We start from the raw sequence: 72,089 nt of genomic DNA, 5'->3' as shown, positions 1-72,089 counted from the left end.
TCTAAGAATGTTCTGTAATGAAGAGAACATTTAAAACACAACTGAGGATTATATATGAGTTGCATTTCAATAGGAAACGACTTCTCAAAATATAATGACAATATTAGCCCAAACTTCGAACTGCGTATTCCTTTCTTGTTTGGTTTGTTTTATTAAGACAAAATTATACTACCTGGTCCAGGGAAGGTATCACTGTGTAATTCCACTATCTAATCTCCTGTCTTAGTCTGAGTGCTAGAATTCTAGCCTTGTATCACATTTCCCCTCCATAGTTTCTTGGTTTATTTAATCGAGATACAGACTAGCAATTCTGAACTTCTCCAGTAATATTATCCACTATACTGCTCAGAGTGTTCATATACTCTTTTCAAAGATGTTATAACATTTGACACAGAATATGAACATTTTCAGATGTACCTGCAGGAGTCTCTGATTCATTCCTCCATGGACCTGATCCCATTAATAATGATTACTTGACTCTGGTCCCTATCTATGTAATATTCTTAAACTTTTTTGAAGAAGGTTCACTTGAGGACTTTCTAACATTAAAAATTATCACTTGATTCCAATCTTACTCAGGACATATTTTCTATTGTTTTCTACCTTTTCCACATATTCTGAGAGTTGCTTCATATGTGTATTTGTGAGTGCATATATGTGTATGATTGTATGTATGTATGCAAAAGCGTCAAGATCTTATTCAGCAACCTTGCTCATGGCTGGTATTCCAATACTTGAGCCATGCTTCCAATCCAGCTTTTGGCTGGTTAATTATAGTTTCTCAAAGACTGTTCTGCCCAGGCTGGATGCATACGGAACTTCCCAGACTCCTTTACATTCTTAGGTTTTATTTCTCCAGTAGTATCAACTTTTAAATTACAAACATTTTTGTGAGTGTAAAGGCTAAGCTCTAGCCTAGATTTTCAACTTAAGAGTTCATATAAAGATAGATGAACATGCACATTATATATGCTGTGTGTATACTGTTAGAAATGTGATCCTTAGCTGGGTGGTGGTGAGATCTTAGGACAGGGCTCAAAGCTAGGCTGGGCAAGAAAATCCTGGAGACTCTTTTTCCAATTAACTACAAGAAAACTGAAAGTGGCACTGTGGCTCAAGTATAGAGCATTAGCCTTGAGCTGAATAGCAGAGGGACAGCTCCCAGGCCCAGTGTTCAAGTGTCAAGACCATCACTAACAAAAAATACATAAGTAAAGGAAAGAAAATAAATGTGATCTTATCCACCAGTTCATGGCTAGTATAATCCCTGCTCTCTCAGGATGATCTTTTTTTTCCAATTAAGTCCATGCTCTTATATCTGATTTGCATTGAAAACAGAATTATGCTTCCATTCTACTGTCTACAAAGTTGCGTGATTAGCAAGCATGATTTAGAAAGGGAGTGGCCTCATACTTCCTGTTCCACGTACGAGTAATGCTTTCTCTATATCACTCTCATAAATCTACATACTGGACTTGGCTTTATTGTTTCAATGTTGTCTTATTTGTAGAGTCTTCTATGAACCCTTATACTTAAACACAAAACTTCTCTTTCTCTTATTATTGCTATTGTTTCCTTACTGTTAACTCATGAACAGTTGGCAAATAATGCGCAGCACATACACTCACAAAAAAATGATCTGAGAATCTTCTTCCCATTTAAAATTCGCCTTAATTCATAGAGAACTTACAAAGTTTGAACTCAATATACTTATGGAAAATGTATTTAAAAGCAATATAAATTTCATATTTTCTCTTTACTAAGTTGTCTCTGAAACACGTGTAACCTCAGAGCAGGATGTCCTTGTGTTTTTTTGGTGAAGCAAGAAAACATTCATTATATCTCAGGCAGCACCGTAGATTGTTCCTGGAAGTAACTGCTACTGGATGTGGAAACTGGTCCCAGGAAAGGAATGGAACATAGAGGATTGACAAAGTTCAAGTTAAATTGTGCTTTCCTTTTTACTGTTCAAAAAATCCCAAGGCTTGAAGGAAACTCTGTCCCTGACTTTTTCGTGTGTGTATTTACTCATATATAACTTTTCTGTAAACTCCTAGTTGAGAGTATTACAAAAAGAAATAATGTGCCATTTGAAAGCCAGCATAGAACAAAAGGAAATAACGTTGTTTAAAACATGTTCTATTGCAGGGACTGGGAAGTTGCCTCAGTGGTAGAGCACTTGCCTTGCATGGATGAGGCCCAGGTTCGATTCGTTAGCACCACATAAGCAAAAATAAGCCAGAAGTGGTGCTGTGGCTCAAGTTGTAGAGCGCTAGCCTTGAGTTGAAGAGCCGATGGACAGCGCTCAGGCCCAGAGTTCAGGCCCACGACTGGACCCCCCCAAAACCATTCTACTGGTAAGAAACAAAGACATGGAGGCTTTAAAGTGTCTTATCGATGGTATTTTCACCCCTGAGATGATTCCCTTGTTTCAGGAGTCAGTTATCAATTCCTTTAGTTTGGTCCTGAATTTTCCAGAGAATAAGGATTCCAAAAAAGTATCCAGTGATTATGATCAGCAAAAGAAGCCTCTTCTCAGACCAGTACTCCTTTAAGGAGGGTCCCAATGAAATATCTGGGGTTTTTGTTTGCTTGTTTTTTTAGTTTGTGTTGGTTATGGGGCTTGAACTCCTAGGCTGGATCCTGTCTCTGAACAGTTTTGTTTCCTGCTAACCTGCCCCCAAAGCTCTGCTGCTTGAACTAAAATTACACTTGTGGTTTTTTTGCTGTGTAATTACAGATAAGAGTTTGACAGACTGTACTGCCATGGTTGGATTCGAACTAAGATAGTAAGAAAGCCAAGTGACATCAACTGTATAGACATCTCTCTTCAAAGAAGAAATATTAGATGTTTTTTGTAAAGCTAATATTTGACATTTTTTTCTCTTTTGTATTGTGAGAATACCATACAGAGGAGTTACAATTACACGGGGAAGATAATGTGTACATTTCTTATCAAGCATTGTTGCCTCTTCTTTTTTTCCCCTTCCCATCCCTTCCCATACTCTCCCTCTTCCCCCATCCCATCCTCCCCCCACCAAAGTTGTAAAGTTCATTTTTTGACATAATGACTTGTACATCTTATTGTTGCAATGGGTCCACCTGTATCCCTAAACGATTTGTTTTTAGAGAATATGTCCAGCACAGATTCCATAACATAACTCACCAAAAGTAGGTGCATTGAATCATTTTGGAATTAATTTTTTTTGCTTGTGAAGATTATTGATCTTGTCGTTCCGTTTGGGGAAACTTAAAGTCATATTTCACCTTTTTTGTTGGTTCTGAGGCTTCAATTCTGATCCTGGGCACTGACCCTCCGCTCTTCAGTTCAAGTTGACCTCACTACCACTTTAGCTACAGCACCACTTCCTGGTTTCTGGTGGTTAATTGAAGATTAGGTTCACATGGACTTTCCTGACAAGGCTGGCTTTGAACCACAATCCTCTGGTCTCAACCTCCTGAGTAGCTAGGATTACAGGTGTAAACCACCAGCACCCATTTCATATTTGCATTTAGGTGCACTGACACACTGTGTAGACAAAGAATTGAAATTTTAACCAAATGATGACATTGCAGCTTTTCAAAAAAAATTGAGGTAGCAGTAAATATGTCCTCCTTTTCCAGTTTGTTACATTAATGAATCATGAGCTATGGGACCCTTACATTAGCATCCTGTGACATCTGTATAGGTGTATTTAGTATCAGGAAATGTTCATAGAGAAATATAGAAAGAATGAGATTTTTAGAAAACAAAGGAGATAAGATATGAAAGAACAGCATAGAAGGAGATACATTTACCACGCAGAGATTAAGAACTAGCCTAAGAGATTTAGAATGCTAAAGGCAATGAGGAAAAGCCTAGTTGACAAATAGTTCTTCAATAACCAAAAATGGTTCTCTAGACCAGTTTCTGGTATACCTTATTTACTATCATTTTTTCCTTCCATCCGGAGTTACTCCTTATTTTCTGTCATAACTATTAATTAGCCTCTGCCTTTTTGATGGCAAAACTGACCAAAAAGATTTCAAAATCACGCAGACTACTTTTCACTTTGTGATTAGCAGTGATGACACAAAATCCTGGAATCCTTGACTTTCCAGAATTAATCTTCAGCGGACATCCAAGCACATTCCTGGCATTAATTGCTGTGACTTAATGAACAAAACTTTTTTCAACACAGTATCCTAACATAAGTAAAGTACATGAATTAGGGGCTATTGTCAGGTGTCAGTATGTAAGGAGCAATTATATATTTCAAGTATGTGTTCTTTCTTTTCCATTTACTAATTTTTTTGCCAGTCCAGGGGCTTAAACTCAGGGGTAGGGAATTATTCCTGAGCATTTTTTTCCTCAAGGCTAGCACTCTACCACTTGTGGCCCAGTATTCTTTCTAGTGTTTTTCTTTTTTCTCTGTTACTGAGGAATTGAACCCAGGGTTTCATGAATACTAGGCAATCACCATACCATGAAGCCACATTCCCAGAGCCCTAAATGACTTTCTTAAGAAGGCATTACATTTTCATTCCATAACTAAGTATCATAAGTTTGGCCAGGTGCTAGAAAATGATGTAGAAAGCAATACAATACAATAAGTCCAGTAAGGCTGGATGGACAATGAATTTCATGATCTAGCCAGGGCACAGTGTGGCTTACCTCAGTGTGCTGTTTCAACAGGCTGAGCTAGACAGCTCCTGACCCACAGCCCACCTCCAGAATGAGACGGTCACCTTGGATTCCAGCCACATGGGGATTCTGGGCCCCCTTCACCAGCACCCATTCAAATAGTTTTTATGAAAGAGAGAGGGAAAAGTCAGAATTAAAATTAGGTTGGGTGCCGGTGGCTCACAACTCTAATCCTAACTACACTGGAGGCTGACATATGAGGATCATGGTTCATAGCCAGCCCCCACAGGAACGTCTCTGAGACTCTTATTTCCAAAGAACCACCAGAAAACTAGAAATGGTGCTGTGGGCTCAAGTAGTAGAGCACTAGCCTTTTGCTGAGGAGCTCAGCAACAGCGCCCATGCCTAGTGTTCAAGCCCCACAACTGACAAGAACTGGACTCCCTACCACAAGAAGCAGATTGAATATCACCCATTGTCCTAGGGAGCATGGTAGTGAAGTCAGGCCGAGCTTCCTGTGAAGTTGAAGTCATAAGGAGGTTACCTGACTTCTCTGTGCCTCGGTTTTCCCAGATGCAAAATTAAACACAGTGAAGGATCCCCATCCTCATGGGTATAGGGTAACGATGAAAGAGACCCATGTTTTGTTTCAAAATCCCCAGCTGTTGCATGATTAATAACTGGCCCCACCTGAGCCCTTTGTGGGTATCTTCCTGTCATTTGCTCACAGAATTGCAGAGAACATTCTCTGAATGCCACTCCCTCCATGCCAAGCCATGCTCCAGAGATTCCCTCTGTATAAATCCCTTGTTTCCTCAAACTGTCCTGTGAGGAGAATGAGTTCTGATGGTTGTGGCCCTACCCAGAGCTTCACCTGTGGTCAAGAATTGGCTGCTGTGGACCAAAAGCTTGGGATAATCCATCTAAATCGATGACTGAGCATGGTGCTACATGGTTACCATCCCAACTACAGAGGGCCAGGCCTGGTGGAGCATACCTTTCCCAGATAGGAAGACTTCGATCCAGTCCAATCAGAGCATATATTGAGTCTCTGTTTCAGAAATGCCCAAGACAGAAAGATGGATCCTCAGAGCCAGGGTGAGGAAACAAGCATGGGTCATGGTGCCCAAGGAGGGGTGTCTGATCACAGTTAGTTGTGATTTGGGGGAAGCCACTCACCTGTGTTGCTGGGAAAAGCTGCTGGAGGCTGCTCCAGGTGGGGCAAGAAGCAATGGCAGCGAAACACATGGACCAAGAGCAGAGAACCAGGGCTAGGGACCAGGTCAGGGCTTTAGGCCTGGTTGGCAGTGCACCATTGCCTGAGGTTTAAAATCCTGCAACTTGGGAAGGGGAGGAGGGAGCTGGGGTGCGGGCAGGCATCTCAATTTCCTACTATACTCCAAAGTTGCTTGAGTCTCTTCCTCACCACTTAGCCACCTCTACCTTCCTCAATTGCTGGTAGTGTTGTAAACTAACAGAGGGAATCCAGGGTGCTACTAGGCAGCATGGAATGTGGGCGTGGTCACCATTCTTGTATCCCATTGGTCAGAAATAACCATGAAAGAATGGGGGTGTGGCCAGAGTTCTGTGATGCAAGCAGCATGGGCTGAGTCAAGAAGACAGCGGCTCCCCCAGCCCTTATCCCAGGGACCAATGTCCAATTCAGTTGGAGACAAGAGGGTGACCTGCTTTAGGCAGATGGCTGCACAGATTGTTGTATATGTCTGTTTGTTGCCAGACCCGGACCTTGAACTAAGGATCTGGGCACAGTCTGTGCACTGCTTTTGCTCAAGGCTCGCCCTCCACACTGGAGCCTTGGGCTTCTGGCTTTGTTGGCACTGAAGTTGGAAAAAGGTCTCAGGAACTTTCCTGATTAGGCTGACTTTGACCATGATCCTCCCATCACAGCCTTGTAAGTATCAAGGAGGACTGCTGAGAGCCACTGGTACCTATCTAATCATTGGTCTTGCTGATATTCTTGGACAGAACGGTGAGTACCCTATCCCCAGGTTGAAGTGGAGGGAGCTGGAGCCCACAGTTCGAATCCTGGTCCTGCCACCTCCAAATGGCTGGAGAGCCTATGGAATTCATTCCTATCCATATGAGTACCAATGGAATGTGATGTATGTCATGATTGAATGGGCAGTTCTTGAATGATTCCAGGGTAAAGTTATACACAATTATATTATAGGACACTGATCAATTTTAGTTAATTCTTTATTAAGCAGTTAAACAATCACATTCATAAAATTGAGGCATAATGAAATGCCTAAGAATTGGGCCTCACATACTGCAAAGGTACCATTTTTCTGCCAGGACTGGGATTGAAACTCAATGTCTTGGTAACTCTATTGCACTGTGTGGGAATGGGAAGCTGGCCGCCTTAAAGTCAAGAAATTCAGTTCTGTTCCTTATGCCTCAAATAGATCTACACCACTAGAAAACATCCTATTCATGTACAATTTACATACATGATTTATATTTATATACATATGTTGACTCCATATTGCATTCAGTGTAATTACTTTATTTTTTTTATTTTTTCATGTATTGACCATTTATTTTATTGACTATTATGGAATATAAAACATTGACTACATTGATTACACAGGATATAGGTCTGCATATGTATTCCACTTCATACCTGACATACAGGACTTTCATAAAAAGGAAAACATGTGTCACTATCATCTTCTTACTCCACAATTCATTTTTGGTAGTGCTGGCATCTGAACTCAAGACCTGCAAGCCTACAAGGCCCAATTCATGAATGCGTGAGTGTTAGCATGCCATCCTAGGACAAATTTTGCTGACAGGCTGTTCCCAGGACCTCAGATCAAGCCCGAGGGGTGACCAAATAAGAAAAGATTGACATGCAGATGGCAGTATGCTAATAAATATATATCTTTATAGAGTGTCAGAGATGTCTATACAATATTCAGTTATATAGACTACATTCCTTCAAATCCCTGGGTATTAATTATGCCTCCATGTAATTAATGTAATTAATGTAATGTAATTAATTGTTTTCATCCTTAAACTATTAATGAAATCAGTGTGCTGAAATTATTGCTTTCCTTTAAGTAATAATATTCTTTCAATGCTTCATAAATATTAAATAAAATGAATCAGCCTCCTGAAATGATGCTGTCTAATTTTATAGGAGCATCATTCATGATCAGTTCATTCAACCGTGACATTGACAATATTCCATCGTTAATCCTATGGATGGGAACCATTTTCTTTATCTCTGGCCATTCGTTGGTGTCAGGACAGGGATTCGAAATCAGGGCCTATGTTGCCACGTGGGCCTATGGCTTCCCTGATATTCTGGCAGCCTTCAGCAATGCAAGGTGAAGTACCCTTTGCAACAGTGTCATTCAGACCCATGAGGGTCACCATGCAAAGGAAGTAACCATAAAATGGCCATATTTTTTCTGTGCATTGCTTTCCATGCAAGACCTGGGGGTCTAGGATCCCAGGAGGAGCTGTAGGTCTAGTGGCTGAAACCCAGACTAGGGTGATCAAAGCTGAGGCAGAGTTGCCACAACCTGAATTCAAGCGCCATATTGAGAAAAGTAAAATAAATTACTCTCCCTGGCTTGCAATTCACACTGTTTATTCTTCCAGGCTTTGGATTTGAACTCAGGATCTGGGTAAATCTGCAGCAAAGTGGATGAAGGGGAAGATCACCGTGTTTGAACATAGGAAAGTTGGTCCTGTTCACAGCCGGGCGCCGGTGGCTCACGCCTGTAATCCTAGCTACTCAGGAGGCTGAGATCTGAGAATTGCGGTTCAAAGCCAGCCAGGGCAGGAAAGACCGTGAGACTCCTATCTCCAATAAACCACTAGAAAACCAGAAGTGGCGATGTAGCTCAAGTGGTAGAGCGCTTGCCTTGAGCTGAAGAGCTGAGGGACAGCGCCCAAGCCCAGAGTTCAAGGCCCATGACCAACAAAAAAAAAAAAAAAAGAAAGAAAGAAAGTTAGGCCTGTTCACTAGTCTTGAATTCAAGCCCCAGCCCTGGAAACATACTATTTATATACATTGTAAAGATAGGATTTATACTTACCTATAGATGTTCAGTCCATACATGTTTGGTGTGGTTGTTCTGGTATTTTTTGTTTCATTCATTTATTTACCATTGATTGTACTAAGATGAAACCCCTTTAATTTATTACACTGATGACATCCTATCACAGAGCATCTAGATTTGTAGAAATGTTCTCCATCATGCCAGGATTCTCAAAATCACCCAGGATATTCAGAGAAAAGGAAAACAAGTTTCACACTTGGCTTCTTACTCCACCATCCGTTTGTTGGTAGTGCTGGGATCTTAACTCAGGTCCTAGTACGACCAATTGGCCTATAAGCCAAGGTGAACACACTAACCTGTGAGCAACTAATGAGCTAAGCTATTCCCAGGATCTGACATTGATTGCCAAGGTGGTCCACTATAGTCTTGAATTCATAATTTAAACGTACGATCTATATTGATACACATGTGTGTAGAGAATCTTGTGTTCGGTGAATTTCTTCTCCTTATTTTGTCTCTATTTCATGGAGGTATTGTGTATTTTACTAAATATGGTGACAGGTATAACTTTGCTGACATGGATGACAACCTATTCCTATGGTTATAGGGTTGCCTTTGAATTCCTCTTCTTGGTTGAGACTCAGGACTTTCACAGGAGAGGAAAACGTGTGAAACAACTGGCTTCTGACATCAGGATGATGTCAATTCTAAATTCTGACATCAGGATGATATCAATTCTATTCCATTGGTCCTGAGGTCTGTTCTTGTGCCATTACCAAGTTGTTTTGATTACTATGGTGTTGTAGGAGAGTTTGAAATTTGGTATTGATATTCCTCCAGCACTTTTCTTTCTGTTAATCATCTTTTATGCTATCCAGGGTCTTTTATTGTTCCATATGAATTTTTGGATTGTCTCTTCTATTCCTTGAAGAATGAATTTGGGATATTGATAGGTAATACATTCAATTTGTAGATAGCCTTGGGAAATATTGCCATTTTCATGATGTTGATCCTTCCAATCCAGGAGCCTGGGAGTTTTTGCCACTTTTTGTGTTCTGTTTTGATTTCCTTTTTCAGGTTTTTAAAGTTTTCATCATAGAGGTCCTTCACTTCTTTGGTTAAGTTAATTCCTAAGTGTTTCATTTTTGTGGAGCTATTATGAATAAAGTTGCTTTCCTGATTCCAGCCAAACTTTTTTCATTCTTGACATACAGAAAAGCCATTGATTTTTGAGGGTTAAATTTATACCTGTTACTTTGCCCAAGTTTTGAATGAGCTTGAATAATTTGGGAGTGGAGTCAGTGGCATTCTTTAAATACAAAATCATTCCATCTGCAAAGAGGGAGAATTTTACATCATCTTTCCATTTTATGTTTGAATCTTGTTTTTGCTGTATCTAGGCATTCTCATACTAGATTAAAGAGGAGTGGCGAGAATGGACATCCTTGTCTTGTTCCTGATTTACGAGGAAATGGCTTTAGTTTTTCACCATTAAGTATAATGCTGGCTGTAGGTTTGTCCTATACAGTCTTTATTGTATTGAAGAATGTTCCCTGGATTACTAGTTTTTCCAGAGTCTTCATTATCAATGGGTGTTGAATCTTGCCAAATGCCTTTTCTGCATCTATTGAGATAACCATGTGGTTCTTATCCTTGGTCTCATTTATTTGATGAATTTTATTAATTGATTTGCGTATATTGACCCAGGTTTGCATCCCTGAAATGAGTCCTGTTTGATCGTGGTGTTTGATTTTTTGCATGAATTGTTGAAGTTGAGTGGCCAAAATTTTGTCAGAAATTTTGCATCAATGTTCATCAAAGAAATGGGCCTATAATTCTCTTTTTTTCATGAGTCCCTGACTGGTTTTTGGATAAGGGTTATGATGTCTTCATAGAATGAGTTCGGTAGTGCACTTTCTCTTTCAATTTCATTGAAGGGCTATTGGTGTGAGCTCTGCTTTAAAGGCATTGTGGAATTCTGCTGCAAATCTTTCTGGTCCTGGGCTTTTTAAAATGTGACTTCTCTTATTGCTGTTTCTATCTCAATGTTTGATATGGGCATGTTAAAATGTTTTAACTCATCTTGTTTTAGTTTCGGCATGTCAATATTTGCCATGAAAAGGTCCATTTCTGCCAAGTTCTCAAACTTATTAGCATAGTTTTCATAAGTATTCCCTTTTAATGTTCTGAATCTTGGTTGTTTCTCTGGTGATATTTCCATTCTGATCTCCGAGTTTATTTGGGTGAGTTTTCTTCTTTTCCTGATAAGATTTGCTAAGGGTCTGTCAATTTTGTTAATTTTGTCGAAGAAACACCTCTTTGTTTTGTTGATTCTTTCTATGGATTTCTTCGATCCTAATTAGTTTAATTCTGATTTAATTTTAATTATTTCTTTCCATCTACTGGATTGGTGTTTATCTTGCTGGTCTTTTTCAAGGAGGTTCAGATGTCTCATTAAATTGTTGGTTTTAGATCTCTCCAATTAGTTGATGAAAGAACTCAAAGCTATAAAGTCTCCTCTGAGTACTGCCTTCGCTCTGTTCCAGAAGAGCTGGTAATTTGTGTGCTCATTTTTGTTGAATATCATGAACATTTGAATTTCCTTTCTAATCTCTTCCCTGACCCACTGGTGATTCAACAGTGTGTTGTTCAGCCTCCATGTGTTACAGGACTTTCTTTGGTGGTTTTTGGTGTTTAGTTCTAATTTTATTCCCTGTGGTGTGAGCGAATGCAAGGTATAACTTCAATGTTTCTGAATTTGGACAAGATTCCTTTGTGACCTAAAATGTGGTCTATTTCGGAAAATGTTCTATGTTCTGCAGAGAAAAACGTGTATTCTGATGCTGCTGGGTGAAATATTCAATAGATGTCTGTTAAATCTACTTGATATATGCAGCTCTTTAGATCAGCGGTTTTAGACTTGAGCTGAAGAGCTGAGGGACAATGCCCAGTCCCAGATTTCAGGCCCTAAATCTGACCCAAAAAATGCCTCTGCCACATCTGCCTTGCTTGCTTTGACTCACCACATGTTGGCATACTAGGAGGCCAGCATAAGATGAAGCTCCAGAAACCTTTTTGGATAGAAAAAGTAACCACTGCATGGAAAGTGAGGGGTGTTTTAGAAGAGATTTGGAGCTGAACACAGGCAGGAGGGCTCATGGCTTCAGCCTCATCTGTCTTCTGAATCATTGCTTAGTTACCAGCTGATATTTTTTGCTCCAAAATCAATGTGGCAAAGTCTGCAATTCTTATTGACTCATCCACATACACAGACCTGGTGAGGCATCCAGAATGACTTAAAATGTAGATTTCCTAAATCAGAGAAATCTGTACCAGAGTAAATGGGCAGAAAGAACTTCATTTAATCAGGTTCAATTCATTTTTACTTGCTAATAATTTAAATGAGAGAACAATATCAAACTAACCAAGCTTTCACAAAATCAAAATATCCAATCAACTACATTTTACAGGAAGTAAATATTCACAGCACAAATCAGAATTTCTGAATAGGTGGTGCTCTCAGAAAATAAGAAATTAGGGTTCAGGACACATGTCAGATACATTTCACAACAGCATCAAAATTAAATTCATTACCACAGGTGGCAAAAGTTGCTTAATCTCAGCATGTAAGGACATTATCATTGTTTTCTGGTCCTTAGTAAAAAAGATGGAAGAGTTTGATTTCCCTTCTCAATTTCAATCTTCAAATTCACATTTTCTTCTAAGGAAGTCATTTATCTCACACACCTGACAATACAGAATATGTCTTCAAACCAGGGTCTCCAGGGCATCTGGGAGCAAAATAGGAAGAGAGAAACAGGCTACAAGAAGCTTGATTGTTCAGGAATAAATCATGTTTGTATTTCTGCTTGAAAGACCCCAGACTCCTGGGACACTTTCGTCTATGGGAGGGTGCCCCAGAGACCAAGACTCCAAACCAGTAGATGCAACAAGCAAGAGGAGTTTATTTGACGTTTGCGCAAACGGACTCTCTGTCCCGAGCAGACAGGGAGCCCCAAGCAGTGGTTACAGGCTTTTTTTAAAGGCAGAAACCCTAAGATTTACACATAACACAAGGCGTCTGGTAATTATGGGTCACTATACACTCTACCAGTCATTTTTTTACTACATGGGGAAGTTTATAACACTCTTTGTAATAAAACAATTGGCGCGGATGCTCAAAGGAGATAGTCACTCTGGGAGATAAGGGTCAGGGAGTTTACAGAATTACAGGGTTGAGATTGATTAACATTTGGCCTAGTTTGCTGGACTTGCCAGGTGGTCCTTATCTTGGGTCCCTATCTTGGGTCCCTATCTTGGGTCCCATTTGGCCACTTAGGGAATTTTCAAACAGGAACCAGGAAAACATACCTGTGTGTTCTTTATCTATGACCACAAGCCTTGTCCCAGGGGCCGGCATCTGGGCTCCGGCATCTGGGCTCCGAGACTTTTTACTCAATTCCTTATTTCCCGTGCAGAAGGGAGGGGGTTAGTGATAGGGCGAGCAAGTTTACAAAAGCAAAATCAGCAGTTAGCTATTGTGAAATGTAATTCTAATTTTTAATCTTTCATTCCCTCCTTTTTCTTTGGGCTAATTTTAATCTTAAAATTCAGGGTGTCTCTATATTATCTTGTGGGATGTCAGTCGTTCTCAATGCTTGGTATTTGGATCTCAGAACTAATAGTCAGACTGCACTGATCTTTTTCTTATACAAAAGACACCAGTCTGTTGAGTATTCAATGTCTGATTGTAACAAAATTAACTGTACCAGGGCCCTGTACATTTTTTTCCCACCAGTCCTGACTCCGTGTATCACAGTTAATTTTATACCAGCTGTATTTGTAAGCTCCAATTTTAAGACATACTCATACCATCTGCTACATACTTAAGCTTTCTGAGGTTTGTCTTGAAGACAATCCTTACTTTTCAAATTTCCCCAATTTCCTTTCCAAGGCTTTCTTTACTACCTTCTTTCTTTACAATTTCTTGAGCATCTTTGTGGCTGCAGTTTAAAACTGCCCAATTTTCCTTTGGCTTGTGGAACCTTTATCTTAGAACAGCTTTAAGGCACCACTGTGATGCAGAAGCTTGCTATAGTTTAAGGCTAAGAGTATTACCTCCATTGATAACACACTCAGGTTATCACCATACCAGAGGCAAACTAGGCTGCAACCATAGAGTGGATTTCCAGTCACTATGCACTGAAGTGCCTAAGGCAAGCAAGCCAGTGATATACTTGTCCCCAATATCCACTGTGGGAAGAGAGGGTTTCTGGATATTACCCAAAAGAATGTCCCACAAGATCTTAGATTTAGCAGCAGTCAACCAGGAAGCAGACTCAGGTAATGGAATCAGGCAGGAGTTTTTCCAGGTGGCTGTCAGGCCGTCGTTGAACTTTACCCATTAGGGTATGCAGCAGCAGTAGCAGCAGCAGCAGCAGCAGGGTCTCTCAGTGGCTCCAAGGGACTGTCACACCTCATGCTGGGCTGTAAATTCCTACACAGACTGGTTAAAGATACATTGCATAGGCTTGGCAGGCTTTGATCCTGCTGGTTTTTAAGATCTTTAAACAATAACCCATCACAACTTTTTTTACTAACCAGATATTTTTGTAATTAGACACAAAAGGCTCAGAAGGCTTAGTCTTGTAACCATCTCTGACAAAAGCAGTCTCCACACCTTGCACACCGACAACTGTTAACACTATTTTTTATGCCTTTTTTTAAAAATTATTTTATCTATTTTGCTTTATTTTTCCAAAACTGACTCTGGACCCTTGATCTTAAAATGGGGGTAGAAGGGTGAAGGTCCATCTTCTAACTTCTTCAAGCTGACTTCAGGGGCATTGATCTTACCTAGCCAGGAACCTATAACCTTAGCCTATTTTACAAAGAGGCCATCAGGGTTAGATGTCATTAAGAACAATATTTAACTTTTGACAACTGCACAGACCTTTTCTCCAGCTACAGCAGTGTAGCTTGTTTAGCACTCTGGTTTGCAAAAGCATTTTTCTAGATGGCTTTGGAATGTGATCTCTAATGATCCCAAACAATGCCTAATTTACCTTTGCAGGCCTTTAGACAGATATCAATAGAAACACACTCTCTCAGGATTACAAACTTTCCTCAGCAGATGAATTTCATGTAGCTGGTGTCAGCTCAATATTACTGCCAATTAGAGCTTTTGGTACATAAAGGGGTTGAGATTTAAACTATCCCCCACATTTTATAACATTAGCTTTTTACTATCACAGAGGACTGGCAAGTTCTTGTCCCTTACAAGGTAGTCATGAACATTAGGCATGCTTCCAAACTATCTTCCTATGACCTCCTGGCTCTGACCTGTTTTGAAGGGCCACGCAGAAATGACTCTAGGATCTGACATTTCTGCCATACAAGCAGTGGTTTACTGCCTCTGGATGCTCCTCCAATGCTTTTGTCCCAGGAGTGTCTTCTTTACTTTGGGATAAATGCTTCATTGGTATTTCCCTTTAGCTGGTCACTGGACTTGAACTTGGGGCCTGAGCACTATCCCTCAGCTCTACAGCTTAAGGGTAGCACTCTGACACTTTGAGTCCCAGACTCGGGGCTTGAATACTGTCCCCTAACTCTTCAGTCCTAGGCTAGTACTCTGCCACTGTGAGTCTCAAGCTTGGGGCTTGAGTACTGTCCCCTGACTCTTTAGTCCGGGGCTAGTACTCTGCTGGCTGAATAGAGGTGACAGTCTCACAGGAACCTTTTTGTGCCCGGGTTGGCTTTGAACCAGTTTGCAGATCAATGAGTCTTTAAAAAGGCCATTTTACTCCAATTAAAAGCAACAAGGTGGTCAACATAGAAGTAGCTTTTAAGCATGCTCTTACCTGAAACTTATTAAGAGTCAAAGTTACATCTGACAACTTGTAAGAATCCTCTGTGCTTTGCTCTGGGCTTGCTGGAAACTTAAAAAAAAAAAAAAAAACAACCTATAAGACCAAACTGGAATAGCAATTATTTTGGTAATCCTAATTTTTTCCTCCATGCACATTGAAGCCAATGTTAAAAACAACTTTACTTTTAAACTTTATATCCAAAAATCCATTCCCTATTTTTTAGTCTCCTATTAATCTTCTTTTTAATATTGTATACTTTAGTTTTTATTTGCATTTTGAAAAGGTCCCTTGAAATCTTGAGGTCAAGTGCCACTCATTGCCTCTTGGCTTCTTGTTTTAAAACAGACACACAAATAACAATCATCATAACTGACCCAAAAAGCTAGACTTAGCATCTTTATGACTTTTAAAAATATCTTAATTGTAAAACATTAAAAACAAGTCACATTATACAAATAATTTTTAACCCTCTTTTTAAGGCCTTTTTAATTTTAATGTTAACACATCCAAGGGGAGGTTTTAGCAATACTAATCATATCATCACATCACTCATTTTAACCATCATGTTTTCAGTGTCTATCTGCTGGGAAAAGAGAGAACAAAGATGGGCCACTCAGCCCCTTCTATGGAATGGGCACACACCCAATCCGACTCTTTAGGGTTAGATGAACTGCCAGCTTGCCCTCTTTCACCATGCATGGACTCCTCCCAGGACCTGTCCCACCATGCATGACCAGCTGAACTGCACTTGTGCTTGTTCACCTCTCACCCCTAAAGATAGGTCTTCTGTTGGCTTCTAGTTTTTCCCCCTGTCTCTTCTCTTGGTTCTTGAATGAAATCATCAGTTTTAGACAGACAGAACAGGTACCATCTTTGACAGTGTTAAACTAACCTTTACATTTAAATTTTTAATATTTATCCCAAATTTTAGCCAAGGGAACTAGATCCCAAACAGCCAATGCATTTATGTTAAGCCAGATAACTTGATTACAGTATAAACAGTCTTATGCATTTTAAAACATTAGTTTTTTAAATACCAGATTTTCTAATTTGCAAGTTAAAGAATCTTTAAAAAGCCATTTAAAACAATGCAAAGATTTTTTTTAAAAATTTTTGGTAATGTCCAAACCTCATAACCTTCTGAATTTTTAAATTAAAATTCACCCAATTGTTACAGCATGCTGACAATTTTATCTTTGAACACGTTCACAGACACACACAAAACATTCACACAGATCTTAAAGTGCGCAAAAATCAAAATCAGTTGTATGTACACCTTCTAAAGTTTTTAAACAAAAATTTATGATAGTATTTTTTTAACTGGGTACCTTTGTTGGGCTTTATTTTCCCAGAGCTTGCTTATCTAGCAAGGCAATTCACTAATTAGTCTTTTGAATCCCTTCTGTTGGAGGAGGGCTGGAGAGGGGGTCACCTAAAACCAAACTGGCCAGAATTTTTTAATCCAATTTTAGACAAGAGCACTTCACAATTTGTTACATTGTCAGGACTAGCTGAAAAAGTCCAAACCAGGCACACAGCCTTTTACACCCTCACTGCTGGCAGCCTGCACAAGGAGAAAACGCAGCCTGAGGCTTGAAGGGAACCAAACTAGCCCAGTAACCTTCCATGACTCACAGGGAGGGTGGGCATAGCAGGTCTGTGACCGAGCCCAGCTGGAACTTTTATTCCCCCACAGATGTTTAAATAAATAAATAACAAAAACACAGATAAACACAAAAACCAAGGATCCACATTTAAAACTGGTACCAATTTTAAAACAGAACTAGACAAGAACCAAAGGCTGAGTTGGGGACTAATGGGCCCCAGGTTATCCCTACCGGAATTCTGTGCTGCTCCCACTCAGCAAGCTGAATCCAGAGTCTGCTGAGTGAGCCTGCCACACTCACCCAGAACTTCCCTACCCCAGAAAACATAAAACAAACACACACTAAAGTTAACAAGACAAACGACAGGCCACAAAGACAAAATCAGGTCTCAGTGAATGGGGCGACATCTCACCACCATTCACTTACTAGGGGACTCAACCCCCCTACTCACCTCTGGAGGATTTTTCTCTTAGATTCCTGCAGACGTTGACCCAGGGGCCTTCCAAGGCAGAGGAGAATTCCCAGTCATCTTGGGGCAAGGGAAAAGAAAAATCCCTAGCGCCCGTCCCCCAAGCTCAGACCCCCTGAGCCAAGGCCCAAGGCTGAGATCTAACTGGGGCAACTCGCAGGTGGTCAGTGGCAATTTCATAATTGACAAACAAGCAAGTTCCTAAAACCTGACAATCTGGGCTCGAGCTGTAACTTTTTTCCAGTGATCTAAAGTCAGATTTAAGGGGGTTGTTAGTTGCTGCCCCTTCCCTTTAAGGACAGCAAGACAGACAACAGAGACAATTAACACTAAACAGAAACAGAGGAAACCAGACAGGCGCTGCGCAGCAGTCGAAGGACTGCAAACAGAAAAAGCAACTTCAGATGGGAGTGGCCGACCATGGCTAAACTCCCCGGGAAGGAGAGAGATTCCACGTTCCCTCCTTCCTCCAGGTCACCCAGGAGTAGGACTCCCTGGCAGGGCCAGGAAGAGAGAGTTTCCACATTCCCTCTTCCCCCCCAAGTCTCAGGGCACGTCTGCCTGAGCCGGGCCTGGGGTCTCAGGGCACGTCTGCGTCTGCCTCCCCCACTGGCCCAAATACAGGCAAAATACAGGACCTGTACAGGCACTTTTCTTTGGATCACAGAGTACAGAATGCAGAACAGAGATAACAAACCCAGAAGACGCGAAACGCAAGAGCTCTATCTTACCTCCTACCGGTCCTGGAATTCGGGGTCTGGGGGCACCAGCTTCCCGGCCAACGCACCAAATGAAAGACCCCAGACTCCTGGGACACTTTCGTCTATGGGAGGGCGCCCCAGAGACCAAGACTCTAAACCAGTAGATGCAACAAGCAAGAGGAGTTTATTTGACGTTTGCGCAAACGGACTCTCTGTCCCGAGCAGACAGGGAGCCCCAAGCAGTGGTTACAGGCTTTTTTTAAAGGCAGAAACCCCAAGATTTACACATAACACAAGGCGTCTGGTAATTATGGGTCACTATACACTCTACCAGTCATTTTTTTACTACATGGGGAAGTTTATAACACTCTTTGTAATAAAACAATTGGCGCGGATGCTCAAAGGAGATAGTCACTCTGGGAGATAAGGGTCAGGGAGTTTACAGAATTACAGGGTTGAGATTGATTAACATTTGGCCTAGTTTGCTGGACTTGCCAGGTGGTCCTTATCTTGGGTCCCTATCTTGGGTCCCTATCTTGGGTCCCATTTGGCCACTTAGGGAATTTTCAAACAGGAACCAGGAAAACATACCTGTGTGTTCTTTATCTATGACCACAAGCCTTGTCCCAGGGGCCGGCATCTGGGCTCCGGCATCTGGGCTCCGAGACTTTTTACTCAATTCCTTATTTCCCATGCAGAAGGGAGGAGGGTTAGTGCTAGGACGAGCAAGTTTACAAAAGCAAAATCAGCAGTTAGCAATTGTAAAATGTAATTCTAATTTTTAATCTTTCATGCTTTTTCTTTTTAATTGTGAAAATACCATACAGAGAGGTTACAATTACCTGAGAAAGGTAATGAGTACATTTCTTATCAAGCATTGCTGCTATGGAAAGACTTGATGGCACAGCTAAGCTAGTTTGGGAGTGCTTGTCCTTTCCAGCACCCAGGTGGGAAGCTGGTTAGTTGGGAGGGGAGAAATGTCTTAAAGTTTCAGAAAAAGGCAAAAGATTTGTGCATGGTTGTTCTTCTCAGAAAATAACCTTTAAATAAGATACGTTTTTCTCTTTACAAAACAATTATACCGTAGTCCACTTCACTGTAATTTCCCCTTCTGTAGTTAGTTACTGCAGAGCACATGGGCAGCAAAGGTGGTGCTGAGAGGGAGTGGAGTGGGCAGAGCCCAATTTACCTTATGTTCAGTGCTTAACCAGCCCGTGAATGCTTAGGTGCATCATAAGGTGTGACGTTGACAGTGATTGGTTGCTCTTCCTCCCATGCCATGCCACCTGCTTCTTTTGGCTTTAAAAAGGGCTGCTCTCTGTTAATAAATGAGTTTTCTTCCTGCTTGACTTGGCTCCCCACTGTGTCTGATTGTCTCCTGGGATGAGGGAGGCTGGAGAATGGGCGAGCACCGCACTTACCTTTCCTCAGACCCCTCTGTCTTTCTTGTTTGCTGGATGGACAAAGACCCAACCAGTTACCTGTGCTCAACTGTGCTCTGAAAAGCTTAATGGAAAAACATCTCATAATTTGAAAGAGACCACATTCTCATAATATCTTTATTTTTTTTGGGGGGGGTTCTTTTTGCAGCTACAGTTTCACTGTATATATCTTTGATTATTTTCCTGCCTAGGCTTCTGTTTCCTGGAATTACAGGTATGCACTTCCACATCCATTTCACATTACTTTTTATTTTTACAGTATATTGTTACAATTTTTCTATTTTTATTAGTTACTGTTATATTTGTCTTACTGTACCTAATTTATACTTGAAGCTTTATTGTAACTATATTTCTTTGGGTAAAAGCATAAAATGGTCATCTCGGTATTTACAGTGTTGCTTCCAGAACTGATTGAGTATACTAAAATCAGCAGAGGGTCCAGTCCCATGTAGAAAATAGCATAGTATATTATACAAAATAAGTTACACTATAAATCACATCAAGGTTATATGTATTACCAACATACATGTAACAGTATGTAAATAGTTGCTATATTGAATGTTTGGGGAACATTTTTTTCCCTGAATATTTTAAATTTCTGGTTGATTGAATACCTAGATGTGGAAATTCTGGATACTGAGGGTTAATTCTATAAAGTACTTCATGGATTTCAGGTATTCACTTGAAATGTATATCCAGAGGCTAAACAGGAACTACTGTAACGATCAAAATGAAACTTGAACCTCTTATTTTGCCATAATTATTCATTAAATAAAATGTGGATAAATTTGATTCTGTACGTCTTGCTCCTCCTCCTCCTCCTACTCCTCTTCTTCTTCTTCTTCTACTCCTCCTCCTCCTCCTCCTCTTCCTCCTCCTCCTTCTTCTTCTTCTCCTCCTTCTTCTTCTTCTCCTCCTCCTCTACTCCTCTTCCTCCTCTTTCTCCTCCTCCTCCTCCTCCTCCTCCTCCTCCTCCTCCTCCTCCTCCTCCTCCTCCTCCTCCTCCTCCTCCTCCTCCTCCTCCTTCTTCTTCTTCTTCTTCTTCTTCTTCTTCTTCTTCTTCTTCTTCTTCTTCTTCTTCTTCTTCTTCTTCTTCTTCTTCTTCTTCTTCTTCTTCTTCTTCTTCTTCTTCTTGTTCGTCTTCCTCCTCCTCCTCCTCGTTTCTCAGTTCTGAAGATCCAGCGCAGGGCGTTGCATATAAATGGCTTGGTCTCTAACACAGTTCTACATCCCAACCCTCTAGAGCTTCTAAAAAGCTAGTTTGAGAATATCACAATGTTTAATTATCAAAACAAACTTTTAATTTCCTTTCTAGGTTCCAGAACAGGGAAAAGTGGGGTGGGGGAATAAATGGGACAGTCACCTAGGGAAAATTTTGCTGATTATCATATTTTTATTCATATGGCATTTAAAAATATATTACCATATAATTTAAATCCTATTTTTAAAATTTCTTCGTAGGAACAATGACCAACTAAAAGTTTTTTTGTTTTTATGTATAAGGTTCACAATGCTGTCTCTACAAGAATCTTTTAAAACATTCTTTTGACAATCTCCAAAGAGGCACAACCGAAGTCTATATATTAAATATTCTAATCATCATATGAAACAATTAGGAAGGGCAAATCAATAGAAACAATGAAAACTATGTCAAACACAATGAACAGGACAATTACCCATCAAACAGAGGCTTATCATGTTTGAGAACAGCAGTCTGAAAATTTGCAGAAGTACTGACAGGACAATGTTTGAATTCAAAGGAAAGAGGAAAACCCTTAAAATATTGAAAGACAAACATGCACCAATATGTCATGTCTGTAATCCTACATACTGAGGACGCTCATTAGTGGCTAAAGAAAAGCAAGAATAAACTGGATAACATCAAATGATAACCTTTCATAATTCAAAGGACACTATAACAGAAGTGAAAATATATCCAACAGATACAGGGCACATATGTGTTAATGCTACAATGTTAATGATACAATGATCCTAAGACTTAAGTTTTTTATATCTTATAATTCTCTCTCTGTATATATATTTTTTGGGGTCCGGTCATGGGGCTTGAACTCTGGGCCTGGGCACAGTCCCTCAGCTCTTCAGCTGAAGACTAGTGCTCTACCACTTGAGCCACAGCGCCATTTGCTGATTTTTTCTTTTTGCTTATGTGGTGCCGAGGAATTGAGCCCAGAGCCTCAAGCATGCAAGGCAAGTGGTCTACAACTGAATCACCTTCCCAGCCCCTAATTCCGTATATTTTTTTCTGAATAGTATATTTCTTTTTTTAATTGTGAAAATACTGTACAGAGGGGTTACAATTACATGAGCAAAGTAATGAGTACATTTCTTATCAAGCATTCTTGCCTCTTCCTCTGTTTCCCTTTCACATCCATTCTCATGCCCCCACCATGTCTCCCCCTAACTCTCCACCAGGCCAAAGTTGTAAAGTTCATTTTTCAACATAACGACTTGTATAGCTCATTGTTGCAATGGGTCCATCTGTATCCCTATTTAAACTATTTGTTTTTTCCCTTCCCCTCCACAATTTATACCAACATCAAATACAGTGAAAACAGGGGTTATACTGTGGGGGAGAGACATACAAAGCAACCAAGAAATCATCTTATAAATGTTAGAAAAAATCACAAGAAAGAAAAAAAAAACATTTGAATACTTATATTGGGGTTCATTTCACCTAACATCAACTTATCTGACCTTTTCTGCTTGCCTCACAAATATACATTACTGCAAATAAGGGAAGCCATAGGACCTATGTTTCATTGGGCCTGGCCTACTTCACTTAATTAATTTTTTCCAAGTCTTTCTATTTCATAAGAAATGGGGCAATGTCATTCTTTCTGATAGAGGCATAGAATTCCATTATGTATATATACCAGTTTCTTAATCCATTCATCTACTGAGGGGCATCTGGGTTGGTTCCATATGTTACCTATCGTAAATAATGCTGCAAGAAACACAGTAGTGCTGGTAGCTTTAAAATAATCGTGTTTGTATCATTTGGGTAAATGCTCAAAAGTGGGATTGCTGGGAAATAGGGCAGCTCTATGTGGAGTCTTTTGAGGAATCTCCATACTACTTTCCAAAGTGGTTGAACAAGTTTACACACCCACCAACAATGAAGTAGGGTTCCCTTCTGTCGACATACCATCCAGAATCTGTTGTTAGAGTTCTTGATTATACCCATAATAACAGGTGTGAGGTGGAATCTGAATGTTGTTTTGATTTTCATATATTTTATAGGTAGTGAGGTTGAGCATTCCTTTATGTGTCTACTGGCCATCCTTCTTTCCTCTTCAGAGAAGTTTCTCTTTAAGGTTTTAGCCTACTTATTTATTGAGCAGTTGTGTGTGTGAAGATTTGTTGTTAAGGGATTTAATTTTTTTATTTCTGGGTATATTTTAGATATGAGACCCTTGTCCGTTGTATGGCTAGTGAAGATCTTCTCCCAATCCTTGGGCATTCTATTGACCTTGCTAGCTTCATCCTTTGCCATGCAGAAACTCTGCAATTTCATGCAATCCCATTTGTCCAACCTTTCTTTGATTTATTGTGTTTTTGGGTCTCTTTTAAGAAAATTTCGGCCTGTGCCAAAGAGACTTAGAGTTTCTCCAATTCCATCCTGTAATATTTTCAGAGTGTCTGCTTTGACTCCAGGTCTTTGATGCATTTGGAGTTGGTTGTTGTGCAGGGTGATATATAAGGATGTAGCTTTAGTTTTCTACAAGTGATTAACCAATTTTGCCAGCACCATTTACTGAAGAAGCTGTCTTTCTTCCATTCTAATTTTTAGCTCCATTATCGAAGAATAGATGGCTATAGGTCTGTAGGTTAATTTTTGATTTTTAATTATATTCCATTGGTCCTGAAGTCTGTTCTTGTCTTCAGTATCAAGCTGTTTTGATTACAATGGTGTTGTAGTAGAGTTTGAAATTTGGTATGGATATACCTCCAGCACTTTTCATTCTGTTTTTGATCATTTTTGCTATTCAGGGTCTTTTATTGTTCTGTATGAATTTTTGGATTGCCTCTTCTACTTCCTTGAAAGATGAGGTTGGAATATTTATAGGTATCACATTGAATTTGTAAGTAGCCTTGGCAAGTATTGCCATTTTCATTATGTGGATCCTTCCAATCCAGGAGCATGGGAGCTTTTTCCACTTTCTAAGTACTGTTTTGTTTTCTTTTTCAGGTTTTTAAAGTTTTCATCAGCTGGGCACTGGTGGCTCACGCCTGTAATCCTAGCTACTCAGGAGTGTGAGATCTCACAATCATGGTTCAAAGCTAGCCAGTGAAGTTAAGTCCATGTGACTCTAATCTCCAATAAACCAGTAGAAAACCGGAAGTGTTGCTGTGCCTCAAGTGATAGAGAGCTATCCTTGAGCTGAAGACCTGTGGGACAGCACAAAGGCAGAGAGTTCAAGACCCATGACTGACAAAAAAAAAAGTTTCCATCATAAAGGTCCTTTTTGGTTAATTCCTAGGTGTTTTATTTGGGGGAGGGGGCTATTATAGATGGAATTGTTATCCTGGTTATAGCCACACTTTTCTCATTGTTGGATTAGAGAAAAGCCATTGTCTTTGAGGGTTAATTTTATACCTGGCAACTTTGTCAAAGTTTTGAATCATTATGAGTAATTTGGGAGTGGATTCCATGGGATTCTTTAAATACAAGATCATGTCATCAAAAAGAGGGCAAGTTTTAATTAATCTTTCCCTATTTGGATACATTTTATGTTTGCACCTTGTCTTATTGTTGTAGTTTGGCATTCTAATACTAAATTGAAAAAAAACTGGAGAGAGTGGACATCCTTGTCCCCTTCTTTTTTTTTTATTGTGAAAATACTTTACAGAGGGGTTACAATTACATGGGTAAGATAAGGAATACATTTCTTATCAAGCATTGTAATCTCCTCATTTGTTTCCACTTCTCATCCCTACGCATCCTGGCCCTGCCCCCACCCAATTCCCCCCTCCCCGGCACCAAAGTTGTAAAGTTCATTTTCAACATTAAGACTTGTACGTCTCATTGTTGCAATGAGTACACCTGTATCCCTATTTAAACGAATTGTTTTTCCCCTTCCCCTCTACAAATTATACCGACATCAAATACAGTGAAAGCAGGGGTTATACTGTTGGGGAGGGACATACAAAGCAACAAAGAAATAATTTTACAAATGTGTTAGAAACAATCGCATGAAGGAAAAAATAATATTTGAATACATATCTTAGGGTTCATTTCCCTAACATTAAATTATCTGACCTTTTCTGTTTGACTCAGACATATAATAGATACTGCTAATAAGGGAAACTATGGGACCTATGTTTCTTTGGGCCTGGCTTACTTCACTTAATATAATTTTTTCCAAGGCTTTCCATTTCCTTACAAATGGGGCAATGTCATTCTTTATGATGGAGGCATAGAATTCCATTGTGTGTATATACCACATTTTCTTGATCCATTCATCTACTGAGGGGCATCTGGGTTAGTTCCAGATCTTAGCTATAGTAAATAATGCTACAATAAACATAGTCGTGCTGGTAGTTTTAGTGTGGTCTTGTTTGTGAACATTTGGGTAAATGCCGCATAGGCTGAAATATTCTTAATAGAGACCCAGAAACACGACAAATCAAAGAAAGGTTGGACAAAGGGGATTGCATGAAATTGCAGAGCTTCTGCATGCCAAAGGTCATAGTTAGCAAGATCAGTAGAAAGCCCACGGATTGGGAGAAGATCTTCACTAGCCATACAATGGGCAAGGGTCTCATATCTAAAATATACCTGGAAATCAAAAAATTAAATCCCCCAACAACAAATCTTCAAATAAACAACTGCCCAATAAATAAGTGGGCTAAAACCTTAAAGAGAAACTTCTCTGAAGAGGAAAGAAGGATGGCCAATAGATATATTAAGTAATGCTCAACCTCCCTAGCCATAAAAAATGCAAATTAAAACAACATTGAGATACCACCTCACTCCAGTTAGAATGGCTAAAATCAAGAACTCTAATAACAACAGATTCTGGAGGGGATATGGACAGACGGGAACCTGACTGCATTGTTGGTGGGAGTGTAAATTTGTTCAACCACTTTGGAAAGTAGTATGGAGGTTCTTCAAAAGACTCCACATAGAGCTTCCCTATGACCCAGCAATCCTTTGTCCCCTTCTTGATTTAAGAGGAAATGGCTTTAGTTTTTCACCATTAAGTATAATGCTGGTTGTAGGTTTGTCATATACAGCCTTTATTCTATTATGAATGTTTCCTGGATTCCTAATTTTTCCAGAGCCTTCATCATAAAGGGATTGTTGGATGTTGTCAAATGCTTTTTCTCAAACAATTGTGATAACCATGTGGTTCTTATCCTTGCTCTTGTTGTTGCGATGTATTATATTAATTGATTTGCATATATTGACCCAACTTTGCATCCCTGAAAGGAATCCTGTTTGATTGTGGTGTATTATTTTTTGGATGAATTGTTGAAGTCAACTGACCAAAATTTTGTGGAGAAGTTTTGCATCAATGTTCTTCAAAGAAATGTGTTTAAACTTCTCTTTTTTGATGAGTCCCTGCCTGGTTTTGGGATGAGGGTTTTAATATCCTCATTGAATAAGTTCTGTAGTGAACTTTCTCTTTCAATTTCATTGAAGAGTTGGAGTAGTATTGGTGTGAGCTCTGCGTTGAAGGCCTTGTAGAATTCTGATGTAAATCTGTCTGGTCTTGGGATTTTTTTTAGATAGGGATTCTCTTATTGCTGTTTCTATCTTAATGCTTGATATTGGCCTGTTAAAATGGTTTAAATCATCTCGGTTTAGTTTCAACAGCATGTCGATATTTGCTATGAAAAGGTCCATTTTTGCCAAGTTCTCAAACTTATTAGCATAGTTTTGAGAAGTATAACCTTATAATGTTCTGAATCTTGGTTGTTTCTCTAGTGATGTTTCCATTCTCATCTCTGAGTTTATTTATTTGGGTGATTTTTCTTCTTTTTCTGATAAGATTTGTTAAGGGTCTTACAATTTTGTTAATGTTTTAGAAGAACCAACTCTTTGTTTTGTTGATTCTTTCTATTTTTTTGGAATCTAATTCATTTAATTCTGATTTAATTTTAATTATTTCTTTCCATCTACTGGATTGGTGTTTATCTTGCTGCTCTTTTTCAAGGAGGTTCAGATGGCTCATTAAATTGTTGGTTTCATATATCTCCAACTTGCCCCTGAGTACTGACTTTTCTGTGTACCAGAGGAGCTGGTAATTTGTGTGCTGGTTTTTGTTGAATATCATGAACATTTGAATTTCCTTTCTAATCTCTTACATGACTTACTCGTGATTCAACACTATGTTGTTCAGCATCCATGTGTTACAGGACTTTCTTTGGTGGCTTTTGGCGTTGAATTGTAATTTTATTTCCTGTGGTCTGAAAGAATGCAAGGTATAACTTCAATGTTTCTGAATTTATGCTTTTGTTTTGTGACCCAAAATGTGGTCAGTTTTTGAAAATGTGGCATATGCTGCTGAGACAAAGTTGTATTCTGATATTGCTGTGTGAAATATTCGTTAGATGTCTGTTAAATCTAGTTGATCCTTGGAGCTGTTTAGGCCTGAAGTTTATTGTTTTTGCCGAGTAGATCTATCTAGTGTGGATAGTGGTGTGTTAAAGTCACCAACAATTAATGTCTGTGGATCTACTTGAGCTTTGAAGGAAAGTAGTGTTTCTTGGATAAATTTGCGTGCTCCATTGATTGGCAAATAGATATTTAGAATTGTAATATTTTCCTGAAGGAGCAATCCATTAATTAGTATGTAGTGACCTTCTTTTTCTCTTCTCACTAATTTTAATTTGAAGCCTATTTTATCTGATATTAGGATTGCAACTCCCACCTGTTTATGGGGGTCATTTGCTTGGTAGATTTTGTTCCAGTCTTGCACTTTCAAAATGTGTTTGTTTTTATTGGCAAGGTGTGACTCCTGAAGGCAGCAGATGGAAGGATTTTGTTTTTTAATCCAACTAGACAATCTACGTCTCTTAATTGGAGAGTTAAATCCGGTAATGTTGAGAGATAGTACTGAGAGGTATTTTTTTATTGTGGAAATGCAGTACAGGTGGTTTACAATTACATGGACAAGATAATGAGTACATTTCTTATCAAGCATTGTTGCCTCCTCCTTTGTTTCTGCATCCCATCACTTCCCAGACTCACCTTACCCAATCCACTCCCCCCCACCAAAATTGTAAAGTTCAATTTTCAACATAACGACTTGTATATTTCATTGTCGCAATAGTTCCACCTGTATTCCTATTTAAACAATTTGTTTTTTCTCTAACCCTATTCAAATTATACCAACTATAATACAGTGAAAACTGGAGTTGTTTTTTGTTATGTAGAAAAACGAACATTACAACTTTGGCCAGGGAATGGGGGAGGGAGGGAGTGGGGATGAGTGTGGGGGGGAGGTGAAAGGGATGTGAAGAGGAAACAAAGGAGGAGGCAACAATGCTTGAAAAGAAATATATTCACTACCTTACTCATGTAATCATAACCCCTTTGTAGAGTATTTTCACAATAAAAATCTTCACTTATTATAATTCAAATACCAAGCAAGAGTAATTTTATATAATCATTACAAGTATCATTTTATCACTATCATAAAACAGAATAAAAGAGCAGTCCCAATTATTACCTACCTATCATTATGCTTAATTTCTAATCATTACCTAAATATCTTAAACAATCTAAATAGTCATGTCTTTAACATAGACATAAATATTCTATAATTTTACCTAAACATTTCCAGGGTCATACATTCATGATTCTAAGAAATGTGCACAGCAGTTAAAAAATGCTTTTGTGAAATTAATGTGAGACATGTTGTTGTTGTTGTTGTTTGCAAGTCCTGGGCATTGTCCCTAAGCATTTTTGTGCTCAAGGCCAGCACTGCACAACCTGAATCACAGGGCTAATTTCTGTTTTTGAATGGTTAATTGGAGAATAAGAAACTCAACTGTAGTTTTCTGTTTGGGCTGGATGTGAAAACAATTGTTAGATTTCAGCCCCCAGAGGAGCTAGATTTACAGGCGTGAGTTACTGGCACTTGGTTTGATGATTTTTTAATTTTAATTATGTTTTAAGATGTTTGTTTCACTATAATGCACATAATTCTATAGATAAATTTATATATATATGACGACAAATTCCCTCTAAAAATGTATGACTTTCTACATATAACATTTATACACACACACATATAGATGTTTCTGAATATATATACTTCCTCTAAAATTTTTATGCTACTATTTTTTTACCCTTTTCATTTCAAAGATATAGTCTATTTTTCCAAAAGTTTCCTAGAGTAAAATGACTAAAGTTTCAATAGAAAGTCGAACATATTATTTTTAAGGTAATTTTAGATATACACATGATATAGTAGTAATATTTATAGTATATTAATTGAAAAATTCTGTTCAAACCCTTAAATATTTGTTTGTAATGGCAGGAAGAGGGGAAGTTAATTCACACTGGTTAGAAATGTGCAATGCTTCTAAAATCTGTTCAATAATTTGTTATAATCACATAATCAAGCTACCTGTTATGATTTAGTTTTTTTGTTTCTTATTTATTCAAAAATTTAACACGGATGCATGCACAGTGGTAATAATAAAATTATTAATAAAATACAAATAATACAAAATCATAGGCACATACCAGATTTTCAATAATTAGCACTTAAGATCCTAATAATAATTTTGTTGAAGATGATGATAAGAATGACTTTGATAATGGCAATGTTATAATTGAAAAGGAATAAATTTTAGACATCTTTGAATTTAGATTTCCCACATTTAATACATAATAATAAACAGTGTTGGATTACATACAATAAGGAAGCAGTAGGGAGGTTGTCAAAAGACTTCACATAGAACTCCCCTATGACCCAGCAATCCCACATTTGGGCATTTACCCAAATGTTTACAAACAAGACCACACTAAAGCTACCAGCACAACTATGTTTTTTGCAGCATTATTTACCATAGCTAAGATATGGAACCAACCCAGATGCCCCTCAGTAGATGAATGGATCAAGAAAATGTGGTATATATACACAATGGAATTCTATGCCTCCATCAGAAAGAATGACATTTCCCCATTTGTTAGGAAATGGAAAGGTTTGGAAAAAATTATATTAAGTGAAGTAAGCCAGGCCCAAAGAAGCATAGGTCCCATGGTTTCCCTTATTTGCAATATCTAGTATAGGTATGAGTCAAGCGGAAAAGGTCAGATAATGTTATGTCAGGAAAATGAACCCTTAGATGTGTATTTTAATGTTTTTTTTTCTTTCATGCATGAGTTTCTAATGCATTTATAAGATTATCTCTTTGTTGCTTTGTATATCCCTCCCCCACATTATAACCACTGCTTTCACTATATTTGATGTCAGTATAACTTGTGGAGGAGATGGGGAAAAACCAGTTGTTTAAGGATACAGGTGGACCTGTTGCAACAATGAGAAGTACAAGTTTTCATGTACAAAACTACCTTTACAATGTCGGTGCAGGGGGGGGAAGAGAAGGATTGGGATTGGGGGGAGGGGGGAGGCTGGGAAGGGATGTGAACAGTAAACAAAGGAGGAGGCTGCAATGCTTGGTAAGAAATGTATGCATTATCCTGCCCACGTAATTGTAACTCCTCTGTACAGTATGTTCACAAATAAAACAAAATAAAATTTAAAAAAAAGAATAACAACAGGAGAGTTTCAATATCAAGAAATAACAATCACATAATCATGTGAGACAGTAAATCCCTAATGTTATTCTTGTAGTCTCTCTAATGTATATTCACTTTTCTTGGTGGTATTGTTTTCTTATAAATAAAATTGTTTATTTTCACGTTTATTATCCCACATAGATAAAATATAATAAGCTGACTGCTTTGTTATCAAATGATCTTGTTTGTTCTAGCCTTGGGAACTTAGGAGAAAGCCTTTCACCACCCACATAGCCAGTGGCTTAGTTATATATCCCTAGAAGGTAACAACACATGCCACAAGCATGCTTCACTCATTAGGCAGAAATCCTTGGTCAGTTTTAGTTTCTATCCAGTTCACTGAAGAAAATCTATGTATAAATTTATGAAGCACACTTGGCAGCACATAAAGCAATAAGAAAATTCTGATGGACTAAGATTAGTTTTCAACCTAGTGTGATTAGTTCAAGTAACTTCTCATATACATACTATTCAATAACCAATGTTTTTCAGAGATATGTTGAGTATGTTCTTCAATACAAATGTAGACACATGACCTACTTTACATAATATCAATTACATATCTGTGGTTGCCTTAAAAGGACACAGCCCTTAGAGCGAGGAGGTAAAATTTATTTTTATTTCTGCATGAAGCAATTTGTGACTTCATACCAACAAACTGAATTTGACTCTTTCCTTATTTGTAAGCTAAGGTGGAAAATGTAAGGACTCTTCACTTTTCTTTTTTCTTCCTCTAGGAGTAAGCAAAGTATTCTTCAATATTTCTGGTAGATTACATCCATTTATAGATGAGAAATGTAAGGCCAACAGTCAATTTAGTGAGTAAATAATGATACTAGAATTTGTGTTTGAGCTCTTCCCTCTGCACACTTAACAAGGAACAGTAATTTGTTGATGGAGAGGACCAATATGAAAACACTATGTGGAAAAAATATACTTTGTAAAAAGTTGTTTAAGACTAGGTGACCAGTGATGAGTACATGAAACAGACTTCTGTCAGGGGCATAAAAAGGAGTACATAGAAATCATATTAGTGCTGGGCACCAGTGGCTCATGCCTGTAATCCTATCTACTCCGGAGGCTGAGATCTGAGGATCATGGTTCAAAGCCAGCCTGGGCAGGGCTCAATCTCAGGTCCCGGGATGGACCTAACCCTCTATTGGCTCACAGAATGTTGTACTCACCATGACCCATTCATCACTTTGGTTTGCTAGGCCTTGAGTTAAAATCCCAGAACTGTCAAAAGATGAATACTGATGTGAGAAGCCAAGTGATCTTCCTCTTTTCCTGTGCTGTGAGAGTCCTGCTTCTCAACTAGGAATGGAACATTCTATATAGGCAAATCTATAGCCATGAGAACAGGTTGACATCCATGTCAGCACAGTTATACCTGGCACCATACTCAGTAAAGTACACAATACCTCCATGAATTAGACACAAATTAAGGAGAAGTGCACTGAACACAAGATGCTGTCTACACATGTATATCAATAGAGGTCCTATGTTTAAATTATGAATTTATGATCATCCTGGCCCTCCCTGGTGCTCAATGTCAGGTCCTGGAAATGGTCTAGCTCCTCAGTTGATCACATTCCAGTGTCCTCACCTTGACCCTTTCACCAATTCGGCCTGCTAGGTCCTGAGTTCAAATCGTAACACTGTCAAAACATGAATCCTGATGTGAGCAGTACATCAGTTCACCTCCTTTCCAGTCCTGTGAATGTCCTGGGTCTCATCTAGGATGGACAAGGCATATGCTACTCTATAGACATACGAATATGTTGTCATGCATGTCAGCACATTTATATCTATCATCACACTCAATAAAATACCAAATTCATCTCTGACTTAGACACACAACAAAATAAATAACTAAACTGAAAGCATGATGCATTCCACACATGTATGTAAATAGAGATCCTATGTGTAAAATAGGTAGGCATATGATTTTTGTCAGTGTTGGGCTTTAATTCAGGCACTGGGATCAGGCCTGAACATGTAGTCTTCAAGGAAGGTGATGTTCCCCTTCTTCCACAGTGCAACAGAGTTACCCAGACCTGAGTTTTAATCCCAGCTCTGGCAGTAAAATGGGGAGTATTCGGACTAGGGTGCTTCCTTCATAATTTTTTTTAACAGAGTCAGAGGTTGAACTCAAGTTGTGGCAACTCTGATCAGTTCCGAACATCTTAGGCTGCAACCTCTGGACCTACAACCCATCATCGGATCCTAGGAGCCCAGGGCTTGCAGGAACAAAAAAAAATAGCCGCGAAGGGAAAAGAAAAGTTGCAGGAAGTTCCACCTGGCACTTTTATGTTCATTTTCCTTTGCATGGTGATCATGCTGGGTCCGAACTCAGCGGCCTGCAGAGTGAAGGTGACCTGGAGTGGCTGAAGGTCTGCTGGCTCTCGCGGAAGCCCAAGGGCATCGGGGTATCGGAGACCTCAAGGTCGAATCCAAGTCAGTCCCCCTCCATTGAGGGAATGGCAGGAGATCCTGAGATACTCTTTTCCAGCACTTGGAAGGGTCGTGGAATTTGATCAATCTCATCTGTGAATGAGTACTTTTTGCAGGATGCACCTAGGAAATGATAAGCAAGACTCATTGTGTATAGATTATTTTCAATGAAGAGTTGATGAAGCTTGACCATAATCATCACAGTCATGAAATGGAGGCATCGGGGAAGATCCAAGAATCGGTAGTCATGGGGTATATTGGATTCCATCACAGGTCGCCATCTCTCCTAATGTATGCAAATATGCAGACTACCTTCAGCTTATGAAGGGATGAGTATTGTGCTCTCCCTCTGCCACTCCTGGGGCTCAATCTCAGGTCCTGGGAACAGCTTAGTTACTTTTTAGCTCTCAGCATGGTATCCTCACCTTGACCCTTTCTCCTGTTGGGTTTGCTAAGCTCTAAGTTCCAACCACAACAGTGCCAAAAGCGGAATGCAGATGTGAGAATCCAATACATCCACTTGTTTTCCTGCCCTGTGAAAATTCTGGGTCTCAGCTAGGATGCAGAAGGCTTAAGCAATGTTACAGACATGGGAATTAGTTCTCATCCCTGCCAGCACAGTTATATCTCTCATCATAATCAATAAAATACAAAATGCATCCCTGACTAAGATACACAATAAAAAGAATAACTACAGTGAACACATGATGCATTCCAGACATGTATTTAAATAAAGATCATATGTTTGAAATAGGTGGGTATATGAATTTTGCCAGTGCGGGGGCTTCAATTCAGGCCCTGGGAGCAGACCTGACCTTGTAGTCTTCAAGGATGGTGATCTTCCCCTTCACCCACAGTGCTATAGTGTTACCCAGATCTGAGTTGGAATCCTAGCTGTGGCAGAAAAAATGGCAGTGCATCGGAGAGCTGAAGATGTCGGCTTCTGTGGTCAATGATCACAGAATGAGACTGAAATATTCTCTGAACAGCTGCATGATGTGAACCTTCTGCTCAAGGAAAAGGCCAGAATCTTTGATTACCTGGAGCAAGTAAACTCAAAATTATAGGAGGAGCTGGAAGTGCTCTGGACAACAGGAAGAAAGGAATCTGCAAGTTCCAACAAGCACTGGTGGGCATGAGGTACTGAAGAAACTTCTGGACAACTTGAGCTGACTGGTGAGCACAGTGAATCTAGAGAGAGACATCTTCACAGAAGACCTGAGCATTGAGAGGTCCACGTGGAAGGAGGAGGCCCGGCTGCTGACCCAGTGGATGAACGAACTGACAGAGGAGAAGGAGCAAAAGGGAGAGGGGCGAGGCAGGTGTTTGGCCTAGAGAACAGGCTGGAGGAACCATGGCCCATCTCAGTTCGAGTGACAGTTGCAGGCCCATGCCTACTGCACGCACATGGAGTTGAAAAACCGGGAGGAATAACTTCACATCCAGGTCCAGGAAAACCAGAGGCTCCATCTCCAGAACCCGGATCAGCAGTAGCAATGGTGGAGACTGGAGGAGAAGGCCAAGGATTGGCAGGAGATCCCTGAAACCCTATGATGCGCACATATGTGTGACGGACAGCTGGAGGAGCAGCTGGCCCTGCTGAGGGATGCTCTCCACAGGGTGAGCGGTGAGAAGGAGGAGCTTGGGAGCATCCTGGACACAGAGCAGCAGGTGAAGAAACACCTGCGGGAACAGCTGGTCCACACAGAGGAGAAGATAAAGGAATGGAAAGAAGTGGCTGAGATAGAAAGAAAGCCAAGCATCTCAGGACCAGCAGGAACAGTCTCTGGCCCAGCTGCAGGAGCTCAGAGCCACCTGTGAACAGCACAGCATCTCCAATTAGCGGCTGAGCTCCAAGAAGGAGGCCCTGCAGCAGCACCTAGAGAGGCAGAACCAACACCTGTAGCAGCTGAAGCAAGTGCACGGCCCGACCAACTGGGGAGACTAGGTGGTGCCACCAAAGTGGCAGGACACTCTCAAGTGCTTGAAAGCAATCAGACCACAGGAAGAGGGGCGGCAGGCCCAGCTGAGCTTCCTGGCTTTCCCTGGGGAAAGGGAAGTCAAAAACCCTGGAGAAGCAAAAGTTGAGGAGTCGACTCCCCCCATACACATGAACATTGCAGAGGATGGAGACATTCCCCAAATTGATAGGGATGTGGATTTGTGAGCACTCTTAGTGGCTGAAATCCACAGGGGGAAACTCCTGCAGTGGGAGTGGCAGGCCTGCTGTGGGCAACCGGTTCACCTGGCAGCTCAAGTGCCAGAGAAAGCTTGAGCCACAGGCCCTCCATCCCATGAGCTGGCACCACAGCCTGTGTGGGGATGGGAAGAGGAACACCTGGGTGTCCGAGAAGAAAATATACTTTGTCCACGACCTGCCTGATGAGATGGACTTCCATAGTCCAGCGGGTGATCCTCAACATAGATGCAGCCAGCTCGGCACACATTGCACTGTTGAGGAGTCCCTCGTGGCATGTAAAGAGCAGATGTTCATTCTGGCTGAGCTGTGTCAGAAGAAACCTGAGCGTGTGTACCAACTGTCCTAGGAGAAGATGGAGAAGAGGAGAGAGCTGCAGGACCCGCTGTCACTCCTCACAGGGGAAGACATGGACAACGGGCTCCAGATGCCAGCACAGGCTGAGCCTCCTGTCGCTGCCGCCGCTTTGGATGCCTCCATGCTCCAGGGCGGGCGAAATGAGGGGGGAGCAGAAAAGTTTTGAAGAATTACCACTTCAACACAGTGTGGAAACTGCGAGAGGAGAGATCGAGGTTCCCAACCCCATAGAGGACTCCCCCACAAAGCACATCCTGCCGCGGCTGCCCCACATCTAGAGACACCCACAGCTCATGGGCTCAGGTGAGGAGCACTCCCTCCCTTTCTTCTGTAGAGTGATGCAGATGATGACTATGTGACATGACTCTTCAAGGCCTCAGCAGCCAACATATGTAGGTGGCCAAGTGGCCTTCTCTCAGGCCTACATCTGCTGGGTCATGGTAATGGTAAACTGCGGTTTGGGTAGGGCAAAGGCTGCTGGGATGTGGCCCAAATTCAAGGGGCATCTAGTGGCCTATTGGTGGCCAGGGAAGAGGGCTATGTTACGCTTATCACAAAGAATAAATTGTTTTCAAAGGAAAAACAAGCCTCCAATAAAGAAGGCTGTGTGCTGAGTTATCCCAATGGGTGCAATATGCTGCATCCTTGAGAAGAGAAGAATGAGGAGAGTGCTGTCTGCCGAGTCCTGTAGACTGTTTGCTCTGTACTGATTTTCAAATGGTGCTGTGTGCTGAGTTCTTCCACAAGGTGTTATGTGCAGAGTCCTTCAAAACTATGCTATGTGCTGAATTTTTAAAAGGGTGCTGTGCACTGAGTGTTTTACACAGGGTGCTACATACTCAGACCTTCAAAGTGTGGTGTGTATGGAGTCTTAACACAGGGTGCTATTTGCTGAGTCCTGGGAAAGAGTGCTACGTGCTGAGTTTTTCAAAGCGTGCCATGCACTGAGTCCTATATACTGCGTGCTATGGACTCCCTCATTCAAAGGGTGCTGTGTGCTGAGTCATCCCAAAGGCTACTATATGCTAAGTCCTTCAAAGGGCACATTGTGCTGAGTCTATTACTCAGGGTACTTTGTGCTGTTTTTTGAAGTATGCTGTGTGCTGAGTCTTCTCAAAGGGTGCTATGTTCTGAGTCCTTGAGTCTGAGTATCTCTCAGTATCTCAGTCTCTCAGGCTCTCTCTCTTTCTTTCTCTCTCTCTCTCTCTCTCACTCAGTCACTGTGCACGTTCTTGATATGTAGAGTGGAGAGGCTTGGAGGAGAGTCTCCTCTAGTAGTGGAGCTGAGGGGAGATTCGATCCCCTGAGCAAGTGCTAGGGTTGGTGGGGAGTGATGAGCTGAGGTGAGGCGAATGAAATGGAAGGTAGAGTGTCAGATACAGAAGACAGAATACACCAACTAGACCAAAAAGTGACAGATATGGAAAAATCACTCAAATTAAACCAAAGGAAAATTCAAGACCAAGCAGATAATGCCAAGAAATTTAACCTTCGTATAATTGGAGTGGAAGAAGGTGAGGAATTCCAGAGCAAGGGAATGCAACACCTATTGAACAAGATAAAAAAATTATACACTATGAACAGGTAGGCTTCATCCCAGAGACTCATGGATGGTTTAACATACATAAGTCAATAAATGTAATCCAACACATCGACAGAGCCAAGGTGAAGAATCACATGATTATCGCCACAGATGCAGAAAAGGCCTTTGATAAAATTCAACATTCATTCATGCTAAAAGCTCTGGAGAAAATAGGAATAGAAGGAACATTTCTAAAAACAATAAAAGCCATTTATGACAGACCAATAGCCAATATTATACTTAATGGGGAAAAGCTAGAACCAATTCTCCTAAAATCAGGAACAGGGCAAGGATGCCCACTCTCTCCACTCCTCTTCAATATAGTCCTGGAACCCTTAGCCAGGTTAATAAGGCAAGAAATAGACATTAAAGGGATCCGCATAGGGAAAGAAGAAGTTAAACTACCACTTTTTGTAGACGACATACTATACCGTCACGATCCAAAAAACTCCCTCCACAAACTCTTAGAAATCATTAATCACTTCGGCAAAATAGCAGGATACAAAATAAACCCACAAAAATCTGTGGCCTTCCTGTATACTGACAATGTACAAGAAGAGAGGGAAATAAAGGGAGCATCCCCATTCACAATAACCTCCCAAAAAATAAAATATTTAGGAATTAACCTAACCAAAGGTGTAAAAGAACTATTTAATGAAAACTATAAAAAGTTAAAGAAAGAAATTTCAGAAGACACTAGGAAATTTAAAGACCTCCCATGCTCTTGGATAGGCCGACTTAATATAGTAAAGATGGTAATACTTCCAAAACTAATATACAAATTCAATGCAATTCCTATTAAAATCCCAATGACATACATCACTGAAATACAGAAAACAGTCCAAAAATTCATATGGAACAACAAAAGACCTAGACTAGCCAAAACAATTCTAGGGGATAAAGACAATATGGGAGGGCTATCCATGCTGAACTTCAAACTCTACTACAGAGCTATAATAACAAAGACAGCATGGTACTGGCACAAAAACAGACCCGAAGACCAATGGAACAGAATAGAAGATCCAGAAATAAATCCACAGGCCTACAGCCAGCTGATATTCGACAAAGGAGCCAAAGACATACAATGGAAGAAACACAGCCTCTTCAACCACTGGTGCTGGGAAAACTGGGTGGCCACATGCAGAAAACTAAAAGTGGACCCCAGCCTATCACCATGCACCAACATCAACTCAAAATGGATTAAAGACCTTAACATTAAACCTGAATCTCTGAAACTACTGCAGGACAGAGTAGGAGAAACGCATGAACTAATAGGGACAGGAAGGAACTTCTTGAACAGAGTCCCAGGGTCACAACAAGTTGGAGAGAGACTCGACAAATGGGACTACCTTAAAATAAAAAGCTTCTGCACAGCTAAATCTATCGCAACTAAGCTAGAAAGACAACCAACTAATTGGCAAAAAATATTTACCAGCAATATATCAGACAAGGGGTTAATATCCTGTATATACAGGGAACTCAAGAAACTAATCCCTCCCAAACCTAATAAACCAATTGCTAAATGGGCAAGGGAACTAAAGAGGGACTTCTCAAATGAAGAAATAAAAATGGCAAAGAAACACATGAGGAAATGTTCATCATCCCTGGTGGTGAAGGAAATGCAAATAAAGACAACCCTGAGATACCACCTTACCCCAGTCAGAATGTCCCACATCCACAAATCAGCCAACGACAAATGCTGGAGGGGATGTGGAGAAAGAGGAACCCTATTACATTGCTGGTGGGAATGTACACTTATACAACCACTTTGGAAAGCAGTCTGGAGGGTCCTTAGAAAGCTAAAGATTGACCTCCCTTACGACCCAGTCATACCACTTCTAGGCATCTACCCTGAACAACGGACACATGCACCTCCATGTTTATTACAGCACTATTCACAATAGCTAGGATATGTAAACAATCCAGATGCCCCACCACGGATGAATGGATCCAAAAATTGTGGTATCTATACACAATGGAGTATTATGCAGCCATTAGAAATGACAAAATAATGGCATTTGCAGGGAAATGGATGGAGCTAGAAGGAATCATGTTGAGCAAGGTAAGCCAAGAACGATGAGACAAATGGTACATGGTCTCCCTGATAAGTGTATGCTAAATCCAAAATGTTAGGTTATACGACAAAACCAACAGGACTTAAGAAACAAAGAACTCCCACTCATCTGGTCGAACCACTACTAAATAACCCATGCTGCTGATCACATGTATGGTGTATAACATGTGAACACCGTTATATGTTACAGACTGTGATAGACAATTTGCTCCAGGAAAGTTAGAATGAACCTATGACTTTAAATGAGCATCATTATTCCATAATACTGTGAAATATGGGAAATTATGTAATCACTTAATCCCAATAAAAAAAAAAGAACCTCGGGGAAGGTAGGGAGGGAAGGGATGGTAGGAGGAAAACAATGGAGGAAGTAACAATGCTCAATAGGAAGTGTACTCATTACCTCACTCATGTAACTGTAACCCTCTGTATAGCATCTTTACAATTCAAAAAAAAAAAGTTCTATAGTTTATAGGCAAACACCCGGGGAGATTTTCTCCTGATAGCGTTATGCAAATTGGAGTGGTATCTGTCATTCCTTCATAATTAATAGTTTGAGAAATCATATGAGAATTAGAATAGTCCTCCAAACCCCCTAGCAGGTCACTATTATTTGTCATTACCTGTATTATATCCTTATCCCTCCCATCCCACGGGATGTAGAAGAGGAGGATTAGGAACATAAGTCCAGTATTGTTCTCCTGAAACAGTCACTGCCTGCACAGCAATAATGGCAAGCATAGCAAGAAACATATTTTCAACAGTGATAGTCTTTCCTGTAGAAACAACAATCTCCTCCGCAGAATGGCTGAGCTTCTTAATTAGTTCCCAGGTTGGTGGTTGGGCTTCTTTTGTTGTCTTCGCCTGTTGAGGAGAAAGGTGAAGAATTTTGAGCTTTTGCATCGTTTTCTTCATTTGCATCTTCTGTTGTTTTTTTTTTCCCCCTGGGTTTGTGATTAATTACAAATAAAGCATGATGGTTTCTCTAGTTAATAGGTCAGCCATCATATTTCCAAATGAAAGAAGACCTGGTAAATTTGTATGTCTCTTATGTGTTCAATAAATAATTTTTCTTTTCTAAGTTGAATTAATTTTTGTAACTGATGTAACAAGTCTATAATTTTTTATTGTCATGATAAAAGAGCTGTCTCTATGGCGGGAAATAAGTTAACCACATGCTTACAGTCTGTGTAAATGTTAGGCTGCTGGGGAAATATGGTTAAAGCTAAAATTACAGCAATAATTTCCGCCTGTTGCTCTGAAATGTTGGATGCCCTTTTAGTAATGGGGAAGTGGTCTGGAATGTATACCACCGAAGTTCCATTTGAGAACCCATCAGTAAAAACTGTTAGAGCTCCTTCTAAAGGTGTTCTTACCACTAACGGAAAATGGTTTTTATCTCTTCCACAAATTTTAATAAAGGATGTTGAGGAACATGAAATTTTTTTGTCCTGTATAATTTAATAATGCTAATCCCCAATTCTCATCATTCTGTAATAATATTTTAATTGTTTTTTATAATAAGGTATAATTATATTATTCATTTCTTTCTCAAATAACTCTAGGCACCTACTCCTTGCCTTGGCAATGAGTTGGCTGCACAAATATACAAAAGAAGCTATCATTCTTGTCTGACTGTGAGGCAAGTGAAGCCATTCCAGGAATGCATCTTGCCATAAACATCTTGTATGGGTATAAGATGTCTTTAATATTATAAAATCCCAGTCATTATTATAGTCCAATTGGACCACTTTTGCTTGTAACTTTTATTCCACCAATGAAATTTTTCTAACATTATTGGAGTGAATCGTCTCTTAGAGTTAGGATTAGAATCACCTTTTAGGGCTTCAAACAATGGGTGTAATTCTCCTGTTGTAATTTTCAAGTAGGGTCTAACCCAATTTATGTTTCCTAGTAATTTTTGAAAATCATTTAATGTTTTTCATTTATCTAGCCTAATACTCATTTTTGTGACATGATGTATTATTTTTCCTAAATAATTTAAAGGTTTATTATGTTGAATTTTATCTGGAACAATAAGCAAACCAAAGTTGTTTAATTGCTCAATGGTTAATTGTTAAAATTTGTTCTGTTAAATGTTTACTTTCAGCAGCTATTAAAATATCTTCCATATAATGAATAATATAAGCATTAGAAAACTCTTCCCTAGTTTTTTGTAAAGCTTAATCCACAAATTTTTGACACAATGTAGGAGAATTTTTCATGCCTTGTGGCAAGACCTTCCACTGATATCTCTGCCAGGGCCTTTTCCAATTACATGAGGGCACACGAAATGCAAATCTTTGAAAATCATTAGGATCCGATTTTATTGTAGGAAAAATCCTGAAAATAAATGATTATTATATAATCTCCTTTAGGAAGAGCCACAGGAGATGGAAGTCTTGGCTGAAGAGTCCCCATGTCATACATGGTGTTATTAATGGCTGTGAGGTCTTGTAACAACCTCCATTACCCAGATTTCTTTTTAATTACAAAAACTGGAGTATTCCAAGGGCTATTGGATTCCTCTAAATATCCTTTCTGTATTTGCTCATTTACCAATTGTTCTACAGCCTGTATCTTCTCTTGAGTTAGGGACCACTGATCAAACCACACTGGCTGATCATTTTTCCATGATATTGCATCAGCAAACTTCTCATCAGCGGCCCCTATGAAAAATTTTGTACACTAATGTAATCTGCGGTAACTAATTTTAGTTCCATGTTTTGCATAATGTCTCTGCCCCATAATGTAAGGGCAAAGAAGATATAATATAAGTTTGAAAGTTTCCAAATCTATTTTCACACTCCCACTTTAAAAATTTTGAAGTTTGAGCAACATTGTTAGCCATATCCAATCCCATTAATGTATATTCTGTCTTCATAATTGGCCAGGAGGAGGGCGAGTCTTTTCCTGCAATAAATGTTGGGTCTGACCCTGTGTCCACGAGACCTTTAACAGGCTTTGTATCCACTTTTTTGGTTTTCATGGGTCCATCCTTAGAAATAGATTGTACCCAGGCCACAGTTTCTGTGGAACTGAAACCTCCTGTACCTCGATCTTGTTTTAGGATTTCATTTCGAAGATAGACATAATTTAAAATTAAGATTTGAGCTAATCTTTGATCCATATGTATTTACATATTTTCTTTTAAAAACCTTACCGTTACTTTAATTTCCCCTTGATAATCTGCATCAACTACTCCAGGTAATACCTCAAAGTTTTGTTATAATTTGAGCTTCTACCAATTATGAAGCCCACAGTTCCTTCAATTACAAGACTGTAAACTTGAGTGTTTATTAGCTGAATACCATACATGATAGAGATAATGTAATCTCTTTTTTGCTGCCAGATCTAACCCTGCACTTCCTGGAGTAGCTCTTGGCAAATCCCATACTGCAAATGGAGGTGACAAGAGATTTAATGGAACTGATCCCTTAGGGGATTTTTGTGTAACAGTAGGTGTTTCCCCTCTTTCATTTACGGGGCTGAGGGAGCACCCCTCTTCTTGTTTTTTGTCTCCTTTTCTTCTTCTGTTAGGAGAATTCTATCCTTATGATATTTTGATCTACACTCATTTTTCCAATGATTGCCTTTATTTCATTGTGGACAAAGTCCAGGCGCTTTACCCTTTTTATTGTTACTAGGCTTATTTTTCTTTTGTTGAAAATCTTTACTCATGTGTTCTGACTGGTCACATGAGAAACAGACCCCATTTCTGGCCTGAGGTCATTTCTTATGTAATTTTTGTACATAAGCACTGAAGGGTTCTCCTTTCATTGCTGCAGCATGTGCCATTCCTTGAATGGCTGCTGGTGAGGCATCTATGCATGCTTTAACATTATCTTGCAATGATCCTGTCAGTAATTTTAAAGTACTTAATTCATAACTTTTCATACTTCTTACCTCCTCCCTCATTTTTCTCACAGTTTTCCTTTTCCTCAATACCTCTCACAAGTTGTTATGTACATTTCCCCTATATTGTCTTGTGAGCATTGCTATTGCATTGGTTTGCCTTTTGTCTTTTTTCTCACCATTTTGTTTTTCCTCTTCCATTCCCTAATTAAGGTAAATGTATACACAAAATACAGGGCACCAAAATCAAATACAGCAGGGATTAAACTATAGGGAGAAAACCCAAAACAAAATAGAAATCACATACTACATTAAAAACAGCAAGCTAATAAAAAAGCCTCTGTTTCCATATCTTGTAGTTCATTTTGCTCGGCATTAGCTTATATGGTAATATATATGCATAACAAAGCCACTGGAAAAGAATAGTTGCATGGACACTATATCATAAAAACAATGTTAGCTGTTTCTGATGGTAAAGGTGGAATTAGGATTGGTGAATTCGCGATTCTGATAAAGGAATTTCAAAAGAGTTTTACAATTATGACAGGTAAATTTTAATTCTTCAACATTTTTAACAACTTAGCCTATTAAGAAAATTTAAAATTGTGGAGTTCCGGGAAGATGGCGGAGGACAAGCTGGAGGCTAAACAAGCTCTCACATATTAAGCAGTTTTAGAGTTCCAGTGAACAGTCCTAAGCCAGACAATCACGCCAAGTGTGCCATCACACAACAGAGAGTTAGGCCAGAGAGGGAAAATCCAAGCAAGGGGACAGATCTGAGCTCTTCCCAGCAGCTGCCACTGCGGCAGCAGGGGTGGTGGCGGCCTTACTGCCATACCTGAAATAGTGAGAGTCCAGGAGGAAAGAGCCATACACAGCGGGTGAGCAGATTCTACTCAACACCAGCAAGAACCGACAAGGAGCAGACATTTTCATCCTGCAGTTCACAGACCAGAGATGACCCAGGAACCAAGATTCGGCAAGAGTTGAAGCCTGATGTCCTCACTCCTTCTTAGGGAGCAGAGGAGGGAAGGCCACCCTTCCCCCCTCCCCAGTACCGGAGACTCCATCTTGGATACCGACAAAGCTTGGCAGAGCTGCTAGCTCCAACTCAGGCCTTGGAATAAAAGGAGTCATTTAGCAGGTCACAAGAACTTAATGGCGTGACATGCCAGACTCAGCTCCACCCAGGGAAAAGTCACCCAGTGAAGAAAGCCACTCAACAACCATGAGAAGGAATATTACAGAGCTAAGCCCTGGGATACACAAGTATGTAAAACATGACAAATGAAGAAAAACAGTAATACGTATGTAATGCAGACTTATATGGGTAGGTATTTTTAATGTTTAAGGCTATGAACTGATGGTGTGATGACCTAAAATTAAGAAATTGATAGGTTCAACTATCCTTTGGTCCAACCATAGCTGATAGTTTAAGTGAAACGGGGCCACAGTAGTGTGCCTTGATTTACCAAAGTGAAAATAGGCCAATATTTGGAAAGCTACCATTTGGACATGTGGTTGGAGTGGCAATTACTTCAGTTTGTTGAAGTGTCAGTAGAAAGCTACAGTTTTAGCACAATGATAGAAAACTTTCAGGGATCTGGTAGATTTTCCCTTTGTCTTCATTTTCCCTTTTTATCTGCGAGCTAAAGTATCATTACTGGAAGCCTGTCCAAATTGTGCCTTTGGCAAGTTAACAGATAGTCTGTCACATGCCAAATAAAAGAGAATTGGAACAGGTCTATATTGAGCACCACAGTAGACGGGTCTCTGGACATTCTCAGGAAGAGCCTTCTGCCATTGTGGGATAGATAGGACTGGATAATATGCAAAATAGACACCATAGATTGAAAGTATTCTGCTAAGTTGACACTTGAGATATCAGATGTTTTAACTGCATTGTATTAATTTTTATGAATCAGTTAATCAGATTCATCATACCATATGATGTTACTAGACTGTCATATGCATGCTTATTGCATTTCCTTTGTATAACATATAATATGTTTTGAAATTTGGTATAAAATATTTGCATTTTCACTTATTTATTTTTACTCTGCATTACTTTAGTTCTCATGAGTAGGGAAATGCCCTGGAACTTTGTAATTTGTTGTCATATGTAATTTTTTTATTCTTATTTATTGTCTATTACAGCACCCGGCTATGTATAATTTAAACTGTAGTTTTCTTCAAGTGTATCCTCCTACACTGAAGTTTTTTTTTCTTACAAGCTTTCTAATAAATATGTAATCTATTCAATTTTGAAAAGTACTGCTGTACCTCCCACTTATTTGTGGCATATCTGAAATCCAAGTTCCTCTGTGTGTCAGAGTGGATACTTTTGCCTGTAACAGTTTTGTTATTGAATACATAAAATCTGGCTACTTAGGGAACAAAGGATGTGAAGCTACAGTATTCCAATAAAGAACTTCCAGGACAATTCAAGGGCAACTCGTGTACTCTCTGTGTAGGTGAATAGGAGCATAGAAAAGAAATTCTTATACATGAAAGTGACTGGGAGTGTGTGCACATAGGTGTTCACTTATTTATCTGTTGTTATAGTTTTACATATTCCCTATTATTAAACGATATTTCATATATATGAATACACACACACACACACACACACACACACACACACACACACACACACACACATATATATATATATATATATATATATATGATCACAATTTCCAAAATCCAGAGAACCACATTCATGGGCATTGCTTTCCTATGTTGCTCTTTGGGTAATAAGAATGAAACCTGGTATTGTCCTGTGGTAGAGAAATAACTCAGAAATTCAAACATTTTTCTTTCAATATGTTGCCTGTTCCTACATCTAAAATTAGGAAGTCTTTTAATACATAATACATGTTATAATATATTTAATATATTATATAATGTATAATATATTCTATATTATATATTATATATCATAACTGACAGTGTTATATATTTATAAGGAAAAATACAACAAAAGTATCGATGTCCATACTTTCCTAGCCATGATTAGGTTCAGTAGAGTCAGGTGCATTACATCTCAACAGGAAAAGTCTACTAAAGTTCTGATGACCTTGAGCTAGATTAGGAGAATTTCTGTAAAAGGAACCACTCTTCAATTTTGAGAAAAGATAAGTTTGGAGGTTGTTTCTTTTGTTTGATTTTATATTTTTTTGTTTTTATTTAGGCCGGACAAGGGGCCTGAACTTTGGGCCTGAACACTGTCCCTCACCTCTTCAATTCAAGGCTAGTTCTCTACCACTTGAGCCATAGCAGCACTTCTGGCTTTTTCTGCTTATGTGGCACTGAAGAATGGAAACCACGGCATCATGCATGCAAGGCAAGCATTCTACCACTGAACCACATTCCCAGCCCAAGTTTGAAGTTTTTGAGAAGAGGAATTTGGCATTTGATTTGCATCCTTCATTAGTAAAAAAATAGATATCATTTTGCCCCAACTTTTGTCTCCTTTTATGTTCGCTAAACAGTCACACATGATCATCATTCCATCGCATATCTTTAAGTCCTTCTTTTATTTCTTTTATCATTATTGTTTCTTGTTGTTTTGCTGATCCTAAAGCTTGCACTCAGGGCCTGGGCATTGTCTCTGAGCTCAAGGCTCGTGCTCTACCACTTGAACCACAGCACCACTTTTGGCTTTTTCTGCCTGGGCTTCCTTTGAATCATAAAATTCAGATCTCAGCCTGCTGGGTAGCTAGTATTATAGGTCTGAGCCACCAGTGCCCAGCAAGTCCCTCTCTTTTAGATATTATTCTAAAAGCCTCCTATCAAAGATCACTCCTAAGATAGTAAATAGACCTATGCCAATAGATCCTTCATACTCTCATCTCTTCTTATGGCTATGGTGTGTCTTTTCCATTGTATCCTGAACCTACTTCACTGTTGTCTTCCTAATCCATAATTCTAGATGTATTACTAATAATTACCTAATTTTTTGTGGCTATAAACCCTAAATTACTCAACTATTAATTTATTTTAATTTTTTTCAATATGATTGTTTTTTCTGTACAAAGCTTATATTCACTTCTTGCATCTACCTCTTGGCATGAGGAGAGCCTGGGCCTATTCTACCTTAAATGCAAGAGGTTAGCCAAAGAATAGCCTACAGTATTCCTGCCTAGGAGTCAGGACAAGTAGTTGAGTGCCTGAAAGAAGCAATGCATTCCTGACATGAGAGGGGGTCAGAGACACAACAGCCTAGAGAGCAAACTGGCATTCACAACATTTAACAACTTCTCCTTTGGGGAAACTGACCTCCTGCAAAGTGGCAGTGAGATAACTTACCTAGTGAATTTTCTTATATGAAGGAAGTTGTCATGTCTCACTACACAACTCACTTGTAGTCAAAGAGAGGGTCATTCTTTTGTTTCTTCCTTAGGCCCAGTCTCAGTTTATCTCTATCTTAGGTTTTGCTCAGACTCTATTCCTACCAGAAGGTCCCTGATGAGGAGGAAAGTGTGATCTCTTGGTTTCTGACTGGCCCTTTGGGACCTGAGGTCACTTTTAGTTTTCAACCTGTTCCTTCTGACACTGGGAAAGCTCATTCTTTGAATTGTGCCCTAGTATCAAAACTTCAGAGAAAGTCAAGAAATGACAGATTCTGCCTGAGGGAGTGAGTTTCTCCATTTTCAAAGATGTCAATTAATATCTGATTCTGAGACCAAGGTGGAAGTCCTTTACCAGATCCTCCAAGCTGGAGTGGATGTTAGCTCAGACTCCAAGCCATCTTCATCTTTCTCCAGCTCTTTCTCATGAACCAAAATGTTACAGGAGTTTAGTTCAGAAACAAGGAGAAATGAGAGTAGCAGAAGAACCATTGGCAGAGTGAGGAATTAGAAACTGTTGGTGAAAAAAAGGCCTCAGAAAACCTAGGATCAGGGGGCTGGGAAAGTGGCTCAGTGGTAGAGAGGTTGCCTTGCATGCCTGAGGCCCTGGGTTTGATTCCTCAGCACCACATAATCAAAAAGAAAAAAGCTGGAAGTGGCTCTGTGGCTCAAGTGGTAGAGCGCTAGCCTTGAGCTGAAGGGCTGAGGGACAGCGCCCAGGCCCAGAGTTCAGGATCCACCACCGGACCCCCCCCCCAAGAAAATGAAAGAAAATCTAGGAACACTCACATCATTTGGGAATCACATCATAAGATTAGGGAATAAAAGTAATAAATTACTACCTAAATTACTAACTCCACTACTCTACATTACAAGTGTTCTGTCAAAAGTTAGCTGTCCTAGCTCTATTGTGATAAGGAAAACTGAGCACATTCTTTCCTCACAAAGTTCTACTGAGTATCTTTATCCATACCCCAGGTTGTTCTTACTCTCTACTTCTCTGTTACTTTCCTTTTCTGGATTAAATCAATGACACTTGAAAGTGTTAGCATCTTCAGACATGTAGTTACACTTTCTTCTAATCCATTTGTTATAAAGTAAAACAAATTATGGGGAAACGTATAGCAATGGTACATTTTCTTCCATGGCATATTTATTTGATATTATTAAGTATTATTTTAATAGTTTCATTGTTAAAACTTGAGGAAAATGTTTTACTATTAGCAGTAATTACTTGCACATTTTTTGTATTTTTCCATGTCTGTGTATTTGTTAAGCTTCTAAAAACATCTTTTTCCCCAACTGTTGCCTTCTTAAAATTGCTTCAAATCATAAACTATATATGATGGTACTCTATATGTTCATTGATATATTTAAACTTTAATCTAATATCCACATATTATAGGATATCTTCAACCTATTGTAACTAGTCTGAAAATCAATATGGACATTCTTCCTTAAAGCAAAAACACAATGCCACAAAACGTCGTGAAAGTAAGATTAGGTATATATTCAAAATATTTAGCAATGATACAGTAGAAACATTCACTTCTCATATATCAGAACATGTTTATTGCTATGAGTAGCACATTTTCTTCATTCCTTCTTTCTGGTGCATCTAGGTTGATTACACAGCTTGGTTGCTAGGAATATTGCTGCCATAAACATGGATGTTCATGTTGATTTATATTCCTTCAATATGTATCCAATTGCGGTAAAGGACATCAACACATCTGTCTTTTTGATATTGTGTAAATTTCCATTAAGGTATCCCTATGGTTTGCGCTGGTTTACAATGCCACAGAACCAGATATAGTTCCTGATTTATTTCAACCTCTCCAGCAGTTTATTTATTTGAGTGGTGATAGCTATTCTAGTGTGTAAGATAGGATCTCAGTGACTTTCCTCTATTTTCCTTTGTATTTGCTACATGGATATGAATCTCAAACATTGTATTTATTTATTAAACACTTACATTTGTACTTCATTCCTGATTAGTGTCTTTCTTTTTATTTTAGTACTTGATCAATTTTCAAGGTTTGTAACATTTGATTTTTCCCATTACAAATACTCATTTTAGTTTAAAAAGATTTTTTTATTAGAGTGGTGCACAATGAACTAAAAACAACAGATAGTACATTTATATCACTGGATGTTTTTGTTTGTATTTACAGCCAGGAAATTGTTTCAATAAAGATACTGAACTTCTTTCACTGATATACCTGAAAGTATAGTATCTCTTATTCGCCTAAACTAATCTCAGAATTAACAGTCACAGCCTGGGGCACCACAGGCTGGGCTAAGTAAAACCATTAACACAGCACAAACTGCATTTAAAGAGAGCAATGGGCTTCATACAAGTTAGAATAAAGGCATCACCTTCATGAAGCCAATGTTGAAGTTCACAGGCAGACCTTAGGAATCTGAATATCAAGAAGATCAAAGGATAAATGTATTTAGAAGGCAACTTTAGAACTCCAGATTGGGGAGGTGGGACAAACAATAGATACCAAAACTAAATGCTGAAGGGAAGAAGTATTTTATCCCAAACTTCACCTCTGTCTGACTCTCTCACACAACACACACACACACACACACAGACACACACACACACACACCAATTAAACCCTCTACTTAAAAAGAATTTTGTAGTATCCTATAGAATATGATATTACAAACAAAACCGAAATATTTATTTGAAGTCTAAACTCTAATTTAGCAAGTTCTATAAAGACCTACATTAGATGAACTTTGCTATTCCTCCAGGTTTATGCTTTTGTAATCCTTCATCTTTCCTTGGAATCTAACAGAATGATGATTACTTACTTTTTCAAATTTTGGATGGGAATAATGAACCATTTTGCATCTAGGAATATTCTGTAATAAAGAGAACATTTAAACACAACTGAGGATTATATACCAGTTGCATTTCAATAGAAATCTTGGCTTCTCAAAACATAATGAAGAAATTAGCCCAAATTTCCAACTGTGTATTCCTTTCTTGTTTGTTTTATTTTATTAAGACAAAATTATACTACCTGGTCTAGGGAAGGTATCAGTAGAAATTCCAGTCCCTAATCTCCTGTCAGTCTGAGTGCTAGAATTCAAGGCTTGTATCACATTGCCCAACCATAGTTTCTTGGTTTATTTATTTTGTTTGTTTGTTTGTTTGTTTGTTTTTGGGTCCAGTAATGGGGCCTAAACTCTGGGCCTGGGTGCTGTCCCTCAGCTCTTCAGCTCAAGGCTAGCGATCTACCACTTGAGCCACAGAGCCACTTCCGGCTTTTTTCTTTTTGCTTATGTGGTGCTGAGGAATCGAACCCAGGGCTTCATGCATGCAACACAGCACTCTACCATTGAGCCACCTTCCCAGCCCCTTCTTGGTTTATTTAATCTAGATACTGACTAGCAATTCTGAACTTCTCTAGTGATATTATCCGCTAGAATTCTCAGACTGTTCATGTACTATTTTCAAAGATGTTCTAACATTTGACACAGGGTATGAACATTTTCAAGTGCACCTGCGGAGTCTCTGATTCATTCCTCCATGGATCCAATCCTTTTAATATTGATTACTTGACTCTCTTACTATCTCTGGTCCCTACCTCTCTAATATGCTCAAACATTTTGAAGAAAGTTCACTTGAGGATTTTCTAATTTTAAAAATTAGCACTTGATTCCAGTCTTACTCAGGACATATTTTCTATTGTTTTCTAACTTTTCTACATATTTTGAGAGTTGCTTCATTTTTGTATATGTGTGTGCACATATAAGTGCCTCTGTGTGTATGTATATGTTTATATGTATGTATGCAAAAGCCTCAAGCTCTTATTCATCATTCTTGCTCATGACTGTTATTCCATCACCTGAGCCATTTTTCCAATCCAGATTTTGGGTGGTTAATTATAGATAGTGTCTCAAACACTCTTCTGCCCAGGCTGGATGCAAACTGAACCTCCCAGACTCCTTTACATTCTTAGGTTTCATTTATCCAGTAGAATCAACTTTTAAACTACAAACATTTTTTGAGTTTAAAGTCTAAGCTGTAGTCCAGATTTTTTAACTCAAGATTTCATATATAGATAGATGAATATACAAATTACATATGCTGAGTGTACACTGTTAGAAATGTGATCCTAAGCTACGTTGTGGTGAGATCTGAGGATTGGGGTTCAAAGCCATCCCAGGTAGGAAAGTCCCGGAAACTCTTTTCTCCAATTTACTGCAAGAAAACTGGAAGTGGCACTGTTGGCTCAAGTGGTAGAGCATTAGCCTTGAGCGGAATAGCAGAGGGACAGTGTCTAGGCCCAGAGTTCAAGTGACAAGACCACCACCAACAAAAAATATATAAGTAAAGGAAAGAAACAATGTGATCTTATCCACCAGTTCATGGCTAGTATAATCCCTGCTCTCTCAAGATGGACTCTTTTTTTCCAGACAAGTCCATGCTCTTATATCTGCCTTGCATTGGAAACAGAATTATTCTTCCATTCTTCTTTCTACAAAGATGTGTCGTTAGCAAGTGTGATTTAGAATACACTTCGTGTTCCACGTAGGAGTAATGCTTTCTCTATATCACACTCATAAATCTACATACTGGATTTGGCTTTATTGTTTCAACGTGGTCTTATTTGTAGAGTCTTAAACACAGAATTTCTCTTTCTCTTATTATTGTTATAGTTAACATGAGTTAACAAATTTATGTAAACTTGGGAAATAATGTGCAGCATATACACTCAGAAAAAAATTATCTGAGAACCATATTCCCCTTTAAAATTCACCTTAATTTACAGAGAATTTACAAAGTTTGAACTCAATATACTCATGGATAATGTATTTATAAGAAATGTCAATTTCATATTTTCTCTATACTAAGTTGTCTCTGAAACACGTGTTACCTCAGGTCCAAAGGTGTCCTTGGGTTATTTCGGTGAAGCCAGAAAACATTCATTATACCTTAGACAGCACCATAGATTGTTCCTGGAAATAACTATTACTGGATGTGGAAACTGATCCCAGGAGAAGAATGGAACATAGAGGATTGACAAAGTTCAAGTTAACTTGTGCTTTCCTTTTTACTGTAAAAGAAGAGAATCCGAAGGCTTGAAGGAAACTCTGTCCCTGACTTTTTTTAGTGTGTTTTTACTCATATATAATTTTTCTGTAAACTTCTAAATTGAGAATATTACAAAAAGATATAATGTGCCATTTGATGGCCAGCATAGAACAAAAGGAAATAACGTTGTTTTAAATATGTTCTACTGCAGGGACTGTGAAGGTGGCTCAGTGATAGAGCATTTGCCTTGCATGCTTGAGGCCCTGGGTTCGATTCCTCAGCACCTCATAAGCAAATATAAGCCATAAGTGGTGCTGTGGCTCAAGTGGTAGAGCGCTAGCTTTGAGTTGAAAAGTTGAGGTAAAGTGCCCAGGCCCAGAGTTCAGGCCCACGACTGGACCCCCCAAAAAATCTACTGCAAAGAAACAAAGACATGGAGGTTTTAAAGTGTTTTATGGATGGATATTTTACCCCTGAGATGATTCTTTTGTTGCAGGAGTCAGTTATCAATTCCTTTTGTTTGGTCCTGAGTTCTCCAGAGCAATAAGGATTCCAAAAAAGCAACCAGTATGTATGAACAGCAAAAGGAGCCATTTCTCACACCAATAGTCCTTTAAGGAGGGTTCCAATGAAATATCTGGTTTTTTGTTTGCTTTTTTGTTTAGCTGGTGTTGGTTCTGGGGCTTGAACCCAGAGGCTGGACCCTGTCTCTGAACAGTTTTCTTTCCTGCTCACCTAGTCCCAAAGCTAGTACTCTACTGCTTGAACCAAAACTCCACTTCTGGCTTTTTTCCTGTGTAATTACAGATAAGACTTTGACAGACTCTCCTGCCTGGTTTGGCTTTAAACTAGGATAGTAAGAAAGCCAAGTGACATCAACTGTATAGACTTCTCTTTTCAAACGAGAAATATTATATGAATTTTATTGTAAAGCTAATATTTGACAATTTTTAATTCCTTTTTATTGTGAGCATACCGTACAGAGAAGTTACAATTACATGGGCAAGATAACCAGTGCATTTCTTATCAATCATTGTTGCCTCCTCTTTGTTTCCCCTTCCCATCCCTTCCCATATACCCCCTCCTCCCAGGCGACCCTCCGCCCCCCACCAACGTTGTAAGGTTCGTTTTTCAACATGATGACTTGTACATCTCATTGTTGCAATGGTTCCACCTGTATCCCTAGTTAAACGATTTGTTTTTAAAGAATATGTCCAGCATAGAATCCATAACATAACTCAGCAAAAGTAGGCCCACTGAATCATTTTGGAATTTTTTTTTGCTTGGGAAGATTATTGATCTTGTCGTTCCTTTTGGGGAAACTTAAAGTCATATTTCACCTTTTTATAGGTTGTGGGGCTTGAACTCTGATCCTGGGTGCTCAGCTACAGCACCAGCTCTCGGTTTCTGGTGGTTAATTGAAGGCTACGGTCTCATGAACTTTCCTGAACAGGCTGGGTTTGAACCACAATCCTCTGGTCACAATCTCCTGAGTAGCTAGGATTACAAGCGTAAACCACCAGCACCTGGCTCATATTTGCATTTATGTGCACTGAATGACACAGTGTAGACAAAGAATGGAAATTTTAACCAAATGATGACATTAAAATTGAAGTCCTCCTTTTCCATTTTCCGACATTAATAACTCATGAGCTATGGGACCCTTACATTAGCATCCTCTGCCATCTGTATAAGTGTATTTAGTATCAGGAAATGTTCATAGAGAAATATAGAAAGAATGAGATTTTTAGAAAGTAAAGGAGATAAGGTATGAAAGAATAGCATAGGCGATACATTTATCACACAGAGATGAAGAGCTAGCCTAAGAGATTTGGAATTCTAAAGGCAATGAGGAAAAGCCTAGTTAACAACTAGTTCTACAATAACCAAAAATTGTTTTCAAGACCAGTTTCTGGTATACCTTAATTACTATCATTTATTCCTTCTATCTGGAGTTATTCCTTATTTTCTGTCACAACTATTAATTAGCCTCTGCCTTTTTGGTGCCATAACGGACCAAAAAAATTTCAAAATCACACTTAGCCTACCCTTCTTTTTGTGATTTTCAGTGATGACACAAATCCTGGAATCGTTGAATTTCCAGAATTAAACTTTACCTGGCATCTAAGCACATTCCTAGTATTAATTGCTGTGACTTAATGAACAAAGCTTTTTTCAACACAGTATCCTCATATAAGTAAAGTACATGAATTAGGGACTGTTGTCAGGTGTCAGTATGAAAGGAGCAATTATATATTCCAAGTATGGGTTCTTTATTTTTGATTTACTAACTAAATGGTTTATTTGTTTTGTTTTGTTTCGTTTTTGTTCTTTTTGCCAGTCGAGGGGCTAAAACTCAGGGGTAGGGAATTTTCCTGAGCTTTTTTTTTTCTTGCTCAATGCTAGCTCTCTACCACTTGAGGCACAGCACCACTTCCAGTTTTTCTTTTATGTGTTACTAGAGGAATTGAACCCAGGCTTTTATGGATGCTAGGCAATCACTGTACCATGAAGCCACATTCCCAGAGCCCTAAATAACTTTCTTAAGATGGCATTACTTTTTCATTCCATAACTACGTATCATAATTTTGGCCAGGTGCTAGAAAATGATGTAGAAAGCAATACAATAAGTCTAGTAAGGCAGGAGGGACAATGAATAACTGTCACGGTCTAGCCAGAGGGGCTTATCCCATGGAGCTGTTTCAATAACTGAGCGAGACAGCTCCTGACCCACAGCCAACCTCCAGAATGAGAGGGCCACCTCGGGTTCCAGCCACATGGGGATCAGTACTTTTGAAAGAGAGAGAGAAAAAAAGTCAGAATTACAATTAAGTCTGGTGCTAGTGGCTCAGAATTCTAATACTAACTACACAGGACGCTGAGATATGAGGATCATGGTTCATAACCAGCCCAGGCAGAAACGTCTGTGAGACTCTTATTTCCAAAGAACCACCAGAAAATCAGAAGTAGTGCTTTGTGCTCAAGTGGTAGAGCACTAAATAGCCTTTTGCTGAGGCTTTCGGGAACAGTGCCCATGCCTAGAGTTCCAGCCCCACAACTGACAAGAAGTGAACTTCCTAACACAAGAAGTGGACTGAATAGCATCCATTCTCCTAGGGAGCAGGGTATCAAAGTCAGGCAGAGCTTCCTGTGAAATTGAAGTCATAAGTAGGTCAACTGGCTTCTCTGTGCTTTGGTTTCACCAGCTACAAAACTCAACATAGTGAAAGATCCTCTTCCTCATGGCGATAGGGTAATGATGAAAGAGAGCCATGTTTTGTTTCATAAGCCCACATCTGTTGGACAATTAATAACAGGCCCTACCTGAGCCCTTCCCAGCTATCTTCCTGTCATTTGCTCACAGAATTGTGGAGAAACTTATCTGAAGGCTGCTCCCTCTGTGCCTAGCCATGCTCCAGAGATCCCTCTGTATAAATCCCTTGTTTCCTCACAACTGTCCTGAGAGGAGAATGAGGTCTGATGGTTGTGACCCTACCCAGAGCTTCACCTGTGGTCAAGAATCATCTGCTGTGATTTTTCTGCCTGCTCAAACTGACTTAAGAAACCATTCAAGCCACAGGAAAATCAAAAACCACAAACAGACCAGAGACTGCAACAAGAGACAGCTTAAGGACACAAGGGAGATACATTATATTACCATCCCCACCCAAAAATATCAAAGAACTTTTTTGTACCTTTATAAAAATTGTTTTTCTAAAAGTTTTTTTTTTAATTTTGAATGTTTTACTTTAATTTTTTTTGTTTTTTATTAACATTTTTTTCTTCCTCTCAGAATTTTCATTTTAGGGGTATATGTGTGTGTACTTTTTTCTCTTTTCTTCTTAAAAATTTTTGTTTAGCTCTACTGACCATTTGCCCTTTGTTTCTTTCCTTCTTACTCTTTTCACTTTTTCTTCTTTCCTATCTTCTTTGCGTGACTTAATTGTTATTCTGCTAATCCTCAGATATGCCAATAGTCGATTATTAGACCTTAGCCCCATTGTGTACACCCTTAATCCAGAAATTTATTACTCAATTTAAAACCTCTTAGCCTTAAATTTCTTAATAGCAGTACTACCCTTTTTACCTGTATAATATTTTAAGCATTTTTATTTTTAAGTTTTTCACATCTCCTTTCTATCCATCCCCTTCTCTTATTCTATCCACGTTCTTCTCTGAATATTACGTTTTCATTTTGCATAATTTTTAAGTGTTGAACTTCTTAATTTTTATTTTTTTGTTTTTCTATTTTTTCTTGTCTTTTTTCTTTCTCTTTCTTCTTATTTCTCTCTCTACTATCATTCTATCCAACCTATTTCCCGCTTTGAGATTAGGATTGAGTTAAGTTAACTATCCCACTGCCTTTCCACATCCTTATGTGCCTATTTTTACCCATATCTCTCCCTAAACTTAATAATTTCTGTTTGCCAAATTCTTCTTTGCGGTTTGTAGCCCATTAATACATAGTTGTTTGATGTTGAATAGGTATATCTGTAGAACTAGATTGTATCTGCAGATTTTTGACTGTGGAACTACAGACTTTGGTTGATGCTTGCCTTAAAATAGTGTGCTAGCACAAAACTGGCATTACTTTCATCCCAAATCGGCAGAGCAACCTGGAAAAACACAAGAAAAATGACAAGTCCGGGTATCTCAACTCCCACTCATGGTAATCAGGGGTCAGAAAAGATAATCAATAATCCAGAGGAGAGTTCTCAAAAAGCTCTATAAACACTACTGGTAAATATAGTAAATGAAAAGAGTGAAAACCTGCAAAGGACTCCGCATGAGCGTGATAGGGAGAGAGAGGAGGCAAAACAAAGATTAATACAAGAATATCATGAGCGTGAGGAAGCTACTCAAAGATTGATACAGGAATTGCATGCGCAGATGGAGAGCACTCAAAGAGAAATAAAGGAATGTCATGAGCAGGCTGAGATCAGTCAAAGAGAACTACAGGAACTGCGTGAACGTGAAGAAGCTAATCAAAAAAAATACAGGAATTGAGAGAGTGAGATGAGAATGCAGAAAGATCACTAAGGGCATTCATGGAATCCATAAACAGAGAACTGAAAGAAGTCAGAGAGACCACAAAGGGAATGCTGAATGGAACCCCAACAGAAGGAATGGGAATAACAAATCAACTAAGGGATTTGAGAATAAACACTGAAAACCAAATTAAGGAAGAAAAGAAGTTCATACAAGTTCTAAAACAATGCTGCAACAAAGAATTTGAAGCCAACAAAGTTGACCAACTAGAAGAAGAAGAAATTTAAAACAAAGTATAAAGTCTCTATTGTAGGTTAGACCATGCAGAACATCGACTCTCGGGGATTGAAGAGAGCCTAGATATTATAGAGAAAGAACATACAACTATTTAAGACAAATCCAAGAAATATGATAAATCTATCCAACATTTGGAAGACACCATCAGAAGGCCTAATCTGAGGCTAACGGGTGTAGAGGAGAAGCTAGAGACAGAAGTTAATGGTCTAGGAAATTTGTGTAACAGGATCCTAGCAAAGAACTTCCCAAACACGCAAAAAGAAAGTCCTATTCAGATACAAGAAGCTGGTAGAACTCCAAATAGACCAGCCCAGAATAGGACATCCACCATCAAATTATAATCCACACAGGATCAATTCAGACCAAAGAAAAGATCCTTAAAGATGACGAGGAGAAAAGATCAATCACCTATACATGGAAATCAATTGGAATCACCTCAGATTTCTCAGCGGAAACAATCATTGCAAGAAGAGCCTAGAATGATGGATTCCATGCCCTAAAAACAAACAACTATCAAACAAGAATTTTGTACCCAGCTAAAATCTCCTTAACTGGAGGTAAAATAAAAACCTTCCATAGCAAAGAAAAATTGATACAATATATCTCCACAAAACCAGCCCTACAAAACATTCTTAAAGATGTCCTACACATAGAAAACCAACAAGATCACAATAAAGGCCAAGAAATCGCACCCAAACTGAGAATCCAAGAACCATAAGAAGAACCCAGTTGACTCAGCACTCAAGAAGGTGGATAAAATGGCAGGTACTCCCAAATACCTCTCAATCTTAACTCTCAACATTAACGGACTTAACTCTCCAATTAAGCATCATAGACTATCTAGTTGGATTAAAAGCAAGATCCTTCTATCTGCTAGGATCAGGAGTCACATCTTGCCCATAAAAACAAACACATTTTGAATATGAAAGGCTGCAACCAAATCTACCAAGCAAATGGCCCCCATAAACAGGCAGGAGTTGCAATCCTAATATCAGATAAAAGAGACTTCAAAATGAAATTTGTGAAAAGAGATAAAGAAGGTCACTACATACTAATTAAGGGATCTATCCTTCAAGAAGATATTACAATTCTGAATATCTATTCGCCAAGCAATGGAGCCCCCAAATTTATCCAAGAAACACTACTTTCCCTCAAATCCGACAGAGATCCAAAGAGATTAATTTTTGGGGTATTTAACACACCAGTTTCCTCACTAGATAGATAAACTCAGTAAAAACTCAACAGAGAAAACGCAGATCTAAACAACTGCATAGATCAACTAGATTTCACAGACATCTACCGAATATTTCACACAGCATCATCAGAATACACGTTTTTCAGAAATATTGAAGTTATACCTTGCATTCTCTCAGACCACAAGGAAATAAAATTAAAACTTAATACCAAAAGCCACCAAAGAAAATCCTATAACACATGGAGCCTGAAAAACACACTGCAGAATCACGAGTGGGTCATGGAAGAGATTAGAAAGGAAATTCAAATGTTCTTGAACACACAAATTACCAGCTCCTCTGGGACACAGGAAAAGGAGTACTCAGGGGCAAGTTCATCGCTCTGAGTTCCTACATCAACAAATTCGAGAGATCTGAAACCCACCATTTGATGAGACATCTGAGCCTCCTTGAAAAAAACAGCAAGATAATCCCCCATCCAGTAGACGGTAAGAAATAATTAAAATTAAATCAGCATTAAATGAATTAGAATGCAAAAGAAATCATCGAAAGAATCAACAAAACAAAGATTTGTTACTTCAAAAAATTAACAAAATTGACAGACTCTTAGCAAATCTTATCAGAAAAAGAATAAAACACACGCAAATAAATAAACTCAGAGATGAGAATGGAAACATCACCACAGAATCAACCAAGATTCAGAACATTATAAGGAAATATTTCTCAAAACTTTATGCTAATAAGTTTGACAACTTGACAGAAATGGACCTTTTCCTAGCAAATATTGACATGCTGAAACTAAACCAGGATGAGTTAAACCATCTTAACAGGCCCATATCAAGCATTGAAATAGAAACCCCAATAACAGACCTCCCATCTAAGTAAAGCCCAGGACCAGATGGCTTTAGAGCAGAATTCTATAAGGCCTTCAAAACACAGCTTACACCAATACGCCTCCAAATCTTCAATGAAATTGAAAGAAAAAATTCACTACCGAACACATTCTATGAAGCCATCATAAGCCCCATCCCCAAACCAGGCAGGGACTCATCACAGAAAGAGAACTATTTACCCATTTCTTTGATGAACATTGATGCAAAACTTCTCAACAAAATTTTGGTCAATCGATTTCAACAATTCATCCAAAAAATCATACACCATGATCAAACAGTATTCATTTCAGGGAGGCAAAGCTGGCTCAATATACAAAAATCAAGTAATATAATTCATCACATCAACAGGAGCAAGGGTAAGAACCACATAGTTATCTCAATTGATGCTGAAAAAGCATTTGACAAGATCCAACTCCCCTTTATGATTAAGGTTCTGGGAAAACTAGGAATCCATGGAACTTTCCTCAATATAATAAAGACTATATAGGACAATCCTACAGCCAGCATTAAACTTAATGGTGAAACATTAATGCCATTTCCTCTTAACTCAGGAATGAGACAAGAATGTCTCCACTTCTCTTCAATCTAGTGTTAGCATGCCTAGTTACAGGAATAAGACAAGACGCAAACGTAAAGGAGATCCAAATAGGGAAAGAAGAAGCAAAACTCTCCCTCTTTGCAGATGACATGATCTTGTATTTAAAGAATCCCATAGACTCCATTCCCAAATTACTCAAGCTGATTTAAAACTTTGGCAAAGTAGCAGGGTATAAAATTAACCCTCAAAAAACAATGGCTTTTCTGTATGCCAACAATGAGAAAAGTGTGGCTGAAATTAGGAAAGCATCTACATTCGTAATACCACACAAAAAATAAAATACCTAGGAATTAACTTAATCAAAGAAGTGAAGGACCTCTATGATGAAAATGTAAAAAACCTGAAAAAGGAAATCAAAAGAAATCTTAGAAAGTGGCAAAAACTCCCATGCTCCTGGATTGGAAAAATCAACATCATGAAAATGGCAATACTTCCCAAGGCTATCTACAAATTCAATGCAATTCCTATGAATATTCCAACCTCATTCTTCAAGGAAATAGAAGAGGCAATCCAATAATTCATAGGGAACAATAAAAGATCCCGAATAGCAAAAATGATCCTCAACAGAAAGAACAGTCCTGGATGAATATTAATTCCAAATTTCAAACTCCTCTACAAAGCAATAATAATCAAAAGAGCTTGGTACTGGAACAAGAACAGACCACAGGACCAATGGAATAGAATTGAAAACCCAGAAATGAACCTACAGACCTATAGCCATCTAATATTCGATAAGGGAGCTAAGAAAATAGAATGGAAGAAAGAAAGCTTCTTCAGGAAATGGTGCTGGCAAAATTGGTTAACTACTTGTAGAAAACTAAAACTAGACCCTTATATATCACCCTGCACCAGAATCAACTCCAAATGGATCAAAGACCTCGATGCCAAAGCAGACACTCTGAAAACATTACAGGATGGAATAGGAAAAATCCCAGGTCTACTTGGCAAAAGCTGAAATTTTCTGAATAGAGACCCTGAAACACAACAAACCAAAGAAAGGTTGGACAATTAGGATTGCATGAAATTGGAGAGCTTCTGCATGGCAAAGGATATAGCTAGCAAGATCAATAGAAAGACCACAGACTTGGAGAAAATCTTCACTAGCCATACAACTGACAAGGGTCTCATATCTAAAATAAATCCCCCAACAACAAATCTTCAAAGAAACAACTGCCCAATAAATAAGTGTGCTAAAACCTTAAAGAGAAACTTCTCTGAAGAGAAAAGAAGGATGGCCAATAGACACATGAACAAATGCTCAACCTCTCTAGCCATAAAAGCAATGCAAATCAAAACAACTTTGAGATACCACCTCACCCCAGTTAGAATGGCTATAATCAAGAACTCTGATAACAACAGATTCTGGAGTGGATTTGGACAGATGGGAACTTTATTGCAGTGTTGGTGGGAGTGTAAATTTGTTCAACCACTTTCAAAAGCAGTATGGAGGTTCCTCAAAAGACTCTATGTACAGTTCCCCTATGACCCAGGCAATCCCAATTTTGGGCATTTACCCAAATGTTCACAAACAAGACCACATTAAAGCTACCAGGACAACTATGTTTATTGCAGCATTATTTACTATAGCTAAGGTATGGAACCAACCCAGATGCCCCTGGGTAGATGAATGGATCAAGAAAATGTAGTATATATACACAATGGAATTCTATGCCTCCATCATAAAGAATGACAGTGCTCCATTTGTTAGGAAATGGAAAGACTTGGAAAAAATTATATTAAGTGAAATAAGCCAGGCCCAAAGAAACATAGGTTCCATGGTTTGCCTTATTTGCAATAACTAGTATATGTCTGAGTCAAGCAAAACAGGTCAGATAAGTTGATGTTAGGGAAATGAACCTTAAAATATGTATTCAATATTTTTTCTTTCATTCGATTGTTTCTATTACATTTATAAGATTATTTCTTTGTTGTTTTTTATGTCCCTCCCCCACAGTATAATCCCTGCTTTAACTGTATTTGATGTTGTTATAATTTATGGAGGGGAAGGGAAAAAACGAATCATTTAAATAGAGATTACAGGTGGACCCATTGAAACAATGAGACATAGAAGTCGTATGTCGAAAATGAACTTTACAACTTTGGTAGGGGGAGGTGGAGGGACAGGAAGGGAGGCGGGGAGAGGATGGGATGAGAAGGGGAAACAAAGGAGGAAGCTACAATACTTGATAAGAAATGTACTCCTTATCTTGCCGATGTAATTTTAAACCCTCTGTACAGTATTTTCACAATAAAAAAAAAAAAGAATCGCCTGATGTGGACTAAAAGTTTGGGATAATCCATCTAAATTGATGACTGAGCATGTTGCTACATATCTACTATACCAACGACAGAGGACCAGGCCTGGTGGAGCATACATGTTATAGATAGGAGGACCTCGATCCAGCCCAGCCAGAGCATATATTGAGGCTCTGTTTCAGGAATGCCCCAAACAGAAAGGTGGCTTCTCAGAGCCAGGGATTGGACAGAAGTAGGGGGTCATGGTGCCCCCACAAGGCTGTCTGACCCGGGGTAGGGGTAGTTTTGGGCCAGCCACTCACATGTGCTGCTGTGAAAAGTTGCTTGAGGCTGCTCCAGGTGGGGCGAGCAGTGATGGCAGTTGCATTTCAGACACATGGCCTCAGAGCCAGGGACCAGGTTGGGCTTTACGCGGCCTGGCAGGGTATTGCCTGATGTCTGAAATCCTGAACCATGGGCAGGGAGGGCACTGGGGCATGGGCAGCCATATCATTTTTGTTCAAAATTCCAAAGTTGCCTTGAGTCTCTTCCTCACCACTCAGCCATCTCTACCTTCCTCAACTGCTGGTAGTGGTGTAAACTAACAGAGGGAATCCCGGTGCTACCTGGCAGCATGGAATGTGAGCGTGGCCACCATTCTTGTATCTCATTGGTCAGAAAGAACCATGAAATAATTGGGATGTGGCCAGAATCCTGTGATGCAAGCAGCATGGGCGGAGTCAAGAAGATAGCAGCTCCCCCAGTCCTTTTCCTGGGGAACAATGTCCAATTCAGTTGGAGACAAGAGGGTGACCTGCTTTAGCGGGATGACCACACAGATTGTTGTGTATGTCTGTTTGTTCCCAGTCCCAGACGTTGAACTGAGGATATGGGCACAGTCTGTGAGCTGCTTTGGCTCAAGGCTAGCCTTCCACACTGGAGCCATAGGGATTTTGGCTTTGTTGGCACTGAAGTTGGACTTTCCTGCCTAGGGTGACTTCGACCATGATCCTCCCATCACAGCCTTGTAAGTATCAAGGAAGACTGCTGAGAGCCACTGGTGAGTGCCTAATCATTGGTCTTACTGATGTTCTTGGACAGACTGGTGAGCTCCCTATCCTCGGATTTAAGTGGTGGGAGCTGTAGCCCATAGATGGAATCCTGGTTCTGCCACTTCCAAATGGAAGGATATCCTAAGAAACTTAATCCTGTCCATATGATTACCAATGGAATATAATGTATGTCCTGATTGAAAGAGCAGTTCCTGAATGATTCTATGATAAAATTATATACAATTATGTTATAGGAAACTGATCGATGTGAGTTAATGTTTATGAAGCATTTAAACAATCACATTCATAATACGGAATCATAATGCAATACCTAAGAATTACTATTCTATTACATAATATAAAGGTGCCATTTTTCTGCCAGGAATGGGATTGGAACCTATGGACTTGGTAACTCTCTTGCAGTGTGTGGGAAGGGGAAACTGGCCTCCTTGAAGTCAAGAAATTCAAGTCTGTTCCTTAGGACTGAAATAGATCACCACCACTAGAAAACATCCTATTCATGTACAATTTACATATGATTTATATTTATATACATATATTGACTCCATATTGCATTCAGTGCAGTTATTTTATTTTTTTTGTTTTATTCATGTATTGACCATTTATTTTTACTATTATGGCACATAAAAATTGATTACATTGATTACATAAGATACAGGTCTGCATATGTATTCCACTTCATACCTGACACCCAGGACATTCACAGAAAAGGAAAACATGTGTCACGATCAACTTCTTATTCCATAATTCATTTTTGGGGAGTGCTAGCATCTGAACTCATGGCCTACAAGCCTACAAGGCCCAATTCATGAATGGGTGAGGGTTACCATGCCATCCTGGGGCAAACTGAGCTGACAGGCTGTTCCCAGGGCCTGAGATCAAGCCACAGGTGTTAGCAAAATAAGAACAGATTGACAGGCAGATGGCAGAAAGCTAATAAATATGTATTTTTATAGTTTTTAGAGATGTCTATATATTATTCAGTTATATAGACTACATTCCTTCCAATTCCTTGGTATTAATCATGCATCCATGTAATTAATGTTATTATTTTCATCCTTACACTATTAAAGAAATCAATCAGTGTCCTGAAATTATTGTGTTCCTTTAAGTAATAATACTCTTTTTATGCTTCACAAATATTAAATAAAATCAATTAGCCTCCTGAAATGATGCTGTCTAAATTTATAGGAGCATCATTCATGATCAACTCATTGAACTTTGACATTGATAACATTCCATTGTTCTTCCTATGGATGGGAACCATTTTCTTAGTATTTCCTGCCGTTGATTGGTGTTAGGAGGGGGATTTGACATCAGGGCCTATGTTGCCACGTGGGCCTATGGATTCCCAGATAGTCTGTCAGCCCTCAGCAATGCAAGGTGAAGTACCTTTTGCAACAGTGTCATTCAGAGCCATGAGGATCACCGTGCAAAGGAAGAAAATATAAAAAGGCCACATTTTTTCTGTGCATTGCTTTCTCTGCAAGACCAGGGGGTCTAGGATCCCAGAAGCAGCTGTAGGTCTAGTGGCTGCACCCCAGCCTAGGGTGATTGAACCTGAGGCACAGTTGCCACAACCTGACTTCAAGCCCGTACTGAGAAAAGTAAAATAAAAAATTTAGCTCCCTCCCTTGCAATTCATGATGTATATTCTTCTAGACTTTGGATTTGAACTCAGGATCTGGGTAAATCAGCAGCAATGTGGATGAAAGGGAAGATCACTGTACTTGAAGATAAGAAAGTCAGGCCTGTTTACTAGTCCTGAATTCAAGCCCCAGCCCTGGAAACATAATATTTATATACATTGTAAAGATAGGATTTATACTTACCTATAGATGTTCAGTCCATACATGTGTGTGGTTATTCCTTGAATTTTTTGTTTTATTCATTTATTTACCATTGATTATACTATGATGATACCCATTCCGTTTATTACATTGATGACATCCTATCAGAGACCATCTAGATTTGTATAAATGTTCTCCATCTTGTCAGTGTTCTCAGGTTCACAAATGATATTCAAAGAAAGGAAGACAATTTCACCCTTGGCTTTTTACTCCACAACCCACTTGTTGGTAGTGCTGGGATCTTAGCTCAGGTCCTAGTAGGACCAATTGGCTAAGAAGTCAAGGTGAACACACCAACCTGTGAGCAACTAAGGATGTAGGCCATTCCCAGGATCTGACATTGATCCCCAGAGTCGTCCAGTATAGTCATAAATTCATAATTTAAACATACAATCTATATTGATATACATGTCTAAACAGCATCTTGTATTTAGTGAACTTCTCTTTATTTTGTCTCTATTTCATGGAGGTATTGTGTATTTTACTAAATATGGTGACAGGTATAACTTTGCTGACATGGATGACAACCTGTTCCTATGGTTATAGGGTTGCCTATGAATTCCTCTTCTTGGTTGAGATTCCGGACTTTCACAGGAGAGGAAAACGTGTGCAACAACTGGCTTCTGACCCAGAATTTGCACAGCACAGGAAAACAGGTGCGACTGGCTTCTCACATCAGGGTGAATTTTTGGCAGTGCTGGGTTTTGAATTCGGGGCCTAGGAGGCCCAACTGCCCAATCAGTCCATGTGATCACACCAGACTTTGAGCCACTAAGGAGATGGGCTCTTCCCAGGAACTGAGATTGAGCCACAGGGAGGCCAAAATAGTGCTCAATGCATCATTGAAACATGGGATATATATTCACATTCGTGTGTGGACTGCATCGTTCATTGAGTGTACTTATTGTGTTTATTTTGTATGCTATTCATGGATGTATTGTGTATTTTCTTATGTATATGATGACAGGTATAACTGGGCTGACATGGATAACAATTTATTCCCATAACCAGAAGGTGGCCCATGCATTCTCCATCCTAGCTGAGACCCAAGACTTGCACAAAAAAGGAAAACAGATGCAACAATTGGCTTCTGACATCAAGATGAATCCTTTGGCAGGGCTGGGATCTGAACTCGGGGCCTAGCAGGCCCAATTGGTGAATGAGTCCACATGAGCACACCAGCCTGTGAGCAACGAAGGAGCTAGGCATTCCCAGTACCTGAGTTTGAGCCCCCCTGGGGGGAGAGTGGGGAGCACAATAGTCATCCATTCATAAGCTGAAGGTAGAATGCAAATAAGTACATATTTGTATAGAGTAGGATTGATGGTGACCTGTGGTGGAATCCAATCTGTGAGTACTTATATTTGGATCTTTCCTGATTTATCCATTTCATGTCTGTGATGATTATTGTCGTGCTTTTACTAACTCTTCTCTACAAATAATCTATACCCAATGAGTCTTGCATATTATTTCCTACTCACATCATGCATGAACTACTCATTCAAGGATGAGATCAATCGCATGCCATGACTCTTCCTAGGTCCAGAAACAAGTATCTCAGGATCTCCCGCCATTTCCTCCTCCTAGGGAAACTCAATTCAAGCCTTAGTCCTGGAAAACATACTCCTTATACACATTTTAACGATAGGATTTATATTTCCATTCAGATGTTCAGTCCATATTGTGTTTGGTGCATTTATTCATTTTATTTCTTGTTTTATTCATTTATTCACCATTTATTTTATTGAATTTGATGACACCTATACCATTTATTACATTGTTTACATCCTAACACATAGAATCTAGATTTTAGATGTGTTCTCAATCATGCCTGGCAGTGATGGAGAACTCAGTGCCTAGCAGGCCCAATTCATGAATGGGTGAATTTGAGCATGGGAGCCTCTAGCCAATGAAGCTGTCAAGTGGTTCCCAGGCGCTGAGATCGACCCTCACTTTAGGCCAAAACAGCGATATATGGATAGGCAGACAGTGGTATACAAATAAATATATATTGTTAAAGAGTCCCAGAGCCATCTATCTATGATTGAATGACACCTACTACGTTCCTACCAACTTTTAGGTATTTATTATACCACCATTGAAGGAATATTATTTTTTTCATGCTTAATGAACTATACGTTAAGATCAATCAGCATTCTAGGACAATTGCATCCAATTTTAGATTAGACGGATGCATGAACTCATTCAATTGGTATTCCCATGAATAGGAATGAGTCTCTTGTGTTCTCCTGCCATTGGTGTCAGGACTGGGATTTGAACCCAGGGCTTATGTTGACAGGTTGGCCTATGGCTTCACTGATAGCCCACCAGCCATCAGCAATTGCAGGTTAGGTCCACTTTGCAGCCATGTCATTCAGATCCAGGATGGTCACCATGCTAAAAAAAATTCATAAAGTGCCAGCCCTCTGCAGCTCACCACTTTTTGTGTTTTCCAGCTTCTTTTTTCTTCCTGCAAGCCCTTTCGGCCTAGGATCTCAGGATCAGCTATGGGTCTGGAGACTGTACCCCAGCCTAGGGAGATCCAAGCTGAGGAAATGTTTCCAGGACGTGAGTTCAAGCCCCATGGATGGCCAAAAAATAAAAATAAAAATATTAATTATTTAACTATATAAAAAATAAAGCTCCCTGGTTTGGAATTTCTGCCAGTTTTTTTTCGTAGCCTGGGATTTGAACTCAGGGTGTTGGCAAATTTGTAGCAATGTGAGGGAACAGTTGCCACTACTTGAGTTCAAACCCCATGCCAAACAAAAATGAAAAACTAAGTCACTGACCTTGGCAGGGGAAGTAGTTGTGGAGATAGGAGGGAAGGGATGGCAGGGGGAAAACAAAGGAGGAGTCAATAATGCTCAATAGGAAATGTACTCATTACCTTGCTCCTGTAACTGTAATCCCTCTGTAAAGCACTTTTGCAATAAAAAAGTACAAAAAAAGAGAAACAATGTTGTTCTCAGAGAAGCAATTTAGAAGTAAGGAAAGGATGTCTGAATAGCTGTACAAATTCCACACTGCTTTTTTTTAATGTTCAGTATGGAACTGAGTAACCATAAATGTTTCCATTTAAAAAAATGTCACTGTCTTGGAACTGGGGCCAGTATTTCTGCCATTGCTAGGATTTGAGATCACTGACCAGGTAACTCTTTTACACCATGGTTGAAGGCGAGGTTCACTGTCCTTGAGGAAAAGAAATTCAGGCTAGAGTTCCCAGGGCCTGAATGAAGGCTCTGCAATGCAAAAAATGTTTCTATACATGTTTAATATATGATATACACTTACATATGTATGTTAAATTCATATTAAGATTTTTATTATTGATTTTGTATTTTATTTATCTTGTATTCATTTATTGATTGATTATTGTATTTAGTATTGTTATACACATAATTTTTATTGCAATTTGCACATCTATAATAAAATTCTATACAATAATTTAGGATATGTACTCATTTTTATTAATATTTTATTAAGTGTTGAAACATAATACATAATTAAATGGAAGCATTTGTCACAGTCTTCACATGTTTAGAGTCTCTCCCAAGTATGAGCTTTGTGCAATCTTTGAATATCTTCCTATTGGGATTTCTTTCAATGATTTATAGTCAGAAATCTTTTCCTGAGTATAGGCAAGTGAGGGATAAAATTGTAAGAGTGGGACTAGAAATGTGGCTTAGTGGTAAAGAGCTCGCCTAGCATGCAGGAATGCCAGGGTTTAATCCTCAGTGCCACATACTCAGAAAAAACAGAAGCTGTGGAGGGGCCTAAGTGGCTAACCTTGAGGAAAAGGAGCTCAGAGACAGTACCCATGCCCTAAGATCAATCCCAAGGACTGCCAAAAACAATAGATGAGATGTCAGTGGCTCACACATGGAACTCTAGCTTTTCAGGAGGCTGAGAGCTGAAGATCACAGTTCAAAGACAGCCTAATCAAGGAAAGCCTGTTAGACGCTTATCTACAGTGAACCACGAAAAGACCCCATGTGGCACTGTGGCTCAAGTGGTAGAGTGTTCGCCTTGACCTGAGGGGCTAAGGGACAGTGCCCAGGCTTGAGTTCAAGACACACTATTGGGAAAAAAAAAGTGAAGGTTAATCCAGGTACTTTTCTAATTTTGCTAATTATTATTTGCTAATTATGAGATCATACTTTGGAAAATGAACACTGATGTATACCAGAATTGGATTCAGAGCTTAAGGTTCAAGTGTAACATATCCATTTGCCCAGCCTCTCAGACTGTAGCATTGTAATCTTATGTCCTACAGGGTTCTGAAAGGTCAATGTTGAAAGGCTTAATATGCTCCTCAAGCCCTTTGTGATAAGGTCATTACAGTTCTGAACCTAGCAGAACACCAGTAGTTCAAGCCCATCATCCTAGCTCAGGAGGCTGAGGTCTGAGGATCACAGGGTGAAGCCAGCCAGGCAGAAAAGTCTATGACACTCTGACTTCCACTTCTGAAAGGTCACATATTCAAGAGCTTCCTGTGTTTCCTTTGGTGATGAGAAGTACTTGCACTCTAAATATTCTTGGAGTTTTGAGCTATAGAAGCAAGAAAGAAACATTATTGACCCATCCTGGGTTCAGATGAAGTTCTCAGGATCCAAGCCCTAGCCCTGTTAGCAGGAAGAACTCCAGTGTAACACTGTATTTGAAGGACGGAAAACAGTTTCAAATGCCAGGCTAGGTGCAGAAACAGGCCTACAGGATTAGGAGGCAGAATGTACACATTCAACAGGTAAGTGAGCAGCAAAACCACTTCATTTATTCCAGGCACTGCCAGCAATGGGGAGAAACCTGAAACATTTGTTAGAGTTACACCAGGGTCAGGCTTTTCTCAGCCTATTCAAACAATTTCTAATTAACCTTCCTCCCACAGGTGAAGGGACTTTCAGGATATCTTTTGGCTAACAATAAAGAGCAAATTTAGTGGGGGAGAGGGGAGGAACAGAGTAGAAAAACCCTGCTCTCTGTTCTTAGGGAGTGGGTTTTTGACTCTCCATCTGTCAGATTTGAAGGCCGTTCTTCTACTTCTGCCAGTCCTTTCTCCTTCCTTCATTTTCCACATAATTAATGCAAATCCCCAGACCCACTAGAGTCAGGGATGTTTCTCTTCTTTCTCCAAGCACAGGAGTTAGAACCTGGCTCTGACCAATTGTCTCTGGGGCCCTTGGCTACCTGAGAAGTGGGAAAGAGACAGTCTTCCTACTCTGTGGGTGTGTGAAGGCGATGCTGGTGTCCTGGCACACTGCATAAGGCCTAATGACTGGGAAATGTTCCCTTCTTTCCTCCTGAAATCCAAGACCAGATTCATCTATCATCTTTCTATCTTTCTTTCTTTCTTTCTTTCTTTCTTTCTTTCTTTCTTTCTTTCTTTCTTTCTTTCTTTCTTTCTTTCTTTCTTTCTTCCTTTCTCTCTTTCTTTCTCTCTTTCTTTCTTTCTTTCTTTCTTTCTTTCTCTCTTTCTTTCTTTCTCTCTTCCTTTCTTCCTTTCTTTCTTTCTTTCTTTCTTTCTTTCTTTCTTTCTTTCTTTCTTTCTTTCTTTCGTTCTTTCTTTCTTTCTTTCTTTCATTCGTTCTTTCCTTCTTTCTTCCTTTCTGTCCTTCTTTCCTTCTTTCCTTCCTTCCTTCCTTCCTTCCGTCCATCCTTCCTTCCTTCCTTCCTTCCTTCCGTCCATCCTTCCTTCCTTCCTTCCTTCTTTCCTTTGTTCGTTCTGTGTGTCTGTCTACCTACTTACCTACCAACCTACCTACCATTCTACCTAGGTACAGAGCACATGGGAAGCAAAGATGGCTCTGAGAGAATAGAGTGGGCTGAGCCCAATTGGCCTTATGTTCAGTGGGGAACCACCCCGTGAAAGCTTAGGTGCATGATAAGGTGTGACCTTGACAGTGATTGGTTCCTCTTCCTCCCCTGCCATGCCACCTGCCCTTTTTTGGCTTTAAAAAGGCTGCTCTCTGTTAATAAATGAGTTTTTCTTCCTGCTTGACTTGGTTCCCGGCTGTGTCTGATTGTCCCCCGGGCTGAGGGAGACTAGGGAATGGTCGAGCGCCACACTGACCTTTCTTCAGACCCTATCCATCTTTCATGGGATGGACGAAGACCCAACATCTGGTGCCCAATGTTGGGCATGAAAGGAAAATGTACAGGCCGAGGCTAAACGGTCTTTCGGGGTAAGTGAAACCCTAAGTATGGGTAATGCTTTATCACAGAAGAAGGAGGAGGAGGCAACATTAGGCCTAGAAGGAGTACAGAAGGACTTGGGAAGTGAGAAGGAAAAGGACCAGGTCAAATTCAACCAAGAATGCACTGAAACATGCCCAGTGGAAGTCAAAATGAGGATGAAAGTTAACCCCTCTGACTCGGGTGACCCTGAAGGTCTTAGGCCCCTTCCCTATTCCCCCGATTGGAGGGGAGGTACTGCACCCTACGAGATCTGCGAAAGGGACTGGCAAGACCCATACCCCTACCCCATGGAGGGGCTGAGGGTTGGGGAAGT

At 39.4% G+C, this 72,089-nt stretch overlaps 2 long non-coding RNA genes across 2 annotated transcripts in view; both read right to left on the bottom strand.

Moving 5' to 3' along the window:
* LOC138835999 (uncharacterized) overlaps window positions 1-6,070 on the bottom strand; it is a 53,312-nt gene extending 47,242 nt beyond the window's left edge. The window contains exons 1-2 of the long non-coding RNA XR_011374849.1: window positions 5,804-6,070; window positions 1-12 (exon numbers count right to left, since the gene is read on the bottom strand). The exon at window positions 1-12 is cut by the window's left edge and continues 39 nt beyond it. This is a non-coding gene — a long non-coding RNA (uncharacterized lncRNA). The remainder of the gene's footprint in view (window positions 13-5,803) is intronic.
* A 33,894-nt stretch (window positions 6,071-39,964) lies between these two features.
* Window positions 39,965-63,132, bottom strand: LOC138835998 (uncharacterized). The gene is made up of 3 exons (XR_011374848.1): window positions 62,982-63,132; window positions 50,224-50,274; window positions 39,965-40,054 (listed from the first exon to the last, which is right to left on the bottom strand). It is a non-coding gene; the product is annotated as an uncharacterized lncRNA (long non-coding RNA).
* Between the last annotated feature and the right edge of the window lie 8,957 nt (window positions 63,133-72,089).

The sequence above is a fragment of the Dipodomys merriami genome, unplaced genomic scaffold, assembly GCF_024711535.1.
Source record: "Dipodomys merriami isolate MVZ:Mamm:240054 unplaced genomic scaffold, mDipMer1.0.p SCAF_246, whole genome shotgun sequence".
NCBI classification, from domain to species: Eukaryota; Metazoa; Chordata; class Mammalia; order Rodentia; family Heteromyidae; genus Dipodomys; species Dipodomys merriami.
Note: the sequence above shows the minus strand (reverse complement) of the source record. Positions and strands in the feature narration are given on the sequence as shown.